At 35.6% G+C, this 72,089-nt stretch overlaps 1 protein-coding gene across 1 annotated transcript; it reads left to right on the forward strand.

Moving 5' to 3' along the window:
• Positions 1-11,683: 11,683 nt before the first annotated feature.
• Positions 11,684-57,818, forward strand: SCAF11 (SR-related CTD associated factor 11). Its single transcript, XM_043966570.1, has 11 exons — positions 11,684-11,749; positions 31,334-31,412; positions 35,834-35,934; positions 36,813-36,880; positions 43,508-43,566; positions 43,670-43,776; positions 44,733-44,834; positions 50,310-50,416; positions 51,525-54,374; positions 55,775-56,121; positions 57,236-57,818. Exons 6-11 carry the CDS (start codon positions 43,760-43,762, stop codon positions 57,491-57,493), a joined length of 3,681 nt encoding a protein of 1,226 aa, XP_043822505.1. The 5' UTR covers positions 11,684-11,749; positions 31,334-31,412; positions 35,834-35,934; positions 36,813-36,880; positions 43,508-43,566; positions 43,670-43,759; the 3' UTR covers positions 57,494-57,818.
• The last annotated feature ends 14,271 nt before the right edge of the window (positions 57,819-72,089 follow it).

Consider the following 72,089-nt stretch of genomic DNA (forward strand, 5'->3'; position numbering starts at 1 on the left):
TAATTCTGGAATTTGGCTACAATATTCCTTGGAGTTTTCCTTTTGGGGTCTCTTTCAGGAGGTGTTCGGTGGATTTGTTCAATGATAATTTTATCCTCTGATTCTATAATATCAGGGCAGTTCTCCTTAATAATTTCCTGAAATATGGTGTCTATACTTTTTTTCTGATCATGGCTTTCAGGCAGTCCAGTGATTCTCAAATTGTCTCTCCTGGATCTGTTTTCCAGATCAGTTGTCTTTCCAATGAGGTATTTCACATTTTCTTCTGTTTTTTCATTCTTTTGATTCTGCTTGACTGATTCCTGGTGTCTCATGGATTCCTTATCTTCCAACTGTCCAATTTTAAGTTTTAAGGCACTGTTTTCTTCAGTGAGATTATGTACCTTTTTTCCATTTGGCCAGATGAATTTTTTTAAGGAATTGTTTTCTTCAGTCAATCTTTGTGCTTCCTTTTCCAAACTGCTGGTTCTTTTTCCATAATTTTCTTGTGTTGCTTTCATTTCTCTCAATTGATTTTTTTTTTTTTTTTTTTGTGGGGCAATGAGGGTTAAGTGACTTGCCCAGGATCACCCAGCTAGTAAGTGTCAAGTGTCTGAGGCCGGATTTGAACTCAGGTACTCCTGAATCCAGGGCCGGTGCTTTATCTACTATGCCACCTAGCTGCCCCTCAATTGATTTTTAAAATTCTTTTTGAGCTCCTCCCAGAAGACTTTTTCTTCTTGAGACCAATTCATCTTCCTTTTTGAGGCTTCACATGTAGGCAATTTGGGAGTATTGTCCTCATCTGAATTTGTGTTTGCCTCTTCCCTGTCAACACAGAAACTCTTGATGGTGAGAGTTCTTTTTCATTTTTTACTCATCATGCAGCTTATTTTATTTTTTATTTTTTAAAGTTGAGGTCTCCTCTGGGGGCACCAGGGTCCCTGTTTCAAGCTACTTGTGCTGGGATATAGGGGCTGTGTCACCGCCCTGGACTTCCTGTCAGAGAGCACTGGGATCGGTGGACTTGGCCCTGGGCTTCCTGTCGGAGCGCACTGGGATCTGTAGGCCTTCTGGCACCTGTTTTGTGGGTATCCCTCCAGCTGGCAACCTGCCCTCTCGGCTGGTGCAGGTGGGTTTTGCCACTGTACTGCTGCGCCACCAGCTTGTTGTGCCAGGATCCAAGGGCCACAGTTGCTCTGCTGTGTCCCACAGCTTCCTGCTGACTTGCCCCACCCTCTCCCACATGCTGTGCTGCAGTGACCTGAGCCTCCCTTTTGCCTGAGTGAGACCAACCTTTCCTGAAGTCTTCTAAATTATCTCTGGTTTGAAGACTGTGTCTCTCTGTCTCTTTGCAGGTTCTGTAGTTTCAGAATCCGTTTAGAGGCTTGATTTAATGTTGTTTTTGAGGGAACAGAAGGAGAGCTCACTCAGTTTGCTGGCTACTCTCCACCATCTTGGCTCTGCCCCAGGTCTATTTGCTTTTTAACCCGGGAATAGAATTCTGTTTCACTGTGGTTGCAAGCTTGGCCACCACTCAAGACTGCTTCCTGGTTCTGAGCACAGGCAACACAACAGAGTTTCGCCTCAGTGCCAGCAGAGAACCCTGCAGTCCCCCATCCCATGGCCCTCAGAGGTCATTGAGCTGAGTTCCAGAAGTAGCTGCTCCCTCAGCTGATTCCTAGGCTCAGGAGGCCGGATTTGCTGGGGACGTCATCTTTGGCTGGAAAATGATCTCACCCTGTCCTTTTGTGGGTTCTGCTGCTCCAGGAATTGTCTTTTTAAATTTTATTATTTTTTTTTTTTTAGTGAGGCAACTGGGGTTAAGTGACTTGCCCAGGGTCACACAGCTAGTAAGTGTTAAGTGTCTGAGGCCGGATTTGAACTCAAGTACGCCTGACTCCAGGGCCGGTGCTCTATCTACTGCGCCACCTAGCTGCCCCTAGGAATTGTCTTATGGTCTGACTTGGAGGGATTTTCAGCAAGGTTCTAATGGTCTTCTAGAATCTAGCTTCTTAAACTGTTGGTTGTGTTGTGTTGTGTTGTGTTGGAGTCATGTAACTGAATGTGGGGATCGTGAAAAAATTGGCAACAGTTAAAAGTTATGTATACCTGTTTTACATATTTATATACATAGGGTTGCATAAAAATTTCCCTGGTGAAAAGGAAATTTCCTGAGTGGAAAAAGTTAAGAAGCCCTGTTCTAGGGGACCTTCCACCATTTAAATGACTAGACAGTCCTCTTGTCATAGGTAGTACTAAAGGAGGAAAAAAGGGAAATGGGAAGAAAAGCCTCACTCTCTTTGAAATGACCACATCTCGAGTCTTTACCTAGCAGAGGTGTCAAACTATGTGTCCCCATTCACTGCATGTTGCCCATAATCCTTTCCATTGTGTCCCATACCTTATTAAAATGTAATTGAAAAATATCTAACAAAGGTAATTAAAATATAGCAAACTATAGATAATCCTACATTTTAAAAAGTCAGCATGTGGCCCACAGGGATCCTTAAGTGACCCCTGTTTCTAATTGAGTTCGACAGCCCTGTTTTACAGGACAATTCATAGGCAGCACTAAGGGAAGAAAAGAGGTGTGTGTGGGTGATGTATTAACAAACAAAGCAAAACAAACAAACAAAAATGTGGAGGCATACAAAAGCCAGAGGTCCTATGCTTTTCCTTCCTTCTTTGGAAGGACTAAATCTCAAAGTCTCACAGTCTGGTTCATGTGATGAATGATGCTACATCTTTGAAGTTCATAGTGGGTTGCCTAATGCATAGTGGTGATGATGAATGAGAGCAGCACCAAGAATATAAGAGGCACAGCACGGATGATGACACCTCAGTGTAGTTGAAGATTTCTTCTGAAGGAAAATGATGGTGATGACCAGGAACAGCTCCAGAAATATAAGGGCATCTGCATAGATCTTTCTGATATAGTCTACAGTTATTTATCCTGCATCAGCTTTGTCTGTAGTAAAGTGACTAACAGGTCCTAACAGCCTCTTACTCCTTATCTTTCTTGGGATCTAAATTGATTCTGAAGCTCTCACTGTACCATTACCCATTTAGTATTCCCTGGTCTACCTGCTAAAACCTTCCCCTCTCTGAGAGCTACATCAAGAGAATAATAGAAAATATTTGCTCCTTTAGAGGCCTCTGCAGGAGGGCTGCCCCTTTCTTCCACAGTGGTTACACAAAAGTACTCTTCCTCACCTTCTTCCAGTGATTCAGAAGGTCAATTCACCAAGTCAACTAAGGGTTCTCCTTTCTTACAGGTAAATACATATATATCATAATTATTTAGTAACACTTTTATCTCTTGTATACTATTAGAAAGCGAGATACCTCCCAACAATACTACCCTTTGTTCTAGTTCTATAAATCATCTAAAACCAGACCAAAATATGCTAGTTGATGGGGATCTGAGCTACTTTTTCAGGATGTATGGAGATCTGTGAGAGGCAAGCACCTTGAAGCTAAGGCAGTTACAGGAAAGGAATAAGGAAGAACTGAAGAGGATCAGCCAGAACTATGTCCAAAAACACTACATTCTTATGAAATAAATCTTCTTCGATACTGGATCCAAGAAATCACAAGCCAAGAAATTTCCTTTTTTCTTTTCAGAGTAGCATTGACTTGTCATGGACATGACTTCTGGGAGGTTGCCCACTAATGTGGGTAGTCAGGTACATGATGATACAACTGTTCATCAGTATTGGCAATCCTCTTACTACAAGATGAGAAGAGTTCCATTTTGCCAGTTGGGGAAAGGTTTGGGGCCACTTGTATTAGGAATCAGCTATTTTGTCCTTTTGTTCACATTGACATTGGACCTACTTCCCAACCTCTGCTCTTCTTGTAACAGCTTCAGCCTGATTTAGCATATATCTCTAATGGGTGCTAATATGCCCCACAGATAGATGTAGTGGGAAAATTAGCAGAATTCCTCCTTTAGTCTGGACATTGAAGGAATGAATCTTTGATTGTTCAGGTTTGTGTTTTTCTAGGCCCCAGGACTACTTGACTTGATTCAAGGCCACTACTTAGGAACTTATGTAGGTGAAGATTTTTCTCTGCCCCATCCTTCATATGCCAGCCATGCAGCTCAGCCACCTGGAAGGAGAACCCCTACTCCCTGGGGTAGTTTCCTCTTCTCAGATTAGTTGTGTTGCAGCCAGTTGCATATGCCTCAGATAACCAGGCAAATTGGCAACTCCTTAGGAGCCAGGTCCTTATAGGTTGGATCCTCCTGGACCAAGGGAAGAGGCAGGATTCTAGGGTCTGAATTGGTCCTCAGAATAACACCAGAGGGATCCAGGCAAGTGTGATTTCTAATGTATAATTTCCATTTATTAATAGAAGCTTCCTGTGCTTTATTGGTCTTGCTGGATCACTCACTTAAGTCATTATAACGAGTTATAATGAATTAATTTTTTGCATGAATTCATTTATGGGTGAATTCATGCCATTCACATTGAAAGTTATAATTACCGTTTGTGTATTTCCCTCCATCCTATTTTTCCCCTGTTGTTTATCTTTCTTTCCCTCTTTTTTTACCCTTATCTATATTTATCCCTCCTTATCTCCTCACCCTCCTATTAAAATGACTTTTATATATAGCTCAGTTCTGATGAGAATAAGATTCTAGCACTACCAGCCCTCCACCCCCTCCTGCCTTCCACTGTAACACTTCTTTCATTCATGCCCATTTTTATGAGATAACTGTTCCATTTTACTTCTCTTTATCCAATTTTATTTTTAAAGGTCATTATATTCAACCCCAAATCTTCAATCTTTGTATGCTCTTTCAAACTACCCTAGTAATGATAACATTCTTAAGAGTAACTATTGTTTTCCCATATAAGCAGTAAATAATTTGACCTTATTAATCCCTTATTTATTAAATCCTTATAATTGGTCTTAAATGTTTACCTTCTTATTTTTTTCCTAATTCTTATAGGTCAGATTTTCCTTTCAGTTCTGGTCTTTTCCTCACATATACCTGAAAGTCCTTTAATTCATTAAATATCCATTTTCCTCCTTGCAGTGAGTCGGTTATTCTTGGTTGCAGACCCAGCTCCTTTGCTCTTTGGAATTCATGTTCCATGTCTTAAGTTTTTTAATGTAGAAGCCGCTAAATCTTGTTGATTTTGTTGTAGCTCCAACATTGTTCAAAAACATTTTTTTTCTAGTTGCTTGTAGTATTTTCTTTTTGACCTGGGAGCTTTGAAACTTAGCTATAATGTTCTTATAAGTTTTCATCTTGTGATCTCTTTTAGGTGGTGATGGGTGGCTTTTAAATTTTTCTGTTTATTACCATCTATTTCTAAAATTTCAGTGCAGTTTTCCTTAATTTCTTCAAATAGAATGTCTAGACTTTTTTATCACAACTTTCAAGGTAGTCTGACAATTCTTAATATAGTCTTTCCTTGTTTCTTTTCTGGGTCATTTCTTTTTCTAATAAGATGTTTCACAATTCTCTTCTATTTTTTCATTCTTTTGATTTCATTTTATTATTTCTTATATCTTATGAAGTCATAAGCTTCCCATTCCCTATTCTGCAAGTTTTGGGATCACCTTTCCAAATTTGTTACTTTATTTTCATAATTTAAAAAAAATTCTTGCATTAGTCTTATTTTTTTCCCAGTTTTTCCTCAGCATTTATTTTTTTGATTTTTAAAGTTCTTTTTAGGCCCTTTCAAGAATTTTTTTTTGTACTTGTGACTATTTTACAGGGTAGACTTTTTGTTTGTTTTTTGAAGTGGCCTGACCTCAGATATTCCTCTCTGTTCCTGAGCCGGGACCAGGGCCCCCAGCAACACTGTCACCACAAACTCTTTTACTCTCTGAGGTTCCTCCAGCAGCTGCAAGCTTCAGCTTACCCTGCTGTCCTGGAACTGAAATCAAGGACTTCCTTTCTCCTGTGAGTCACCACGATATGCAGGGGCCCTGCCACACTGTGATCTCATATTCTCACTATTGTATACTGATCTTCCTTGCCCACAGCCACAGTCTGGGACTGTGGTCTGATCAGCATATCTGGGTTGCTGTAGTGTAGGGTCCTACAATCTTCCCCTGATTAGCCTCTGACCCCCCCCATACTGTACATATTCAGTGATATCTGCCTGGAGGAATCTGCACTTCAATCAGGCCAGACTATCACCTGGAGGTCAAGTCTTTCCTTAAGATCCTCTCAAGTTGCCAAAGGCTGCAGAGCTGCTTAACCCCTACTTTTAATCATTTCTGTTGCTGTAAAGTTCGTTTTAAGTTACCATTTAAATTATTTGTGGGGGAATTTGGGAGAGCCAGTAATTTCCTGCCTTAGTCCACTCTCTTCCCAGAATCCTCTCAGAAATTATGTATGTTTATCAAAGTTCCTAAATTGTTCTTTTCCTTCTGTTTAACTTTGCTATCATTTTGTATGTCCCAGGTTTATCTAAAATTATTTTTCCTCATTTCTTTCAACACAATAATATTTTGTTACATTTATATGCCACAATTTCTACAGCCTTTGCTTCAAATAAATGATGTTCATGTGATACTTGCTCTCCCCCTTTTTACGTTTGTATTAAATTACTCTTTGTGCTACAAATATGAGACTTACTAAATTATTACCCTTTCTTTCTCTGTCATCTAGTGTATTCCTCTTCTGTGTTGCTTTTATTTCCCTTTTTAAGTTCACTTTTAAAAAATAGAAAACTACATGAAGATTGTATATTGTGATTGGCCCATTTAACTCTGTGATCCTTCAAGACATTAGGATTCTGAGGGTGTATTTGCCTTTTCTCTCTCTCAGAATTCTTCTGATTGCTGAAATGTATTACTTTTCTTTGTTTCTTTTGGTTTTTGTGTTCTCACATTATAAAAGTATTCCTTCAGTCAGTCAATAAACATTAAGTCCCAGGCAGGACAACTTGATGTGCAGTAGATGGAGCACCAGTTGTGGACCAGGTTTGAAGTATAGATAAATCTTATTTTCAAGAAGAACTTGCTTTTGAGTGGGGAGGAGAGAGGGAGAAGGGACTAAGAAAGAAGGGGAGGTCACTGGGTCCCCAGAATACTAGTGGGGGGGGCGAGGCAATGAGGGTTAAGTGACTTGCCCAGGGTCACACAGCTAGTAAGTGTCAAGTGTCTGAGGACGGATTTGAACTCAGGTCCTCCTGAATCCAAGGCCAGTGGCTTTGATATTGGTTATTAGTAATTCTTTCTTTTCTTCCTTTCTTTCTTCTTTCTTTCTTTTCTTTCTTTCTTTCTTTCTTCTTTCTTTTTCTGTTCTTTCTTTCTTTCTTTCTTTCTTCTTTCTTTCTTCTTTCTTTCTTTCTTTCTCTCTTTCTTTCTCTCTTTCTTTCTCTCTTTCTCTTTCTCTCTTCTTTCTTTCTTTCTTTCTTTCTTTCTCTCTTTCTCTCTTTCTTTCTTCTTTCTTCCAAGTTACAGTCAGTTTAGGTATTGTACAGAGGTTCTGACTGTATAGAGTTCCTCAACCTTTGTTTGCAAAGCACATAATCTGATTTCCGTCTTGACTATCTGGTGATGTCCATGTGTAGAGTTGTCTTTAGGATTATTGAAACAAGTATTTGTGGAGCAGTGCATAGAGCCACCAGCCCTAGAGTCAAGAGGACCAGAGTTCAAATCCATGCTCAGATGCTTGACACGTACTAGCTGTGTGTCCTTGGGCAAGCCACTTAACCCTGATTATATCACAAATAAAACAGAACAAAACAAAAAAGAAGAGTATTTGCTATGACCAGTGAGTTATTTTTTAAAACTATTAGTCCCTGCTCAGATTCATTTTGTCTTCCCAAGGCCAAACTTGCTTGTTATTCCAATTATCATTTGGTTTCCTGTATTAGCATTCTTGTTCCCTATGACGAATATGACATCTTTTTTGGTGTTTTTTCTAGATGATGTAGGTCTTAATAAAACTGATTAACTTTGGCCTCTTTCAACATCAGTGGTTGATGCATAGATTTGTGCTGTGATGTTGAATGGTTTTGTAATTGATGGATAGCATTTTGTCATTTTTGAGATCATATCCCAGTAACTGCTTTTCTCACCCTTTATTGACTATGAGAGCTATTACATTTCTTCTAAGAGAGTCTTGCCCACATTAGTATATGTAATGATCACCTGAATTAAATTCACCCATTCCTGTTCATTTAAGTTCACTGACACCGAAGAAGTTGCTCTTTAATTGTTTGAGATTACGTTGGTTTATAGATTCCAGGTTCCTATGCAGTAATATTTACAGCATTGAACTTGACTCTCATCACCAGACATATTGACAAATTAGCTTTCTTTCTGCTCTGGTCCAGTTGCTTTATTAGTACTGGAGCTACTTATAGTTGTCTTCTGCTTTTCCCCAGTAGGGTGTTGGACATCTTCAGACCTGAGGAAGTTCAGCTTCTGGTGTCATATGTTTTATCATTTTAGTACTGTCCATGGGGTTTTCTTGGCAAAGATCCTGGATTAGTTTACCATTTCCTTCTCCAGTAGATCACCTTTTGTCAGAACTCTCCACTATGACTTCTCGGTCTGGGTAACATTGCATGGAATATCTCATAGTGCAAGACCTTCTTCCATGACAGGGAATTGTGGTCCAGGAGGGATGTGGTAGAGTTAGGACTTTTCTATCAAGAAGTATCCATAAATATCCAAATAATTCATTTACATTTTGTGCCACGAGTTGTTAATGAATATAAATATTAACTACAAAATGACCAAAGTAATTAAGAAGTATGCATTTGTTGGTCACTGAACCCATTCCTTTTTTTATCTTCTCCCTTTCTGTTTATGGTATATCATTTGGTTATATCATTTAAAAAACTCTTCTTTAGTCACCAAATTATATAGGACTTTTTTTCCTTTTAAAATATCTGTCTTCATTTCTCCCACTACTACCCTAGTTTTAATCCTTTTCATCTCATAGCTAAGGTACAGATTGCACCTGCTCCAAGAGGTCATTATCTGTTCATCTATTCCATCTTTTCATCTGCTATTAGAATAGATTTCCTAAAATAACCACTTTTATCACACTACTCATTTCTAGAACCCATGGGTGTTTGGGTATGGAATCAAGTCCAGAATCCTTAATCTGGGACTCATATTCCTTCATCATTTGGTTCTTCCTTACCTAACTGCCCTCATAGAGACCTGGCTCCCCTCTGTGCCTACATCCTCTGCTTTCCTCTCTAGCTTCTCTCATACCACCTCTCCCTCACTTCATTGTTTCTGGAGGGGGAATTGTAATACTCCTTGCTCCTGTCTTCATTTCCAGAGTCTTCCTTTACCCAATAATCATCCTTCTTTTAAGTGTAATAAACATTTGGGGGGGGGGGCAGGGCAATGGGGGTTAAGTGACTTGCCCAGGGTCACACAGCTAGTAAGTGTCTGAGGCTGGGTTTGAACTCAGGTCCTCCAGGATCCAAGGCTGGTGCCTAATCCACTGCGCCACCTAGCTGCTCCCTTGTAATAAAGATTTTAAAAAGTGAAATTGAAATTTTTTGCATAAAATCAAAAATTTTATGACCCTCAAATCATTCTTCTTCCTTTTTAGTACCTAGCTCAACATTTTCTTCTGTTTTCCAACTCCTGCCTTTATTCTGAGGAACTTTTAATATTCATGTAGCATCACCTTCTAGCTCACCAACCTCCCATTTCCTCAAACTTTCAAGTTCCATCAGCACCACTTTCATTCTACTTCAGAGACGAGAGGAGATAGTCACTCTTGAGCTTACCATTACCTAGAGGTATTGTGCTTTAGATATACTGACATTATACGATCTGACCAAAACCTATCATTTTAACTCTATGTGTTTCTCTTATACCTGTTCTTCACTCTTGGTGAGACTTTCATTCCTTCCAATTCCACCTTTTCATTTGTACATTCTCCTCTGCTCCTAAATCCCTTGCCCTCCTTGTTCCATCTTCCATTTTATTCACAAACTGCTCACTGAAGCTAGAGAAAATCTCACACCTGTGTTGGCTGGTACATTACAAACTCATTTTATCCAGCTTCAACTGGGCCCTCACTGAAGCAAGGCAGTTCATTTAAAACCTTCCTGATTCCTTCTCTTCTCCCCACAGAAACTTGCCTCCTCTACTTAATCAACCACTTCTTTTACTGAAAAAATTGAGATCTGACATAAACTTGCTCTTTTCCCATACTATTCATCTCAAAACTCTGACACCATTTCTCATTTCTCTTTCCCTTTTCCCTAGTCTCTCTCTGACAAAGGGGTGGCTCTTCTCCTTTCTAAGGCTATTCCTTCTACATGTACATTTGATCCTCATCCTCTCGTCTTCTCTGGTAAATTGTATTCTCAATAATCCCTTCTCTTTTGAATCTACAACCTCCCCTGTTTGCTGGTTCCTAATCTACTGCTGTAAAACGTGCCCAAGTCTTTCCCATATTTAAAGAATGTTCAGTAGAACCTGCAATCCCCTCTAACTCTCTTCTTCCTTTTTCATCCAAACACTGAAGAAGTTTTCTATCCTCACTGTCTCCATTTCTCCTTTCATTCCTCAGTTCTTTGCAACTAGGCCTTCCAACTCATTACTTAATTCAAACTGTTCTCTCAAAATTTGTCAAATTTGATGTTCTTAATCCTAATCCTTTTCAACCTTACCTGCTGTTTGATATTGTTGGCTACCTTCTCTTCCTGTATGCCATTTGGATTTTTTTATGACAATATTTTCTACTGTTTTGATCCTACCTGTTTGACCCCTCCTCAGTTTCCTTATTTGGCTCATTATCCACATCTTTTTTTTTCTAACTGTGGGGTGTTCTCCCATATTCTCTCCAAGGTACTCTTCTTCTTTCTCTTCTTCTCTCTCCCTCTATTTCCTTTCCCTCTCTGGATACATATTTCTTTTTTCTCTAAACTTTATCGTCTTTACTGTTGATATCCTATAGTTCAGTACTTTATGATATGCTCCCCCTTCATCAGGGTCTTGCTTCTTTCACACAATTTCTAACCTTTCCCTTTCCTTTCTTCTCCTTTTCCTTTCTCTCCCTCTCCACAAATTACCTTGTATTTAACCTCTGTTTCTCTGTTTCTTCTCTTTCTCTCAACTTTTATGAGTTTATAATGAATAGTGATTGTACATAGTAGGTACCTAATAAATATTTATTGATTGATGCTATCTTAAATTTAATTTTGTGTGTGCCTTATTACCACGAGGTATAAAAATTTTGAATGAATGTTTTTTTTAGTGTGGTACAGAAATACATACTGTACTTTTGCTACTGGAAATTTCTAATTACTTCCCACTAATGGTAGAGGCAGAAAAAATTGTAAATGTTTTGAAAGCAGTCATGAATTGGCTCCTGATTATCTTTAGGAACTCCTTTCCAAAAGAAATGAAGAAGAAAAATAACAATATTTCAAATGTGGGGGATGAGGAGCCTGAAGACATTGAAAGGTATGTTTGTTTTTTTATTTTCTATCCTACTTAATCAACAAAATCTAGGTTACAAAAGGGTAACCCTGCTTGTGTAAATAGTTTTTCAATATGTTGCTGTCCTCAAAACTGCATTCTTTTTATATGACTTCATTTAGGTGTGAAATAAATATGAAATTTGAGATCACATCAGTGTTCTTATTATTAGGTGAAGAAAATAGAGTGTGGTCCTCATTCCGTTGTCATTCCATATGAAGAAGCTGATAGATGCCCAATATGCCTTTCCTGCACGTTAGAGAAGGAAGTTGGTTTTTCCTGAAAACTGTAATCATATCTTCTGCATTACCTGTATTCTTAATGGGCAGAGGTAAGTCTGAAAATAAAGCTACAACCCTAATATTAACCAAATATTTATTAATATTTAATAAAAGTCACAAATCAGTCAATTCTTGGTACTAGTTTGTTTTAAAAAGCAGGTTTTTTCTGAATGCTTTTTGATATATGTCTATGTATTGTAATAAGTTTCAGACTACTGATGAGATATTTTTCTAAATTCACAAAAGAAGATGCTGCCTTTCAGATTTTTTTCATCTATTTTTCATTGTTTGAATATGATTTTTCAAATGAGTGTTCACATATTTCCTCCAAATTTTCTTTTACTCTCAAAACTTTTGTGTTTTTGATTGACTATGTTAAATCTTTAATGGGACGATATATTTAGACATCAGATATTACCTCTGGTGAAAGTACAGTAAATTATCTTTGGCATACTCAGGTGATATTGAAGAATCTTTAATAAAGTTATAAAAATTAAATTAAAAATAAAATATGTAAAACTTAATAGTTTTAAAAAATACTTTCTGGGGCAGCTAGGTGAACACTACTAGCTGTGTGACCCTGGGCAAGTCACTTACCCCAATTGCCTGCCCTCGCCCCCCCCCCCACGTTCCATTGTATTATTTTACTTGTTTCAACAATTCTCGTGAGGTTGCTCAGTATGTATAGCTATAGCCATTTTACTGAGAAAACTGAGGTTCATAGTTACTTAAAAGTCATTTTCTAAGAACACATAGTTAGGAAATAGAATTGCTCCAAGGTCTTTTGCTTCCTGTTTTCATCATTTTGTCAGTCAAAAAAACATTGATTAAGTACTTACTCTGAACTAGCTATAAGCCTTAGGGATGTACACAAAAAAGCAAAATCAGCCCCTGTCCTCAAGGAGAATTAAATAATACATGTTCTAAATAATAGGATACAATATAAATCCTGAGGAGACGGGTATTTGGGTTGGAGTCTTCAGGGAAGTAGCAGGTTGATGGTTGGACAGGTGCATACCAGATATGGTAATGTAGGTAGATGGAGATGGAGAGCCATTTTGAGGAATAACAATTACCCAGAATTTCTAGGTCTCTGTAGGAAGAGCAGCAGAATGTAAGAAGTTATTAAGAGTAGAAACGAGCCAGCTTGTTAAAGAGCTTTAAAGGCCAAACAAAGGAATTCTATATTTAGATTTTTGAAGTAATAGGGAGTCACTAGAGTTTATTGAGCCAGGGGGCAACATGATCTATGCTTTAGGAAAAACATTTTGAATGGAGTGAGGAGAGACTTTAGTCAGGAGATGAATTAGAAGTCTATTAATGAATGAGTGGGTTATGTGTGAATGAACTAGAATGGAGGTTATATGCAAGAAATGCTATAGAAAGAAATTAGAAATTTAGCAGTTGGTTAAATATATGACAAGAAAGAGGAAGCAGGAGCTTGGTGATTGGAAAGATGGCGGTGTTCTTGAAATTAATAAGAAAGTTCAGAAAAGGCTTGGATTTTAGAGGAAGGATAATTAGTTCTGTTTTGGACATGGTAAGTTTGACATGCCTATGGGCCATCCATTGGAAATGTCCAAAAGGCAGTTGCTGATTCTTGACTAGAGCGTAGGAGAGAACATAGGGCTGGACAAATAGATCTGGGCTTCTCTGCATGGACATGTTAATTGAAACTAAGGGAGTTTTTGAGATTTCCATGACAGAGAGTATAAATAAGAAAGATGGCTTAGGGCAGAAATGGAGTGCAAAACATACTGAGAAAGAGTGGTTAGAGAGGTCAGATGGAAAACCAAGGAAAGCTGGGTCATGAGATCCCAGAAAGGAGAATATCATGGAGGAGAGAAAGTATTCAACAATGTCTGATGCTGCAGAGAGGTCAAAGAGAATGAGAGTCAAGAAGAGGCTATTAGATTTGGCATTTAAGAGATCAAGAGACTTTTAAATTTTGTTTTTGTTTTTGTTTTTGTGGGGCAATGAGGGTAAGTGACTTGCCCAGGGTCACACAGCTAGTAAGTGTAAAGTGTCTGAGGCCGGATTTGAACTCAGGTACTCCTGAATCCAGGGCCGGTGCTTTATCCACTGTGCCATCTAGCTGCCCCTGACCAAGAGACTTTTATCTTTAGAGAAAGCAGTTTCACTTGAATGATGAGATCAGAAGCTAGAATTGCAAAGGATTTAGAAGAGTAAGAGAGAAGTGGAGGCCCTTAGTAAAGAGAACCTTCTCAAGTTTAGCGGAGAAGGGGAGGAGACATAGCTGTCTAATAATAAAACTAACTCTTTCTCTCAAATAATTGGTAAATATTCGCTATGTTAGAGAAATGTTTATTTACTGGGTTTTAGTGAGAATCTTTTAGGATGGAGGGTGCATGGAATTTATGTGGGTTCCAGGCTTGGAGCAAGTAAGATAAGTAGAGATTAGGGAGAGAGTGGGGACAGTCTGCTGAAGAAGATGGGAGGAGACGAATTAAGAATCCATCTGCATTCACTTATTAAACACCTATTTTCTACCAACCTCTGTGCTAAGTGCAGAGGATTCAAAGAAAGCATAAACAAACAAGCCTAGACCCTGTTCTCCCTCGTGATAAGTGGCAAAATAGTGGAGGTTGCAGTGATGGATAGCAGTCACCAATAAAAGAGATCTGTAGCTCCTCAACAAGTCCCCCCCCCCCCAAAAAAAAAAAGTAAAAACCCCTGAATGAGGTCATTTTTATGGACAAAAGCAGGAGTGTCCAAAAATTAGAAGGTAGCATCATAGATGAGGAAAACAATATGATTGGATATGCTTGGTTGGAAATTTGGAATGCAGAAGTAACAACAACCCGTCCTTCCATCTTGTTGTGAAAGATCATTGGTGATGTCCACCTGCATGGCTAGTTAGTATCACAGTGATAACAAACCATACTTTCTTAAAGGACAGCCAAGGTGTCAGAGATAATGGACCAGACTCCCTGACATTCACCTGCATCCTTCAAGGATAACAGATTTCCTTGGTACAAAAAAAGAACAGTGATTAGCAGGAAAACTGAATTAAACTTAACTTAAAGACAATGAGTAATTTACAGAAAAGCTGAAATTCCAAACTTAGAGACAAATGAAATGTGACACAAGATGTGTAGTGATACAAAATGAAATCAGCTACAGAATAGAATAATTTCTCAATTTTCAGTGTTATGTCAGGGGAATGTGAGATGAGGAGGTAACAAGAGGAAGCTCTCATTGAATGACCTTAATGTTTTTGGCAAAATGTGAAGCAATGTCTTCATCAGAGGGCAGGATGAAAGCGGAGTAGCAGTAGAGAAAGAAGAAGAGGTTTAGAACAGCTTCTGTAGTGAATGGACTTTGGGAGCAATTGTAGGATCACCTTGTTAGTGACAACCTATTTGATATTAGCTCACATAAATTTGTAGAATTAAGTTGAGCATGGGTGTTATGCTATTTCTCCAGTTCATCTTCAGCAGTTAATGTAAGATCAGATAGAGATCTTTCTTTGGTAGTGAAAATGAAAGAAAACAGAAATTTGACTAATGTGTATGTTTCTTATTCTAGACCTGTTTAATTATGACTTACTACTCTTTTTGAGAAAAAAAAAACCAGGCACATTAACAGATTCTTATAGATTTTGTTTTGGCTTCCACCTTTATACTGAAGCCTGTGGAAGCAATTTAGTTTGTTGATTCAGAAAAGATCTTCAGATATCAATAGATCACCTTAAATCTTAGCTTAGAATCTTAGAAATACCTTATTAACAAAAAACTCAATTCCGTAGACAGTTTAAACTACAATTTATCTCTGCAATATTGCTTTTACAAGGACCCCGTCATCTTAATTATGCCATTATTATCAAATAATGTTTGCTATACCACCGATATATACCTTTTTATAAAGATTAACTTGGCATATGTCAACTTCTTTCTCTCAAATAATGGATAAATATCAGCCATGTTAAAAAAAATGTTCATAAATTGTAAGCTTCAGTAGAACTAATAAATGTTCTGTCTACTGGAATATATTCAGAGTTCAGTGTTTCAATTTTAGAGGGTAACAAGTACATAGAGTGCATGATTGAATTTGGAGAGAAGAGGTGTTAAACATAGCATAGTTTATTTCCATGTCAGCTAAATATAAATTAATCTTTAGCATGAAAATAGATCAAGATCTTTGGGGAAAAGTATTTTGAATTCATTATTTTTCAAATGTTCTACATGCAGAAGTTTTAAATCATGAATAAAAGAAATTAAGGGGGTTCCTGGGATTGTATCTCATTTTCATGGCAAGTTAACAATAGCATTAGTGAGTTTTCATTTGTAGTAATTTAATTTATTAGATAATTAAAATAGAGGGAAATTTAGTTTCTGTTTAGGAATGTGAGTGAAAAAATGTACTTTCACATTTTAGCTAAATGAGCCTGCATCTATTTGGAGAGAGGTCCTGGCTGGCAGTTGACGTCCCAATTCCCATTTTATTATAATTATGAAATAAAAAATGGCAATTGGTAGCAATGTAAGACAAAAGTACTGTAGTTAAATTAGGGTTTATGGAATTACTAAACAAGATCAGTATTGATGTCCTAAAACCCCAAGAGATCTATGTTGATATCATAAGCCCTTTGAGAAGTTATATTGATATCCAGAGAAAAGCTGCAATGCTTTGTTTCGCCTGGTTTCCAAACCTGGGACCTTTTGTGTGTGAGGGGAACATGATAAACCACTACACAACAGAAACCAGCTTCATAAGCCCTTTGAGAGAAGATAGCTTCCGGAAACAACTCTACCTAATGACTCCTTTAAAAGGTCGAGTGCATAGTAAACAAAAGGCTTGCTTTTATCTGCATAACAAAAGGGCTGTCCTCTTCTAGTATGCCCACCCTAAACTCCCTCTTAGGGATTCCTGCCTTTTTTGGGGGAATTATTTTGTTGGTGTTATAGGACATCATATTGAGTTTTTATGTAGAATAATATTATATATTTCTATTATTACATATGTACATATATGTGTGTGTGTCCCTTTGAATATTTGAGATGTGGCAAAGGCTTTGAGCTGATTTTCCTTTAATGAAGGGTTTTCAAGCAAGGTAGTGGGACCTAGATGCTTGTATCATCCTCTCCATCCCTTCTCTTAAAGGGAAATGTTTAAGGGGAAAGAGTGAGATGGGAGAATTTAGCCAGTGAAGGCATATGTCATATTATTGACTACCTCGTGTTTCTGAATTTGGTACAGTGTGTATATTGACATTTCTGGTTTGAATTTCAAGCTATTAGGAAATTTTATTGACCCAGATTAGAATATGTAAAAATAGCTTGAGTAAAAAGAAAGTTGTGTCTCATTTAAATGATGTAAGGAAAAATCAAAGTGAACTTATACTTGAATATTTGAAATTCTTAAGAAACAGAAAAACTGAACGTAATCTCGAAGTACCATATAGTCATTTGGCCAGAACTCAGAGAGGGAGGAGTAGAAAAATTTCTGGCAGTTTTAGGGCATCACTATTGTTGTTTGTCTTTTGTTCCCAGAGACTATGATATCTAGTGATGGCATGACTTGCAGTGGATTGGATTTAAGTGAGAGAGAGCTGTGCAAGATCACCAGCCTCACTCTCTCTTCCAGAGCCATCTGAGTTCAGTGGCAAGATATAAATCAGGATGATTGGAGATGGCCTCAGATTGTTTAAGGCAATTAGGGTTAAGTGACTTGCCCAGGTTCACACAGCAAGTAAATGTCTGAGATGTGATTTGAACTCAAGTCTTCCCAACTTCGGGCCCAATGCTCTATTCACTGTACCACCTAGCTGTTCCAGTTATTACTTTATAGAAGTTCAAAAGAGCTTTGATTTTAGGAGGCTCGGTTTGACATTTCTTCAATGCTGTGAAATTTTGAACCAGGAAGGAGTTTGTGGGATTTACTCTTATCTGACAGCTGCTCTGGGAAAGGGTACTCTAAGTTTAAGCTAGTCCTTGATCTTGAATTTATTTTATTTAATTTATTTTCCCCCAAGCATTTAATTCTTTATTTCTTTTTTTTATAATAGACATTTTTATTTAAAGTTCTGAGTTCCAAATTCTATCCCTTCCTCCCCTCCCCCTTCCCTGAAGCAATAAGTAATCAGATATAGGTTATACATGTACGATTATGTAAAACATTACCATATTAGTCATTTTGTACAAGAAAAATTTAATAAAAGAAAAAAAGATGGAAGAAATACAGTGAAAAATAGCATGCTTCAGTCTATGTTCAGTCAATATCAGTACTTTGAAGGTGGATAGTATGCTTCATCATTAATCCTTTGGGATTGTCTTGTTGATCCTGATTTTAAATAGCATTAAATTCCATATAGGCAAATCTTTTACTGTAATTTGATCTAATAATAGAAATAATAGAAAGGGGGGAGGTATGGGTGGATTCTGTATTGTTAATTGTGTAATCATATTTTAATTAAATTGGAACTTTGGGAGGGCAGCTAGGTGGAATATAGCACTGGGCCTGGATTTAGAAGGACTGGAGTTCAAATTCAGCCTCAGACACTTGACACTTACTAGCTGTGTGACCCTGGGCAAGTCACTTAACCCTCCCCCCCCCCAAAAAAAATTGGGACATAGGATACATCTGAATTAAACCAGGAACATAAAATAGCATGGACCAGTCCGGAACTCTGTTTTAAATGTCAAAAAATAAAAAAAAAAAATAGGTGACATATATATATTTTTTTCTGTAGGATGAAAAAGCTAGTTTAAGCTTATTTTTTCCAAAAGCCTATCTTGATTTAACAGTTTACAGAACTAATTCTTAATGTTCTATAAAAATGGTATGCATTTCCAAACATTTGTTTTTTATTTTGAAATACTTTTTTTTTTTTTGGTATAGGGAATACTTTACCCTTTCCAGGAATAAGGGTTCTAAAAACCTATAAATAGATAAGCCCAAGAATATCTGAATCCAAGTCTTGTCCAAACTTGGATTCTCTAAAATCCTCCAAACCTGGCCTGTATAAATTGGTGTTATTTTTCAGTATTAATACTACATCATTTTTCTTTCTAAAGATCTCATTTTTGGGGGTATAACTGATATTTAAAGGTGGCATATATTTTTATCTCTACAGTATACAACATTTAATGAAAAGAGTTTAATGTGATAAAATCCAAATACAATATATATTATATATATATATATATATTTTAACAGATTAGAGGGATTTGTGTTTATACATTTTAAAATAGTAATTCACCTTTTTTGAATGGACTTTCAGTTTGTATCAGAAAAACAGGTGATGATTGAGTTATTATTTACCAAAACTAATTAAAGTAGTTTTACTTGTGAAACTATTGAGATTTAAGCTATCTTCATTGTGTAGGGCATTTGATCTACTATACTATGAAAATAATAGATTAGAAATAGGTTTTAAATTGTTTTATGAAACTAAAACAGTGAGCTTAAGTGTTGGAGGTAGTTTTCTTCAGTAACCAACATGTTTGTTAATATTTTAACAAAAGTATTTTAAAATTTCTGACTAGTTTAAATTGAAATTAAAACCCATACAGAAAAACTTAAAGTATTTTAAATGATTTTTTTTGGTAGATATTCTTCATAAGAAAAAAACTTGATAAACATCTCGGTGGTGCAGTAGCTAGAGCACTGGGCCTCAAGTTGGGAAGACCTGAGTTCAAATTTGGCCTCAGACACTTATTAGCTATGTTACCATATAAAAACAAGGTTATTAACACCTTTGTAAGGGCCAAATTTAATATGGGGAGAGTTAATTGGGTGGCTTGTCATAATATTGGGGTTCAGAAAATAATGAGGGACCTCTAGGTCCAAAGTTTCCTCTCTTCCAAACTGCCTTTTTTAGTTATTTCTCCCAGGCTAATAAGAAAGGAGATTAACATCCTCTTTTTCACAAACAAATCAGGTTTTATTAATGGGAATAAAATATATAACAAAGATGAAGTTAATAAAGCCAGGGACAAGGGAATAGGGGAAGAGAAAATGGATAAGCTCCCTCGCTCTAGCAAAGACTGACTCAATCCCCCAAACTTGCTTCCATCTCAGTAATTCGAGATCTGGCCTTGTTTCTATTAACTCACTACCTGGGTCTGTAAGTTTCTATGGGAGTCAGCTGTGCAGCCCCTCTCCAGTCCGCTCTTGGCAGCTCACCAACAGGAAAGAAAGCTCCCTGCCTCAGGGTTCTCTTTTCTGCCTTTTCTCTTCTTCCCCCAAAAGGGAGGTCCTTCAAGTTGCTTGGCAGAGAGTGGTCCCCCTGTTGAAGTCAGTAGTATACTCACTCACTCAGGGCAGGCCAGGTGTGGCCCATATCTAATCATCCCAAGTAGGTACTTAGTCGGTTTCTCAAACAATACTAAATCAATCAGGTGGGACCCCTGGGCATCTGCCAGATTCCATTATTTATCACACCTTCTTGAAGAGTTATTGTGAGGATCAAATGAGAAAATATTTGTAAAGTGCTTTATTATTCCCTCTCTTCCCCATAGTGGGATCTTCCCAGTGTTAACAGCACTGGCACCTATTGATTAGCATGATTTCTTTAATCTTGCTAAATAAATTTGTGAATGAATCTATGGAAATATTATAAGGTTTATTCTAGTCCATAGTTTCTTTTTTTAACCTATTTGTAAATTTTTCTAGGAAGGCTATTTGGCTGATATTTTTTTAAAATTACTTTTAGATATTTGAATGATTCCTTTAAGTTTTGATTTTCCCTTAAAAGTATATGTATTTATAAAAAATACTGTAACAAAAATTTTTAATGTAGTTATTTGACGTTTTTTAAACTGATCTTTATTTACCTTGTAAAATGATATTATGCTGAGAAGACCCAATTCAGGAGTTATAGAAATTTTTCTTCCCTGTCCAGGATCTCTGCTTTTGCCTCTGTGTTTGATGTTATATTTTCAAATTCCTAGATTGCAGCAGCTGTTTTGTTTGCTTTAACTGTCTCATTATCTTCTAGAGGTGAGGTGTAATGGAGGCCTGTTAATTAAGAGCCTTTTTTTTTCCTTGAGATTTTTAGGGGATCTCAGTTGGAATAGGGGAAGAGTACCTCAAACTTTCACTTCTATGGTTTTAAATAATCTTGTAAGATAATATGATATAAACAATTTCTAGTCTTTGAGACATTTAATATGTAAACATAAATAAAATTTATGTTTTTGAATGAGATGGTTTTAGTTGTTTTTCTCTCTCTTGAGTGAGAAAACAGAATGAACAGGATAACCAAGTTTTGTGACAGAATACTTTTCTTCCTTATAAAAAATGTTTTGTAAATATTCACAAATTAAATAAGAACTCCAGCTTTTGATATACTATAAAATCCTTTCGTAACATCTACAAAATTATAATTTTTATACTTCATGCTTTTTTTCTTTTTTCTTAAATATTTACTTAAAAATGCAAAGAAACAAAGCATTATAGAACATATTCCAGTCATTGCAGAAATAATTTTATATATAACCAGTATCACACACTCCTGCCAATGCATTCAGTGGGCACATACTTTGAAGAACCAGTTAAAGAATCATGAGAGGAAAAATCCATATCATTAGTCCATTCAGGAACATTTGCTTCAGAGGATATAGCTTCTCTGAACACTTTGATCCTCACCACTCTTCATCTAGGTAATTCCTCCTCTTCTATTCTTTACTGAAACATGGCTTTTACAAGTATTTTCAATTTACAATCACCTTTTAGACATTTTTGTCTCTTAATGAGAACACAATTGCAAAGCTCATCAAACTATCTCTGGCTGGGACCAGACCAGACAGTTACTCAATCAACTAGATACGATGTTGTGTGATCAGAATAGAGCTTACGGCATTGCAGATTATTTAACATTTTTAAAAAAAAGGTTTTAAGGAGTATTTATTAATGTCTTTTGTTTTATATATATCCTCAGTTTTTCCCAGTGTTCTTGCCCTCCCCCTCTCAGTTATCCCTAAAGAAGACAGTAAAAAGAGTACAACTGATCAGTACATTGAAAAAGTCAAAAAATGTGAAGTGTATATGGTTATTTTCAAAACACTTAAACATTTATCATTTTTGGTGTTAATTTTAAAACTTCCTACAAAAAATAAAAATTAATTTTCTCTCCTAAAACCTTTGTAAAATTACTGGTAAATGGAAATATTTACATTTCCAAATGCTCTTTTGTGTCAATGTCATAGTGATAATATGAATGTGATAGTTTTTATGGTTCTGTTGTTGATTCTGTAGGGTTCCTTTAGTTTAACAGTCAAATTATCTGTAAAAAGTCTGTTTCCTTCTTTGCCTGTGAATGATCCTGCCTTTTCTTTTTCTTGTCTTATTGCTATAAGTTGTATAGTAATGTAGTAATGAACATCCTTGATTCACTTCTGATATTATTGGAAAGGCTTCTCTGGTTTAACAGCATTACAGATAATGCTGGCTCTTGGTTTTTTGATAGATAAAATACTACTTATTTTTAATGAAAAGTTCTGCATCTGTTATAGTCACATGATTTTTGTTTTTGTTATTATTTTAGTTAATTATATTGATAGTTTTCCTATATTGAACCATGCATGGTATAAATGCAGCCTGCTCATAGTGTATGATCTTTGTGATATATTGCTATAGTGTTTCTTGCTAATGATATGTTATTTAAAGTTCTTCAATAGGCATTAGGGGAAATCATTCTAGACTTTCTTTGTTTTGACTTTTCATCGTTTTTGGTGTCACAGAAAACATTTGCTAGGACCCCCTTTTTTACTTATTTTCAAAGAACAATGGGAAATGGTTTTTCTTTAAATGTTTATAAAATTCTCTTGTAAATCCATCTAATCATGTTTGGTTTTGTTTTTCTTTTACTTCAATTTATTTTTCTTTTTAAGTTTTTTTTTAAGCAAAGAGGCATTTTTTTCCCAGTTCCAAATACTCTGCCTCCTAGTGCACCTCCCCCACCCAGTATGATGTAGGCAAGAAAAACCAAACCCTATTACTAATATGTATAGTCATATCAAAACATACCATTCTCCCCCCTCCCAAGAGAAATGCAAATTAAAACAACTGTGAGGTCCTACCTCACACCCATGAAATTGAACCCATACATAAAAAAATATTTATAAGAGCTCTTTTTTGTGGTGGCAAATTGAATGGCTGAGTAAATTGTGGTATATGAATGTGATGTAATACTATTATGGTTGTAAAATATGATCAGAGAGCAGGTTCAGAAAACCTGGGAAGACTTACACTAATCAATACAAAGTTAAATAAATAGAAACAGGAGAATAATTTATGTAATAACAACAATAAAGTATTGATAGTCAACTTTTAAAGACTAGAACTTTGATCAACACAGTGACCAACTACAATTCCAAAGGACTTGTGGTGAAACATGCTATCTGACAGGATCAGATTGCAAACTGAAGCATAATTGTTTTTGCATTTCTCTGGTTATTGATGACTACTGATGGCTTAGATTTCTTTCTATGAACACTGTCAATTCATATCCTTTTTAACCATTTTGTTTGTTGGAAAATGACCCTGATGCTTGAAAATTTGAATTTTAAAAATATTTTAAATGAGAACTTTATCAGAGAAAATTTGTTGCAAGGATATCCCCTCCCCCCCCCCCGTTTTAGTCTTTCTTCTGATTTTAGCTGCATTGGTTTGTTTGTGTAAAGTCTTTAATTTTATATAAACAGAAATATCCATTTTACCTCCCTTTTATTTACCACTGTATCTTGGTGATGAATTCTTGCCATATCTATAGATCTGACACGTAATTTCTTCCCTGCTTCACAAATTTACTATCTGTGATTGGAGGAATTTGGTTAGGACTCCTCTCTTACCTTTATTCTTCCAAAAAGTTATGTAGTATTGGAATTTTTTTTTTAAATGTTGGTAGAATTCACATGTAAATCCATCCAATCTTGTGTTTTTTTCCCTTAGAGGTCATGTGTCTCTTTGTTCAATTTCTTTTTCTAAGATAGGGGTTATGTATGTATTGTATTTCCTCATCTGTTAATCTCAACAATTTATTCTTTTTGCTAAATATTCATATATATCATTTTGATTGTCAGTTTTATTGGAATATGGTCTGGCAAATATAGCTCCTAATAATTTCTTTAATTTCATCTTCAATGGTAGTACATTCAAACCTTTCCATTTTTAATAGTTATTAATTTGGTTTTCTTATTTTTAATTAAATTAGCCAATGATTTATCTGGGTTTTTTTCTCATAAAAAAAGGCTTACATTCAGTTTTATGTATCTTTCTTTTGATTTTCAGGATTTCTATTTTGTTGTTTAATTGGGAGGTTTTTAATTTGTCCTTTTTCTACTTTTTTCATTGAATGCCCAAGTTGTTGTTTCAGCTCTTAATTTCTCTCTCTCTCTCTCTCTCTCTCTCTTCTCTCTCTCTCTCTCTCTCTCTCTTTCTTTCTTTCTTTCGTTCTTTGGTGAGGCAATTGGGGTTAAGTGACTTGCCAGGGTCACACAACTAGTAAGTGTCAAGCATCTGAGGCTGGATTTGAACTTAGGTACTCCTGATTCCAGGGCCCGGTGCTTTATCACTGCACCACCTTGCCGCCCCGCTCTTAATTTCTTTATTGATGTAAGCATTAGAGATGTAAGTTTTCCTTACATGCTCTTCTCTCTATTCCACAAATTTTGGTCATATTGTCTCATTATTGTCATTCTCTTTAATGAAATTACTCCATTTTTTAATGATTTATTCTTTTACCCACTCATTCTTTAGGATTAGTTTATTTAATTTCAATTAATTTTTGATCTTTGCTTCAAAAGTCCTTCATTAAATGAAATTTTAATTTTATTTCATGGTCAGGAACAAGTTGATTTAATGTTTTTGCTTTCTCCATGTTTTGGGAGGTTTTATGGCCCCTAATTCAAGGTCTGTTATGGAGGTATACTCCATCAGTATACTCCTTTCCATTCTCTTTCAGTATTCTCCAGAGTTCTATCATTATCTAAGTCTTCTAAATTCTATTCATCTTCTTAAGTCTTTCTTGTTTATTTTATGACTAGAATTACAACTGAACAACAGCAGTTACCTAGGCCTGAAATGACCTCTGCTTATACAATTTACCTTTTCCTACTGTAATTCATTTGACTTTTCCTACAAGAATTTTGATGCTATGCCATTGGGTGCAAATAGTTCAGTGTTGGTATTCATTCACTGTCTGTAGTACCTTTTATTTATTCATTCATTTATTTGTTTGTTTTTGCAGGGCAATGAGGTTAAGTGAGTGTCTGAGGCCAAATTTGAACTCAGGTCCTCCTGAATCCAGGGCCAGGTGCTTTATCTACTGCGCCACCTCCCTGCCGCTGTGGTACCTTTTTGCAAAATATTATTTCCCTATTTGTTATCATTTCAGTCATTTCTGACTCTTTGTGACCCCTTTGGGGCTTTCATGGAAAAGATACTAAAGTGGTTTGCTGTTTCCTTTTCTACCTCCTTTTACAGATGGGAAACTGTGGCAAACAAGGTTAAGTGGCTTGACCAGAGTTATCTAGCTAGTACATTTCTGAGGCGGGATATGAATTCAGATCTTCCTCTGCCTCCAGGCTCAACACTTTACCCACTGTGCCACCTAATTGCTCACTTCCCTATTTATCTCTTTAATTTAATCTATTTTTCCTTTTGCCTTGTCTGAGAGCCTAAGTGCCTCATTTGAAGAAATCTTTGTGTATCTTTCTGTTTCAAGTGTGTTTCTTCTAAGCAGCATATTCTTGGATTTCTGGTTTCTAATCTATTCTGCCATCATCTTCTGTTTTGTGAGTTCCTCTTATTAACATTCACAGTATAGAGTGGTAACTGTATTTCTCTCCATCCTAATTTCTTATGCTTTTTTATCTCTTTTTTACCCTGGCCCTCCTCCTTAGAAAGTATATTGTATTTCTGGATACGGCCTCCTTTATGTACCCTCCTTCCTTCCTATTTCCCATCCCTCTTTTCTCTTCTTTTAATTCCTTTCCCTTCTATTTCCTTTGTGGGTAATATGAATTTTCTATACCCAACTATATTTGTATGTTTATTCTTTCCTCTTTTAAAAAAAAAAGATGTGGGGGCAGCTAGGTGCACAGTGGATAAAGCACCAGCCTTGGATTCAGGAGGACCCGAGTTCAAAGCGGCCTCAGACACCTAACACTTACTAGCTGTGTGACCCAGGCAAGTCACTTAACCGCCATTGCCTCTCAGAAAACAAAACAAAACAAAACAAAAAATGATGTGAATCTAATTCAAGTATATTTCAGTAAATAATTTATGATCAGATTCTAATTTCTAATCCATTTTGCTTTTCTCTTCCATTTATAACTAAAATCATACTTATCCTTCTCTTTTTTCCCTAACCCCGGGTTTTGTTTTTGTTTTAATTATTTAAAGTTTGAGGTTCCAATTCTATCTACCCCTCCCTGAGGTGGTAAGCATGTAAGGTTATCATTGTGCAGTTAAGTGTAAAATTATTTCCCTAGTAATCATTTTGTATAAGAAAACTCAAATGAGAGATATTGGGCTATACGATAGTTCTTGCCATACAGTTTTCCAGTTTTCCAGCTGTTGTAACCCCCTATTTAAGAGGGTTTTTTGCTTCTATCTAGTCTTTCTCTTAATCTAACCTCCCTCTGATTACTCCTTTTGCCTGAATTCCTTTTCTTCCCATTCCCTGTTGGTAAGATTCACTTTTGTACCCAGCTCTCTTTTTGTGTATATATTTACTTTTCCTTCCTTTGCCCATTCTATTGAGAGAGTGTGAGAGTGAAATTCAAGAGTCACCTGTCTGTCCCCTGTTCCCACTCCCCCACAATGAGGGGCATCTTTTTTGTATAGACTTTTGTTTGTGCACCTTATTCCCGTGAGATAATTTCATCTTCATCTCTATTTACCCGTTTGCCAGTGTATTTTTCCCCTCTTTCCAATTCTTCCTATTCTTTTTGAGACCATCAAAATAAAACTGTTGCTCTCAGACCCTCTGTCTAACTAGACTTCCTCTCTGACCCTGATGATGATGGTGTTCTGTGGAGTTTCATGTATTCCCTCCCTATACAGAAATGTAAATTGTGTAACCTTATCTAATCCCTTAGATTGCTCACTCATGTTTGCCTTTTTTTTTTCTTTGACTCTCAGTTTCCATGTGAAAGTTTCTATTGATCTCTGGTCTTTTCAACCAGAAAACTTGGAACTCCCTGTTTTGTTAAAGGTCCATCCCTTAGGAGATTATACTCAATTTTTTACTAAGCAATTATTCTTAGTTCTAAGTCTGGATCCTTTGCTTCAGCAACAGGGATTTCAAACTTGGCCCACTGGCCAAGTATCCTACAAAACTTATGAGATAAAAACCAGATAAAAATGTACCCCCTCGGATTTATTTTTTAGGTTTTTCGTCCCTGTTTTGAAATAGTTAGTTCTCATTAAATGTAAGGTGGCCATTCTGCAGACCTTTTCTCCCCTTGTGGGACTCTGCCTCCTCCGTTGCCTTGCAGCCCCTGCAGCTGACATTGGCGTCAGTACTTGGGGCTTCTGCTGCCAAAGTGACTTCAGTGCCTAGAGCAGAGCACCCCTGGTGAGGGGCTGCACTAGGTCTGCTTCTGTTGCCACCTGCCAGGGAGTGGAATTTTTGTAAAGCAGGAGCTGTTTTCTTTCTAGTGGTGGCTGCTAAATCTTGTGTGAGCCTGATTTAGGCTTTTTTGCATTTGAATTCATTCTTTCTAGCTTCTTTCAGTATTTTTTCTTTGACCTGGGGGCTCTGAATTTTGGCTATAACTCTGGGAGTTTTCATTTTCGCATTTCTTTCAGGACGACTGATAGATTCTTTCAATTTCTACCCTGCTCTCTGGTTCTAAGATTTCTGGACAGTTTTCTTTTATGATTTCTTCAAATATGACATCTTGGCTCTTTTTTTTTTGTTCATGGCTTTTAGATAATCTAATTGATTGTTATATCATCTCAATCTGTTTTTCAGGTCATTTTTAAAAAAAATTCCTTATTTTCTTCTGTTTATTTTTTCATTCACCCCTACACCTCACCTCCCAGCCCCTAGCCAGTTCTAATTTTCAAGGAATTATTTTCTCAAGTAAGGTTTTATACCTCTTTTTTCAAGCTCTTAAATGACTTTTCATATATTCCTTCCCTTAGCTCTTGCTTCTTTCCCCACTTTTTCCTTTATTATTCTCATCTGGTTTTTATGACCATTATTTTTACACTCTTTTTAACTCCTGTTTTTAAGTCTTAAAATTCCTGATGGACTTGTGTACAGGCTGTATTTTTCTTTGAGGCTTTGCTTATAATGTTTTGTAGTCATTCACTTCTTCTGGGTTTGTATCTTGAGCTTCTCTTTGCCACAATATAGATATCCCTTCCACATTCTGGGGGTTAGAGGTGCAGTGCCCCCATTATCTGAAAAATCCACATAAAATGTTTTGGCCTTCCCTGCATACCAAAGAAGTCAACTTTTTTTCTTTTTTTATGGGGTGTTTACAGTATCTAATTGTAACATTTGGATTAAATATTTGGTCATAGACAACATGTAGGTCAATGTTAAGTAAAAATACTGGGGCTTCTGTTACTAACTCCCCCCAAAATGCCCCATTATAATAATTTCTTATGCTCACCTGAGATATATTGAAGCTCAATGGAAAAGTAACATGGTGGGAGAGGGATAAGGGATAAGGTGGGATTCGTTTTATTTGACTCATTCTTCAGACTATTCTTCTTGACTTTAGTTTTTATGTTAGTGCTGAACTCTTTTCATTTCTCTTGGGATAGCTTAACTTGAGTTTCTGGCTTCTTTGGCCTGGTTGCGGCTTTCACTACTTAGTCGGGGGGCCTACAGTCTTTCAGTGCTCCCAGTCATGTCATCCATGAGTGAAAATGTTCTCAGTTGTCCTCCTGGTATGAGCTCTGGGGCAGGTTTCTTCACTCATATGTGGGTCTGTTGACCTTGTCCTTCTATTCACTTTCTATAGACACTGCTGGAATCCACCACTGTTATTCTGGTAGGAGACTATGGTTCAGTGACTATTATCAGGTTTCCCTCTTATCCTAGGTCTTTTGCCTTGGTAATTCTACTGCAAGATTCCATGTGGAACTGAAGGCTACAGCAGAGTCACTGCTCTGTTCCTGTTATTAAGAGTGCAACTGTTGCTTAACTTTTCTTTTCTCCATACACAACCAGGGCCCAAACTTGTGCCTACTCCTCTCTGCACTGGATCTGTGACCTAGAACTGGGTAATGAGCTATAGCGCTGTCGGATGGAAATTGTTCTTGCACCCTATTTTAGTACATGAATTTCTTGGGATCTCTTTCTGCCTTCATCTTTCCTGCCTTGATACCCAGTCTTTGCCTTCTTTCAGTTCCCAAGTGCTAGATTCTTCTATGTACCTTTCTTATCTCCTTTTTGTAACTGTGGGCTGGAAAAACTGACTCACTGTAATATTTCCTTTGTATCTTCTGGTCAGAATTTGGTCTAGTTTTATTTTTTTATATCTTTGTGGAGGGAATTTAATGAGTGCTGGGTTGTACTGCTTCTTCTTACTCTGCTCTCTTGATTCTACTCTTTTCCTGTTAAACTCAACATGTCCAAGACAGAACTCATTATATTTCTTTCTGAATGCTTTTTTTTCTGAACTTTTCCATTACTGTTGAGAGCACTACCATCTTCACAGTCACCTCTGTTAACAGCTTTGGTGTTATCACTTAACTCTTTTACTCTTATAAACCTAACATCCAATCAGTTACTATCTTATCATTTTTTACCTTCCCTGCATCTCTCCTATTTGTCTCCTAGTTCCACCCTCATTTCTTCTTGACTGGACTATTGCAAAAGCTTCTCATTTTTTCTCTGTCCCTCATTTCTTTTCGTATTTCCAATATTTTTCACACAACTTTCACACAACTACCTTAGTGGTTTTCCTAAAGATGTCTCTCTTTATCACTATCTACTCTGTTAATTCCAATGGCTTCTTTTACATCTAGGATAAAATATAAAAGCCTCTTTTTTTTTTCATCTCAGGCTCTTCTCAACCTGGTCCCTTCCTTCACCTATGCTTCTTGACTCCCTTCCACATATACTAAGATCTAGCAATAAAGCCCTGATTGCTGGTCTGACATTCATTATCTCCCATCTTCATGGATTGTGCATGACTCCTCATGCCTGGAATGTTCTCCCTCCTCACCACTGCCTTAACTTTTTTTTTGGCTTCCAGATTAGCTCTAAAGCTACAATTGTGTGCTAGGTCTTGCTCACAGCGCGCTCTCTCTCTCTCTCTCTCTCTCTCTCTCTCTCTCTCTCTCTCTCCCCCCCCCCTCTCCCCTTCTCCCTCTCCCTCTTATTGTCCCTTCCCTCTCACCTCTCTCCATATGTGTATGACATAGGATATATGTGATAATATAATATATAATATTTCAGCCTTACCCTTTATGGTGAAAAAAAAAAGGTTTTTTTGGGGTGAGAAGATATTAATTATAGGTTGACTGAAGTCGTGAATTTTGGGGGCTACTATAGCTTTAGAAAACCAGCCACTTAGTTGTAAAAAGGTTGTATTGATGGAGGAAGCATGCACACTGAATAAATTATAGATTCTTGAAGAACTTTTATCATTTGCTGAAAATATTTTTTATTTATCCAAAATCATTTTTTCTGAAAAAAATATATTCTTTGTGTGCTGTCTTGAACTTTTTTGGACAAAAGGGGTCACATATATTCTAAGCTTCCTTTGAATAAAATTTAATATTTAAAGGCTGGAAATGAGAGGCAGAGTGGCATAGTATCTAGATGGTTTGTGTTCAAGTGCTGATTTCTAATAGACACTATATCAGTGACTATATATATCATAGGCAAGTTAAATAACTACTCAGTGCTTTAGGGTTACTCTCTAAGACTTTCTAAAGTACATTTGATTGCCTATCTCTGCTCATGAGGGAGTTTACAGACAGGGATTTTGCTATGCCTATGAAATTATATGTCTCAACCAAAAGAGGAGTTGGTTACTAAAATAATAATTAAAAGACACCAGTGAAATTAAGTAGGAAAATATATAAATATATGAATATATATTTTTTGTGTATGTATATATATCTAGATCAACATAGATATAGATATAGATAGTATCCTGCCAAACAGTTTATTATGTTTTGTCTAGACTGAATAATAGAATTTTAGATCTGGAAGGTACATTCTTAAGGGGTCATTTAGTCTGACTTAATTTTACCAATGAGGAAACTAAGGCCCAAAGTTATAGTTTTGATACCTAGTTCCGTGATCCATGGTTCCAGTTCAGAGTGGAAACTTACTTTTGCTCCTTATCAACCAGAGATCTTTTAAAAATATTTTTTTTTAACCCAAACTTCTGATTTCATTAGGTTTTATTGAGTTCCCTGTGAGAAAAACTCCCTCAGGTCAGTAACTTTACTGTATTTAAAGTCTTAAAGAGGTGCTTGGGGTACGGTGTTTACGGATTTGTATGTGTCAAAAGTGGATATACGCTATGCCACATTTACCACATGATCAGCAGGAAAATGAAGCTGATAAAGATTTCAAGGTGATGATATTTGGGGGAAAACAATGTTTCATTTCTATTTTTTGTAGAAAACTTAATATAAGAGATGTAAAAATAATGTAAAAATTTAATTTGTTAACAATTCCATTTCAGACTCTGCCTTCATGTCCAATTGATCGAAAAACCTTTTCAGGCAATATATAAATTCAGTGCATTGGAAGGTTGTGTTAAGGTAAGTCTGAGAATATATAAACACATGGGGGGGCACTATGTACATATGTATATTATATTACAAACAGAATAGTCGTAATAATAGTCTAGCATTTATATAATTCTTAGTGTTTTACAAACTTTTTGATTTTTTTTTTTATCCTCTAGCAACTATGGTAGGTAGGTACTGTTATTATTCCCATTTCAGATGAAGAAAACTAGTTCGAGGCGGACAGAAGTTTAATGATTTTGTGTAAGAACAAACGGCTAAATTCTGAGGGTTCAGTGTTCAAGATTTTCGATTCCAGATGCAGTACTTCCACCTAGTTCTTTCTAGGGAGATTCATTTTATTTTAAAGAATTTGAATACAATCAATTAACATTTTGTAACTTAATAGATTTTAGTGGGAGTGAATGCAGTTGAAGCAAGCTAGAAGGTATTGTCATTTTTCCCCTGCTGCTGAAAGTGGCTACGACAGAGTAACTTGGCATGCATTTCCTCATAGAAACAATGTTATAAGTAGTACTTTGATTTCTAGGCTATTCACAAAAGCCGTGATGTAAATTGTAACCACATTCAATGCATTATAACATTAAGGGTCTCTAATATTCAAGGCACTTTGATAGTAGGCAGTAGTGGTTGAGATAAAGTTTAAATAAAATACATGTTATTTAGTAAACATTTCAGTATGTACTATGTGCCAAACACTGAGGTGCTGTTGTTTTGGCTTATAGTATAAGACTGAAATAAGAAATAGAAATAATGATAATGATAACAATCATATTTATATAGTACCCATTGTGTGCCAGGCACTGTGCTATGTGGCAATATTCAGTCAAAATCAATTTATCCATCAACAAATGAAACTTTCCCTGTTTATACCGTACCTGGCTACTAATAGATTATTTTAAGAAATGTCTATTACTCATTTCTGCCCTCAGATCAACTGTTGTGTCCCCTGCCCTTCCATAAGAAATAGGATTGATCCTTTTCATTTCTGAATATTGTATGCTTATACATACAAAGACCATGTATATGTATATATACCTAATGTGTATACACACATATGAAATAAATCTTGGTTAGATTTGAAAACAAATCAGAAATGGTGTAGATCATTACAGTGGGGGAAAGATGGATTGCTTCATTTTATATGACCTGATATTGGTTGTTTTAGTTTGGGGAATAGTAACCCTCAACTAGGATAGATTATTAGACATTATCTTTGCCTCATTGTGACTCTTGGCCAATTTCTAACAGAACAGAATCACAACGTTTAACATACTTTTGGAATGCATATGAAATTTGTGTCTGCTATCTGTCTCCTGATTCATTGAAGGATAAGTTCCTATTTGCAGATATAGGATAGTTGTGGAACGTGATTAGTTAGAACACAAATAAAATAAGTGCAGTGTTACATATTGACTTCTTAAGATAGCGTTTTTGGCCTGATCTTGATTTGCCCTTTGAGTTGAGGAAAAAAAGTGTCCTCTAATCTAAAGGAAATATATGTCCTAACATAAATACCTTTTACTGCAGAAATAAACCCTTAGTCATAGAGAACCACTTACAACACTTAAGTTTTTTTTTTTCATTTAAATTCATCAAATGTCTAGTCTCTTCATAGTCTTTATTGCTACTGATATACAGCACACTTCTTTCTGTGTCATTATGCAGCTACTCCTTGCATCTAAAAAAAATCATTCTCATTGGGAATGTATTTTTAAAAAAACCAAACACCACTGTGCTAGTGTTTCTCCTGAAAAAAAGGATATAAAAAAGCAAATTATCCTTTCCATTATTCCCCATTATCCCAGGAATATTGCTCACTAGCAACCAAGTCTGAAAATTTAGTTGTGCAAGTATGTATAAATGTGATTCATCACATCCACACATCCACATTCTGTACCTAAGCTCAATGTGTTTCTATCAGTGCATCATTCACCTCCTTCTTGACATTTAAAAATATTTAAACAGATAGTTACCCCTTGAAAATATCTCATTTTCAGCCACTGTTTTGCTAACTCTTCAGGAGCGTCTGGTTCCTCAGCTGCATAACAGGAGCCCCTGATATTTTCTCAAACCCCTTAAGCTTCCGCTTTGCCCACCAACCCCCACTTTCCCAATACTTCCTGACTGTTGTCTCCTTGAACAGATAGTTATTTGTTTGAAGAGTGGCTCTCAGCTAGGTCTGGTTCAGCTTTTCACACTAACTTCCTTTTACCACAGACAATTTGTTTGCTGGGTGTTGAGGTAGGTGAGTATTTTTTCAAATTATTTTGTAATAACTGCTTTGTCTTCCAAAATACCTGCTCCTATAGCTGAAGTTTTGAGTGATAATTCCTTGTAGCTACTTATACAACAAATGTATTCGCCATTGCAAGTTTCAAATTGGTCTGGAGACTTGATCTTAGATCTCTAACTGTAACTAAGGGTCACAATCACATAGCTGATGTTTGCTTTTGTACTTGTTCCTTACACAGTATACAGCCTAGACCCTGAAGTTGCTCCTTCTGGACCTAAAGAGGCAGGTCTATCTTTTCACTAGACCCCTTGTAGACCCCTGCGTGGGTAATAAACAGCAGAACTGCCACTTGGCACATGTTCCTGCTTCCTACACAAGGTCAGGACCCTCTGTGCCATATCTGTGTTTTCTTCTTTCCCTTGTGCATGGCCATAGGTAGGCCCTTTTTTAGTCCTAGCACCAAATGGCATGCTCCTGGCCCATCCCCAAACACTCTCATGTCTGCAGAAGAACGTGACACATATAAACATTGCCATATATATTCATAGACATATATATATATATACATACAGGTGACCATACTATGTCTTTTTCTGTTTGCCAGTTCTTTCTCTGGAAATGGATAGCATCCAAATCTTTCCATGTTTTTCTAAATCAACCAGCTCATTTCTTATATCACAGTAGTAATCTGTCATAATCATATACTACATCTTGATTAGCCATTTACCAGTTGAAGAGCATCTATCATTTTAGCCAGTCTGATAGGTGTATGATGATATCTTAAAGTTGTTTTAATTTGAATTTCTCTAATCAATAATGATTTAGAGGGGGCAGCTAGGTGGCACAGTGGATAAAGTACTGACCCTTGATTCAGGAGGACCCAAGTTTAAATCTGGCCAAAGATACTTGACACTTACTAGCTATGTGACCCTGGGCAAGTCACTTAACTCTCATTGCCCCGCAATACAAACAAACAGATTTTGAGCATTTTTCATATGATTTCGTATTCATCAAAAAACTGCCTGTTCATATCCTTGATCTTTCATCAATGGGGTATGACTCATATTCTTATAAATTTGATGAAAATATTTTATATATGTCAGAAATGATACTTTATCTGAAAGATTGTCCTATGAAAGCTTTTTTCTGCTTTCCTCATTTTGGTTTTATTATAAAAGAGGTTTTTAATTAAAACTAATCAAAAATATCCATTTTACACCTTAACAATGCTCTTTATCTCTTGTTTCTTCATATATTATTTACCATTCATGAGTCTAATAGTGATATGTTCCATGTTCTTCTAATTCTCTTATGATATCTCCTTCTATATCTAGGTCATATATCAATTTGACCTTATCTTGGTATGTGGTTTAATATATAGGTCTGTGCGCATTTCCTGCCAGACTGTTTTCCCAACAATTTTTACAAAGTAATGAATTCTTATCCCATGACTATAGTGTTTAACTACTGCTTATTGTTTGTCCTACTCTGTTCCACTAATCTACCTTTCTATTATTTAGTCATACCAGATAGTTTTGAATTTACTGCCTATAATTATAGTAAGAATCCTTATTAGACAGACAGTTACAATGTTTACTGTCACAAATGTCCTGGGGTCAGGGGAGGCAGTGTGCTAATGTCCTCTCATTTGTGTTTGATGTTCATAATTTGAATGTTTGTAACTTGTGGTCTTGATAAAAGGGAGCTGAGAAAGGAGAACTGTATTTAAACATGATTTGCTAGCATAGATGAAAATTAAGGATCTTATCAAGTAAAATGTAAAAATATTAATATTTTTCTTCTTAGCCTGGGTTTGAAATAAAAGTTGAAATGTGATTAGTTTGATAGGGGTTTTATTCCTTTAGGTTACATGATATTGGTAAAGCTGTCTTAGTATGAAGTCTTTCAAAGATATTTTTCTAAGTATTTGAAGCCAAATATTTTTTATTTTTAGATTGATAACTCATGTTCCAAAAGCATTTTTGATATAGGGACAGTTTTTGAATCCTCTAAAACCTATTTCTATCTCTTGACTGTTGATAAACAAGTCATATCATTAAAAGAAAATATTTGGGCAGCCTTTTTCAATGAAAACACTTATTTTCATGTCTATCATTGTTATGGGGTAGACAAAGTTAACACACTTTTTCTTTTCTCATGTTGAATTCTAATGCTATGAATTTGGTTTTCTTCATAGGTTCAAGTAGAGAGACAATTAAAAGAAACAGATGATAAGAAAAATGAATGCTCCTTTAAGAAGCAGGATTCCTGTTCTGTATATATTAAAAGCTGTTTGAGGTCAGTGATAAACACCAAAAATAGAAACCAAGTTGGAATGGTTCCATAGTAAGTTTGTTCAGAAAAGCTTAGTTTAGGTATTATCCAGACTCTTAAATGAGTGAGGAAAAATGTTTTTAAGCACTTGATATTTTAAAGGAACATTATCTATAATCTTAACAGGTGGGTAGAAATATTCTTTATCTCTTTGGCAACAAAAGATAATGGTGACCAAAGGTAAAACTAACTGTGGGTACTGCACAGGGATATTTCTGCCAAAATTTAGGCAGTACTGATATATATTTTTTTCTTTTAGTGATAATGGATTAGATACCACTTAGTTCAATCGGTCCTGAGTTTTACTTAAGTAGTTTTCTTTTTTATACTGGGGACTACAGTATGAGCTGCTCTATTCCATGTTCTCCTTTGGTATATAATTTTCTTCATATGACCCATGCATATAATTATTTTTTCTTGTGTTCAAGTTGAAATGATATTGTATTCCTCAACAGGCTCAACTGTGTGTGTGATACATATGTGTGTGTATGTAAATACATAATATTAAATTATATAATTATGGTAACATAATATTTTGCAAACCCTAAAGTGTGTTACATAATCTACTGGTTGTTAACTGTTGTTATATTAGTAGCTGTAGTACTGATTAAATTAAGTTAAAATATGTCATTTAAGACTAAGGATACTCTTTCAGCAGAGAGATTTAGAAACATAATTATTTTACATTTTTGATGATTGCAAACTATTTAAAATTTTTAGTATTATATAATTATGAGATCGACTACACAAAATTTTTCCAACGTTGCTACCCCATCATAGTTGATATAAAAAAGTAAATTATTAGTTTTTCACATTTTTTGTTTCTTTCTTGATATTCACAGAAAAAGAGCAGATGTAAAAAGAGATCTGTTAAGTGCAAAGTTTTATAAAGATTTGAAGAAAATACATAGTAAGTAATTTTTGTGTGTTCTATTTCTGCTTTATCATTTCTATTCTGGTTTTCCTAATTCAAGCCCTTATGCATTTTATGCTGTGGCATCATAACTGATTTTCCTTTACTAGTTCCTGTCTCAAGTTACTGACTCATGAATATTGCCAAAACTTAGCAGGGGCATCCTACCTGTCAATAAATGGTCAATTCCTTTCCTCCATTTATGCCAAAGACCCCAAGCAAAAGAGGACAGTTCTCCTTAGGTAGGTTTTGGGGAGTACAGAACAATGAACGGAACAGGGTAGATAGCATCATTGGATTGAGAGCAGCATGGTTGATCGCAGAGCTGTGGCAAAGGGTATAACATGATTGTTGGAAGTTTGCTAATGGAGGCTAGCAATGATTCTCCCCCCTCCCCCCCAATGAAACTAAGAAGTCCTCATTGTTTGAGTCCAGGTACAAGATAGCAGCCCAGACTTTTGGACAGCAAACCAGACATTCTTGAGGAATAGCCTGATTCTCTTTCTTTTACACACATTCTCCAAGGTCAGTTGAATTCCTTGAGGCAAGAAAACTGGATTTTTAAACTTAATCCATTACAGGCCAGCTGATATAAATTCAGAGATAAAGAACCATGACTTAAGCAGTTGCAGGACAACAACAATTAATTGTCCATAGGATCAATAAGAAAATGATGAAGAATCAATCTTAAACTTCTTAGTACAGACCCCTGAGGTGTTTTTGGTGTCTTTCTAATAATATTGACTCCCTTTTTCTACTCTGTCCCCCTGATATCACCCAACATAGCCCCACTATCATTTTACCTAGCTAATATCTCCATAATATCATTAACCAATTAACATGTTAGTTTTATAAAGATGTTTACTGTAATAGTATATGAAGAAGCAAACTACAAAATTTCCCCCTGAACTGGAGCAAATGCTACATTAATCTTTGGGAAGAGTGGGCTCAAACTTAAAATTGTATGTTAGTTATAAATATCCTTACCATCAAGTTCATTTCTGGGTGTGATATAGCTGTACACATTGCTCCTTTGCTTACAAGACACCATATCTTGATTGCTAGACCAATCCACTGCTGGCCTACATCAAACAAGTCACTTTTCACAAGTACCTAGAAGGTGTTTTTTTTTTTTTTTTGAGATCCCACTTGGCCCTGTACTTTAAGAAAGAAGAGGGGCAGCTAGGTGGCACAGTGGATAGAGCACCGGCCCTGGATTCAGAAGGACCTGAATTCAATTCCAGCCTCAAACACTTAATACTTGCTAGCTGTGTGACCCTGGGCAAGTCACTTAACTCCAACTGCCTCACCAAAAAAACAAAAAAAAAACAAAAGCACTGTTTACTTTTTCTGATGCTCTTTGTTTTAAAGATGCTTTTGTTCTTAAGATGATTCTTAATTTAAATTTTTTCATATTAAATTGTCTTGAGAAAATGACTTTAGTACTAATTATCTCTAGCAATGTTTGTTCTCTGCTTAGTACACAGATAAGCTTTGCATTAACAAAGATATATTTGGGAAATACCTTGTTAAACTGGTCTCTCTTTTCATAGTGAACATAAAACATACCATTTATCATCATAGAACTTTAAGAATTTTGATTGACTGAAATATTTTTACTTATTTATTTTTTATTTCATTTATCTCTTTAAAAATTTGTCTAAATTTTACCCAATATTCTTCCTTCTCTTCAGTCCTAAAGAATGAGATTTTTGAGCACTTTTAGTTTTAGTTTTTATATTACACATGAGGCCAATTACTTGTTTTGATAATAATTGCCTCACAAATAGATCAAGAGTTCTTTATAGGTTACTTGGAATTGTTTCCCAAGGTGAGTAGAGTAAGGAATCTAAAATTCTAAGAAGAGGAGGACTTCTCTTAAATAGGCAACTTGAAAGTGAAAAGCCACTTAGGTTGGACTTAGCTGGTGAAGAGAGGTCAGTAAGGTAAAGATAGCTGCCTAGTAGATTTGTCTATTTTGCACTGTAAATTCAATTCACTTTTCCTTTTTAAATGCTATACCATTTGGTTCTTTAAATACACATACATATGGCATTGATATTTATTATCTATAGTGCCTTTAAGCATAAGATTGTTTCACTGTTTATATCTTTTGATCATATATATATTTTTTAACTATTAGTTGATCTGAATTCTTGGCCTCTACTTGTACCTTTTTTTGGTTTTGTTTTTTCATTTTTAAAATGTCTATTTTTACATATTTTGTTAAATATTTCCCAATTTCATGAATAATTTTTTTGTCATTTAAAAAAATTTTGAATTCTAAAATTTCTTCCTCCTGCTCTTTCCCCACCTATTTAGAAGGCTAGCAACATTATACCGATTATACATGTGAAGTCATACAAAACCTATTTCTATATTGGCCATGTTGTAAAAGAAAACACACATGTGCAAAAACAAGAAAAATAAAGCTTAAAAAATGTGTTTAAATCTGCACTCAGAGTTCAACAGTTCTCTGGAGATGAATAGCATTTTTCGTTAATGGATCTTTTGGAATTGTCTTGGAATATTGTTTTGATCAGAGTGGCTAAATCTTTCGTAGTTGATCATTGTTACTGTGTACAGTGGTCTCTTGGTTCTATTCATTTCATATAATTTTTTTTTTTAAACAGGTCAATGAGGTGACTTGCCCAGGGTCACACAGCTAGTGAGTATAGTGTCTGAGGCCAAATTTGAACTCAGGTCCTCTTGAATCCAGGGCTGGTGCTTTATCCACTGCGCCACCTAGCTTCCCCTAGTTCATATAACTTTGACAGTTTTTTCTGAAATTATTTCCTAATTGATGGACATTCCTTCAATTTCCAGTTCTCTACTACCACTAAAAGAGTTGCTAAAAATATTTTTGTACAAATAGGTCCTTCTTGTTTTTTATCTTTTTGGGATACAGACCTAGTAATAGTTTTGCTTGATGAAAAGATATGCACGGTTTTATAGCCCTTTGGGCATAGTTCCAAATTGCTATCCAGAATGGTTGAATCAGTTGATAACTCTACCAACAGTGTCCCAATTTTCCTATATCCTCTCCAATATTTGTCATTTTTTTTCTGTTATATTAGCCAACCTGATAACTGTGGGGTGGTAGCTCAGAGTTGTTTTAATTTGCATTTCTCTAATAAATAGAGCTTTAAAGTATTTTTTTCGGGTGACTATAGATGGCTTGGCTTTACTTTTGGCTGTTCATATCCTTTGATCATTTATCAATTGGAGAAGGGCTCTTATTTCTATGAATTTGACTCATTTCTCTATATATTTGAGAAATGAGTTCTTTATCAGAGAAACCTGCTGTAAATTTTTTTCAGAGTTATGATTACTATGTATTTCCTTCCATCCTACTTTTCCCTGATCTCAAAAGGATTTTGCTTCTGACTTTTACCTCCCCCAATCTGCCCTCCCTTCTGTCAGCCTTCTCCCTTGCGTCTTTTATCCTTCCCTTCCTACTTTCCTGTGTGGTAAGATAGATTTCTATTCCCAACTGAGTTTATATTATTCCCTCTTTGAGCCAGTTCCAATGAGAGTAAGATTGATGTGCTCCCTCCTAGTTCCCCATATTCCCCTCCACTGTAAAAGTTCTTTCAGTCCTTTTTTATATCAGATAATTTATCCCATTTTACCTCTCCCTTTCCCCTTCTCTCAGTGTATTCCTCTTTCTTACATTTAATTACATTTTAAAAATTACAATTTTTAAGGTAATTATCTCATCAAATTTAACTAATATCTGTGTCCTTCTGACTCCTCTAGTAATGAGAAAGTTTTTAGAAGTTATAAGGATCCTTTTCCCATGTAGGAATGTAAGCAGTTTAACCTGATTTGAATCCCTTATGATTTCTCTTTACTTTTTTATGCTTCTTTTTAATCTTATATTTGAAAGTCAGATTTTCTATTTAGGTCTGATATTTTTATCAGGAATGCTTGAAAGCCCTCAGTTTCATTGAATGTTTATTTCCCCACCACACCCAAAAAAATGTTACTCTCAGCTTTGCTGGGTAGGTGATTCTTGTTTCTAGCTCCTTTGCCTTGCAAAAGCTCCTAAGTCCTATATGATCCTGATTGTGGTTCTCCAATATTTGAATTGTTTCATTTTAGCTGTTTGTAATATTTTCTCTCTGACTGGAGAATTCTGGAACTTGGCTATAATATTCCTGGGAATTTTAGTTTTGGGATCCATTTCAAGAGGTGATCAGTAGGTTCTTTCAATTTCTATTTTACCTAGAGTATTATCTAGAATATCAAAGCAGTTTTCTTTGATAATATCTTGAAAGATGATGTCTAGGCTCTTTTTTTGATCATGCATTTTAGGTAGTCTCCTGGATCTATTTTCCAGCTCAGTTGTCTTTCCAGTGAGATATTTCACATTTTCTTCTACTTTTTTTATTCTTTCTATTTTGTTTTATTGTTTCCTGATGACTTATAAAGTTAGCTTCCACTTGCCTAATTCTTATTTTTAAGGAATTATTTTCTTCAGTGAACTTTTGTACCTTCCTTTTCCATTTGGCCAATTCTGCTTTTTAAGGAATTCTTTTCTTTAGTGACTCTTTTTTAACCTCTTTTTCCATTTGGCCAATTCTGCTTTGTAAAGAATTCTTCTCATTGAATTTTTGTGCCTCTTTACCATTTGACCAGTTCTGTTTTTTTAAGGTGATATTTTCATTAGTTTTTCCTCCTTTACAAAACTGTTGAGTGTTTTTTTCATGATTTTCTTGCATCACAGTCATTTCTCTTCCAATTTTTGCCTCTACTTCTCTTACTTGATTTTTAAAATACTTTTTGAGTTCTTCCATGGCCTGACACCAATTCATATTTTTCTTTGAGGTTATGAATGTAGCATTTTTTACTTTGTTCTCTTCTTCTGAGTTTGTGTTTTGATCTTCCCTCTTGCCATAGTAACTTTCTATAGTCTCAGGATCCTTATGTTGTTTGCTCATTTTTCCTTCCTATTTCTTGAATTTTAACTCTTGTGCCAAAGTGGGACTCTGTTTCTAGGGTAGAGGGGGCACTGTCCCAAGCTTAAAGTTTTTTGTGCAGCTGTTTTCAGACCTCTAGGTTTTTAGTTCTTCCAAGGTGGTATGATCTAGAGAGACTGTATTTATTTTCCTTTCCTGTACTCTGGTCTATGAGTACCAATATACTGTTAATTCTTTCCTTAAAGATTGATAAATAGTAGTCTTTATCCAACTATAGGACATCTGAATCCAGGGCTGGTGCTTTATCCAATTCGCCACCTAGCTTCCTCCCCCCCCCCCAGTACCAAGTATTTCTAATGATAACTACTTATTAGTAAAGTTCCCATTTCTTTTCCTCATTTTCCTTGAAAATCTCTACTTAACAGATAAATTTTAAATGTATAGTGTAATCATTTGGAAATTTCATTGGTCACAGTTGTTAATACTACTTGATCTAACAAGTCTTATCAATAGTACTTGAAAACCTTATTTAACATCAAAGAGCAAGATAGAACAACCAACCAAACCTCAGGAACTCAGACACTTAATGTTTCTGCAAATGGTTCTGTATAGTATATCTGTGCAGAATGGGTAATAGAAAGCCAAGTAGCTGTTAAGTCATCAGCTTAAGGAGATAAAAAGTTGGTGCTGTTGATTAGTCATAGCTTTATTATCAACCAGTCAGAAGATACACTATTCTGTTGTAAGTAGTCTTAACTATAAGAGGTTATAAGCTTAGCAGTAAGAGTGGCCCATTTTGAGCAGTAACTGGTTGGCATCTAAGGCTATCCTTGTGTGTGTGAGGATTGATGGTGGTATTAGTGGCAGCATCTTTTAATAGAAAAGTAGTAACATTGGTCTGGAGGTTACAAAAAATATAAGAGCATTCTGTGTAGTGATATCTCTAAAAGTAGCAGATAAAAATTAGGCCTTTGCCTTCCTTTTTTGGAAAAATAATTCATGATGGAGTTACACTAATTACACACTACCTGTGATACATGGTAGGAAAAGTATTTAGCCATAAAACTAATATGTTAATAATACAGGTCTTCTATTAAAATTTTATTTTCTTTCATTTAAAAAAATCATTGTTGAGGGCAACTAAGTGGCGCAGTGGATAAAGCACTGGCCCTGGATTCAGGAGTACCTCAGTTCAAATCTGGCCTCAGACACGTGACACTTACTAGCTGTGTGACCCTGGGCAAGTCACTTAACCCTCATTGTCCAGCAAAAAAAAAAAAAGACAAATGACGAACAAAAAATCATTGTTGTAGACTTAATCAACTTAACATAAATGTTTTCTGTACAATGAAGAAAAGAAAAAGACGCTTGACATAGTGACTTTTATATAGTCTTTTTTTAAAGTATATATTAAATTTTATCATGGTTGTTCCAACACTTGCTATTGGTAGAGCTATACAAAACAAATACAGATATTACCTGTATCTGGAAAATGTGTTTCCTTCTGTGCCTTTAGTACATTATCTCATAGTCAAAAGGTTGGAAACTGAAATCTAATACAAATAAGGTCTTACATTGAATTGTAATTTTAGCCTAGTTATATATACATTTTTCACCTTTGTAACTAGTTTAAATAAAGTACCTTACTGTTGTCTTAAAAGTTTAGAAAAGATTACTAACCTCATTTCTGTTTTTTATGCAGGAATCACTTCACACAATGAAATAACAAAAAGGAAAGCCACATCAATTAAGATAAATAAGGTCTGTTGAAATAAATGAAACATTTTTCTTGAGCATATAAAATAATTTTAATATAAGTATTATTATTTGGCTCTGTTATAATATTATCTTTTTACTTTTCTAGCCTCAAAGACAGAACTGCCCAAATCACCGCTCTCGAAATTATTTTTCCAGTGTATTTTCTTTTGATAATCACACTGAAGAATCTTCTTGTATGTTTAGAAGTTACTGGTTAGTATTTTCCATTGATCATAACCTGTGATGTTTCAGTAATGGTAAACAAGTTTTTATATAAATTTAAATTAGGGTTTCCAATTTTTAAAAGTATGCAGCTTCCCTGTGCCATTTTCAAGTTAAATTGATCTTGAAGCCACTTTTATTCGTGGGCTGTACAGATATAAAAAACACATATGTAGAACTCATTTTTTTAAATTAAAAGAGATGGCAAGAAATGTGGGTTATTGTTGTATGTAGAATTCTTTTCCATGTGATATGAAAGATAGATTACTTGCTTAATTCTGTAGAATGAAAGAATAAAAATCAATAGAGATTGTCGGAGATCATACATTTAGTTATATTGGTACTGGTAAATAAGGATGTACCAATTCAAATATTTTGTCAAAATAGAGCATTTGTACTTAGATTTTAGACTGTCAAAGAAGCAAAGAATTCTGAGATACTTTAAAATTTTTGTTCTATATCCATGACAATAAACAGTAGACCCCATTGCATGCTTTCTCTTGCCTTATGTTTAGTTTCATCTGGGAAATTATTGTGGCTGAAATTACTGCTGTTTGAATTTTTATTTTTATTTTTTGAATTTGGAGACAAGCAGCAATTGGGTAGTCTATTTCTCTTAAAATAAGTTGTTTTTAGGGTTTACATATCTTTTTTCAATTTTACTTCCCTGTGGGATTATCTGCTTACAGAACTTATTCTTGCTACCTGAGTCTTGCGGAGGATGGAAATAGCAGTGTATTTATTGCATTATTTATCAAAAACTTTTATTGTATTGATAAATACTTATGTTAAAATGCAATATTTAAGTAATTTTGGTATAATGAATTATACTGTTTCCTCCCATTTTGGCAATGTTTTATGAAAATACATTTTTCCCTACTCTGTAGTGTTGGGCAAGATTAATTTTATTTTTAAAAATGATAAAATGTTTAAAATTTGTCTTTCAGTACAGGATTTACAGAAATCACTGAAATCAATTCAGTGATTAGGCAAAAGAGACAGGAACTGCAATTGTCATGGTTCCCTGATACATTACCAGGAATTGCAAGGTAAAATAAAAATTTTTGCTTTAGTAATTAAATGTTGACAGTGAATGAAGGGATTTAAGACTTAAGTATATTCTTGAAAAGTTACATGTAAATAATTTTAAATTCAGGACAGGCAGTTGCTTTTCAGGATAACTGTAATGATAAATTTTGTTACTTAAAAAGCTCTTTGATGATATTTATTACCTAAATCATTTGTTTCAAAAGATTTTTTGGATTTTGGGTGTGGTACACAATTGTGTAGTGAAATTCATCCAAAGATAACTTGTATTTGCCTCTAAACCACCCATTTTCTATCTTTAGTTTCTGTCTAGTCAGCCCTCCTTTGTTGGTATATCCTAGATACTAACTCTAGACTAATTTTGCTTAATACGTTTTTTTTCTATTTGTTAATAAATATCTACAATGCCTTTCTATTAAGTCCAGTTCAAACATGTATTTAGGTACAGTGTGCTAGAGATACAAAGATGAAACAATTTTTTTGCCTCTACAGGGACTCCCTGTATAAGGGAAAGAAAAGACTCACAAATAGCAATTCTACATATTGAAATGTGATACAGGAGGGTCAAAGAGAGTGGCATGTAGGATTCAAAGAGGAAGCGATCTTTCTTCCCTCAAATTTTAAAATTTTATTTTCTAATTTATGGAATAAAATAAGTTGTTTCCATAACAGTATGCTAAAGAAGATGATTGTATATGAAACTGTAAATCTGCCATGTAGAACTTGCTATTATTCCTTTCAAATATACAATAAAATTTTGCTAATTTTTTTCTTCCTTCCCCTCCCCTGCCCTAGAGATAGCTTTTATTAGATACAAATATATATATATACATATATATATATGTAAAATTATTCTATAAATACTTGTATATATTGATTCTTTCGTTGGATGAAGCTGGAGTAGTTTTTATCTTCATATGTCCTTTATAGTTAATTTGGGTATTTTTATTAAACAAAATAACTTATTTGCTCAAAGTTGTTCTTAAAACAATATTGCTGTTACTGTATACAATGTTCTCTTGGTTCTTTTGATCATTTCACTCATTATTCATCCAAGTCTTTCCATGTTTTTCTAAAATCATTGAGCTCATCATTGCTTATAGCACAGTAGTATTTCATCATAATCACAGCTTGTTCAGCCATTCCCCAAATGATGGTCATTCCTAGAATTTCCATGTTTTTGCCACCACAGAGAGAACTGCTATAAACATTTTATAACATTAAAGTTCCTTACCTTTTTCACTGATCAACTTTGGAAATAAACTTTCTTAGAAAGGGAATCAGAAAGGTTCCATGGAAGATTTTGAGACTGAACTGTTACTTGAAGGATGAGAAGTATTGGGGAAGGAAGGAAGAGAAGGAGAAAAGTTTGGAACTAAAAATCTTATGAAAACAAATGTTGAAAACTATCTTTACATGTAACTGGAAAATAATAAAATACTTTTATGATTAAAACAACAGTAAAAAAAAAAGAAAGAAGGACAAACAACAACAAAAAATATTTATTAAGTTCCTGTTATATGTAAGTTGAAAGCTAACGTCGTGTAGTGGATAAAGGTCTGGCCTTGGAGTCCAGAAGACCTGGGTTCCAGTCCTGCCTCAAGTTGTATAACAATGAGTAAGTCATTTATCCTCTCATCTTTCCAGGGCTATAAAACAAGGTCAAAAGTGAACTACATTTTCTACTTTCAAGTGGCTTATGTTCTACTGGGGGTTATAGCTTTAAAAAAAAAAGTAAATACAGGTTTTAATAGGCAGAGGTTTTGGGGGAGTCCATTCTAGATTTTGGGAAAAGTGATTTAAGTATTCCAGTTTGAGAAAAATATTTTATATAAATATAAAATTTCTGGTGTGGGAATAGTGTGAAATAAGAATGAAAAATTAGATTGGGGTTCAAACATGGAGGGCGTTGAAATTCTAAAGCTTTTATTTCGTGGGGAGTCATTGAAAGGTTTTTCTGTAGGGAAATAGTCATGCCTATGCATTATGTTGGTTATAGTGTGAGAATAGAATCTAAATGGAAGAAATTGGAGTGAAAGACAAGATAATGAGGGTGATGGCAGTGAAAAAAGAATAAATGGAAGGAAACCTACTGAGGAGTGAATCAAAGATGGAATTCTTAGCTTCTACTTGGGTTCCTGGAGAGCAAAAATATGGCAGGCAAAGAGAGGGACAAGTTTTGGGAGATGATTAGGAATTCAGTTTTATTTATGTTGAGTTTAAAGCCTGAAGAGAATAGAGTTAGAAATAAAGATTTGAGAATCCTTTACCATTGAATTGGGAGTGGATAAAGTAGATAATGCTATTAAGAAATTTATAGAGGGGGCCAGCTAGATGGCGCAGTGGTTAAAGCACCGGCCCTGGATTCAGGAATACCTGAGTTCAAATCCGGCCTTAGCACTTGACACTTACTACCTGTGTGACCTGAGCAAGTCACTTAACCCCCATTGCCTGCAAATAAATTAATAAATTTATGGGGAGAAAAGTTATAGAGGGATGAGGACCCACATTTAGAAGGGTACATGTTGCAAGGACCACTAATAGAAACCTGAGTGGTAGGAGAACCAGAAGAACACATTATCCTGAAAAACTAAAGAGGAGACTTTTCTGTGGTTCCAGATGCTGTGGAAAAGTTTGCAACAGGGACATTGGATTTAGTGATTAGATATCATTACCTTGAAGGGCAGAGTTTTAATAGGGTGATTGGGATGAAAGCTAAATTGAAGGGAGTTGAAGAGTGAGTGAATAATAAATAAATGAAATGGAGGGGAAAAGCATGTGGCCTTTTTGTTTTGTTTTTCTCTAGAACAGGATGCAAACTATACACCAATTCTATTCATCCTATCTAACTTTGTCTCCAATGTTTAATCAGGCCTTACAATAATTTATACTCTTATTTTTATTCCTTTCTCCACAATGTTTCCCTAATTGGAATATATTGTTCACATACCCATCTTTAAGACCCACTTTTAAGTCCTTGGAAACGTTGAGTTTGAGATGCCTCTGGGACTTTTCCTTTGAAATGTCCAGTGGGAGGTTTGTGAGTTCAAACTGGAGCACAAAAGAGAGACTAAGACCTCATATATAGATCTAGGAGTCATTTACAGAGATCATAATTGGACCCATGGGAGTTAGTAAAATCTCAAATCAGGAGAATATAGAGAATAAAGAGAAAAGGGCACAGGACAGAGTTTTGGTAGTTAGTAGACATAACACATATGAAGATCCAGCAAAAATCCATTGATTCTCTCTTCCTCTGATGTCCTTTATTGTATCGTTTATTCTTTTCACAATTGCATAATCAAAGGAAAAAATGTCTTTTTGAATCTCTCTAAGCATAGGATTTTCAATAATGTTGAATTGAAAAAAAGCCAAAGTAAATTAAATTAATGGGCTCCAAGTCAGTTATTTTCTTATTCTGTGTCTGAAATATGCTCAAGACCTAGTTTTATTTGTCAGTTTTCATATAGTACTGCATAGAACTATGAAATTCTTGTAAGAAGTGTTGGCACATTTAGGGAAGGTGTGAATTAAATTTAAACAAGTAGAGAAGTTAAAACATTCTTTGCAATAAATTCTATTCTATATGTCACTTTGTATTTTTGTACATGCATAATGTTGTATAAAATTTGTTTTTGAGCCTTTCTCCCAAATATTAAATCCATGTGTTCTGAAAGAAATATAATCTTAAATCAGAAGACCAGAATTAATTGTCATAATATAGCAGAAAGGGGAGAAGGCAAAAATAGATTGTTTGAAGTCAACTATTGTGAATTATTTGTTCCAGTAAAGATGCAAAGAATATTAAAGGATCTAGTCAGCCTATAAGTGAATAATTTAGATGTATAGGCTAAACAAAAAATTTATATTGGGGTGCAAAATAACTGGGACAAAGTAAAATAATAAAATTAAGTAAGGTACATTAATTAAGCCTAATAACACTTTATATTTTTTGAAAACTTGGTATGCAATATATGCTTTTATTCCTATCACTTGTTTTATATGATTGTGCATTGAGTTTGCTGAATTTTAACACATGTGCTTTAATTCTTCATCATGAAACTACACTTTTACATGTGGAATATTCAGTGTGTCTCGGACAAACAGTCTATTTTTCCTGTTCCAGATTTGATTATAGCCCATGAATTTTCAATGGGAATTAAGCCAAGCAAATTCTTAAGTCATTAACGCGTCTTTACCTTCATCTCTTGGATAAATTTCTTAACTTCTTGTGATGTGTAACATGGTACAAAGTCATGTTGAAGTATATCATCTCCATTTGAGAATTTCTGTAATTCTGAAACAACTCTGCTCCTCAGGAAAAAATATACCTATCAGAATTTGTCATTCCCTTAATAGGAACAAGACTTTAAGGTGCATTGCAAATAAAAAAAAAACCCTCTAAAAACGATTTTATTGTATGGATGTTTTACAGTCTGACAGATACCCACATCTTACAGTCATCTGTACTTCTTCTGAGAACAGTTTTAGTATAGGCCCAGATGAAGAGTGAATTTCATCAGTAAAAATTATATTTTTCTAGTCCTTGGAGTCCAGTTTTATTAAATTGTCTTGTTAATTACAAGCAGTTTTAAAAAGAAAACTGGTCTTTTCTTTCAACTTGAAGATGAGTATGCTGCACTAAAGCAGAATCAATGGTAAACTCTTGCTACCAGGTCTTTCCTTATTTTCTGAGAATTTTGAGGTTATTTAAAAATAATAGTTTGTTCTTGGCATTGTTTGTTTTTGTTTTTTATTTTGTTTTGTTTTGTTTTATTTTTGACCACACTTTCCTTTTTAATTTGTGCAACTCAGCCTGTTTCATTATGGGCTTGAATTGTTTTTGGAAAAATTTATTTCCTCCCATCAATAACCACTGCAATAACTTTAACATTGAAGTGTTCTCCTTAAGAATCACCACCTTTATTTGTTGATGTAATATCCACTTTTTAAAACCAAAGAAAGCACAACAAAAGGATCAGTGAAACATGGCATGAAATATCTCAACAGAAATTAAAAAAAAAGTGAGGAAACTACTTTGATTTAGTTTCATGCAGTCAGACATTCTTTTTCAGTTCAGTATCAGTAGAAGCACAGATGCGTGGCTATTGCTTTCATAGAATGAACCCATATCAGATTTATTGCTTGTTATCAAGTAATTTGTACACCAGTGTAGAAATTGTGTACAGCTGATTATAACTTAAATGTTTTTAAAAACAAACTTCTATAACTATTAATTACTATTAATCTCTCTTTGATATACTGAGTAAAATAAAAAAATCTTCAAAGTTAATTTATTTGTGGCCTGTTGACAAGTAATTTAAAAAATCTGAAGAATCATTGGGCATGCATGTGCATTTTAACCACTTATATTTCAATAATTATATTTGTCACCTTGATTTGAATAAGTTTTACTTTAAAACATTTTGATCTGTTTTTTGAAATGTTAATGTCAGTTTATATTTCATTTTTTTCAGAATTGGTTTCATTCCCTGGATGGCTGGAGCTGAAATCCTTCCTCTTGTTTCCTCTATGTTACCAGGAACAATTTTTCCAATGAATACTGTTTCTTTGGAAGATTTTGGTAAAATGCTAAAATAATATTTATTTTTTTCTAAAAAAGCTTTTCCCTTTCAGTTGCATGGAAAAATAGATAAGTTATGAAAACATAGCCGGGAATGGTGGCATATGCCTGTAATCCCTGCTACAGGGGAGACTGAAGCTGATGGATCACTTGAGCTTTCAAATTTTGAGTTGTAGTAGTGCTAAAACCAGTCAGTTGTCTGCACTGAGTCCAGCACGAATATGATAAGCCCCCAGGAGTGGGGACCCACCAGGCTACCTAAAGAGAGGCAAACAAACCCAGGTCATAAAGTTCAAAGCTTCTGTGCTGATCATTAGTGGGATCTGACCTGTGAGTTGGCACTGCACTTTCAGTCTGGGCAAGATAGGGAGACCCAGGGAAGAATAAAAAGAAAGAAAAAAGAGGAAAAGAGAGAGAAAGACATTACAAAATAGTCCCAGTAAGTTACATTGAATCTCAAACATAATTTACTGAATTTTTTGACAGTGAATTTTGTTTCTGAAGAAACAAAACAGTGAATTTTGTTTCTGAAGAAACAAAAAGAAATTTAAAGATTGACTATAGACTTTCTGATTGAATGTTGCTTCATTAAGAATATAACAATATAAGTTGGAATTCAAAATTTTAAGCTCACTTCCTTTATTTTATTGACAAAGAGTATTGCATGCCTTCATTGTTTTGTTGGTCATACAACAGGACTTGTGGTGGCCTCAGTAATTAATTTCTTTTAATTATTTTTTAGTAAATTACTTAGAACTTTTTCTGTATGTTGTCCCATGGTCTCTTCTTCATAACTCTTAAAGCCAGTGATCCATATTAAACATGTGTTTTCCCATATATAGCTGTGCACTTAAACTGAAATATGACAAATAATGTGTGTATAGTGATTTGGGTACTGTTACTAAATTGGCTGCAGAATATATTTTAAATTCTAATTTGGATTACAATTAGGTCTTTTACTTTAATATATTTATTGCTATGTAACATTTATGTAGCCATTTTGTAAGTTATGTTAGGTATATTTATCATAGGCATCATCTATTATTCAATAAATACTATTTACATATATTTATATATACACACATATATTTTAAAATTTTGTTACTAGGGTCAACTTGTAAGGAACATGTGCTAGCACACACACAGGAGGGAGAGGAGAAGAAGCAAACTTCTGGTACATCAAATAGTAGAGGAACAAGAAGAAAACCCACAGAAACAACTCCTAGGAGAAGATCTACACGTAATATGAAAACTGAAACTGTCAGTCAGCCCCAGAATTCACCAATTTCAAATAACTCTGAGTGTGATGCCCCAGATAGCAATAAATCATCTATAAATGCTCCCACTTCAGTAGATTCAAAGAAGCAAATTAAACCAGTTCCAAAACGAAAGCCTAAGAGAAGAACTAGAAAGACACCTGTAGTTAAAAAGAAGCTTCGAAGTTCATCATCTCTTCCTGAAAAATCATCTTCTAGTGATTCAGCAGATGAAGAAGTTGTAGAGTCAGATACACTCCCTGTGTTGGATAAAGAAAATATCTCAAATACAGAAAGTTGCAACTCTTGTGTCATTATGCAGACAGACACAGAACAAGAATCTGCTAATGGCTTGGGAAATTTCATTGAACATGCAAACAGTGAGGAACTTAAAGAAAATTGTGGAAAAGAACTAAATACGGTAGAGAAGTCATATTCTGATTCCAATAACCAAGAACCTTCTGTGCTAGTTGAAGAAGAAATTAAGGAAATTGAGAGCAAGGATATTGAGGCTGATATTTTATATTTAGAAAATGAGTTTCCTAAGAATATTACTGAGAAAGTAGATGAACCAGTTAAAGCACCTATCATTACTGAAAAAGTAGATGAACCAGTTAAAGCACCTATCATTACTGAAAAAGTAGATGAACCAGTTAAAGCACCTATCATTACTGAAAAAGTAGATGAACCAGTTAAAGCACTGCTCATTACTGAGAAAGTTGATGAACCAGTTAAAACACCTGAGCATTTAGAATTTGAGGTAAAGGCAAGTGCACCCCTAGAAAATCCTCAAAATGAATTGTTTGCACATTCAAAATCTGAGGGTGATGTACACCAGGTTAATGATAGTCTCAGAGATGAGTTATTTGAAAGTACAGAATCAAAGATAAATGAAGATCAGTGTAGAGAGAATCTCAAAGTGAATACTCTTGACCATATCAATTCTGAGGTAAAAATAGTATGTGTGGAGGGTCCTGAAGCTGAGTCCCTTGAGTGTGAAGAAGCATTACCAGTAGAAGATCATACTCTTGAGAGACCAAAAGTTGAATTGCTTGATCATATAGACTCTATTGAACTGGATTGCTCTGGAAATGAAGAATGTAAAACAGTTTCTTCAAATAATGAAAATTTTAAAAGTATTCAAGATAGTAAAAATATATTAAAAGATAACCTTCCATCAGACAGTGATAAATTAGACAAGGCTTTAGAAGAGAAGTCTGAATTTCTTACTGAAGAGAAGAGAAATACAGAGTTGTCTAACTTAGATACTGAACAGTTGCCAAAACATTTTAATGAAGACAATAATGAAACAGTACCTATGGAATGTGAGTCATTTTGCAGTGACCAAAATGAATCTGAAAGTGAACAGACTGTCAGTGCTGAAACTAAACTGGAGGAAAATTCTCAAGATAAAATACAAGATTCTGATCTTATAAGTAAAAAGAGTATAAATCTTACTCTTGAGACTGAAAATTCTGCAGTTTTAGCAGATAAGGCTAAAAAACCTCGAACTAGAAGGTCTAGATTTCACTCTCCATCTACAACATGGTCTCCTAGCAAAGACATTGTACGGGAAAGGAAACGATCTCAGTCTCGGTCTCCTAAAAAAGACGTTGGAAAAGAAAGCAGAAAATCTCATTCACAGTCTCCCAAAATGGAAATTACCAGAGGCCGGAGGCGTTCTCGCTCTCAGTCTCGGTCTCCAAAGAGGGATGTTGCAAGAGAGAGGAAACGATCTCAGTCTTGGTCTCCAAAAAGAGAGGAAGGCAGGAAGTCTCAGTCCCTCTCTCCTAGGAGAGGCACTTCAAGAGAGAGCAGACGATCTCAGTCAAGAACAAAAGATTCCCCAACAAGAGAGAAATCTAGGTCTCGAAGCAGAGAAAGAGAAAATGATAGAGATGGGCAAAAGAGAGATCGTGTTAGGGAAAGGAGGGCCAGGAGGTGGTCTAGGTCTAGATCTCGTTCTAGATCATGTTCAAGATCTAGAACAAAAAGTAATAAGGCCTCCTTCAGTAGAAATGACAGAGACAATTATTCTCCTCGGTGGAAGGAAAGATGGACAAATGATAACTGGAGGTTTCCCAGGGGAAATGATAGGTACAGAAAGAATGAACAAGACAAACAGAATGAAAATTTGAAAAAAGAAAAAAATGAGGTTAATCCAGATATTGATGAACAGGGTTCTTCTGAAAAACATAGAAATGACTGTCCAGATTGGATAATGGAAAGAATAAATTCAGGTCCTGACCCAAGGACTAGGAATACTGAGAAATTTAAAGATCCTCATTGGGAAGAAAATAGACATGATAATTCAGGGAAATCTTGGAATAAAAACTTTGGTTCCAGTTGGATGTCAAACCGGGGCCGAGGTAATCGTGGCAGAGGCACCTTCAGAGCAGGTTTTGGACATGCTGAACAGAATGAAAATAGATGGCAAAACAGAAAACCCCTCTCAGGGAATTCAAATAGTTCAGGGAATGAGTCATCAAAATTTGTTGAACAGCAACCATATAGGCGTAAAAGTGAGCAAGAATTTTCATTTGATACCCCTGCTGATAGATCAGGGTGGACTTCTGCGTCTAGTTGGGCCGTAAGAAAGACTTTGCCTGCTGATGTACAGAATTACTATTCAAGAAGAGGGAGGAATTCCTCAGGCCCACAGTCTGGATGGATGAGGCAAGAAGAGGAAACACCTGATCAAGGTATTATATTTTACTTTTTTTTGTTGTTCACTAATAATTTGTTCGTTTTAAAAAGATGATTAAAAATTTGATCTGCCATCATTCCTCTTCCTCTACACATTTATTTATGAGAGTGAACTAAAGTGGAACATCATTTTTTTTTGTTTGTTTGTTTTTGCAGGGCAATTGGGGTTAAGTGACTTCCCCAAGGTCACACAGCTAGTAAGTGTCAAGTGTCTGAGGCCGGATTTGAACTCAGGAACTCCTGAGTCCAGGGCCAGTGCTTTATCCACTGTACCACCTAGCCATCCCTGGAACATCATTTTTAATTTAAGAAACATTTAAACTGTAATATATAGGTTGAATTCTATTTTTTTTTAAATTCTGATAAATAGAATATTTCCCAGGCCTTTCCAAAAGCCTACTTAAACAATATCTTAAAAATTATTCAGGGGCAGCTAGGTGGCACAGTGGATAGAGCACCAGCCCTGGAGTCAGGAGTACCTGAGTTCAAATCCAGTCTCAGACACTTAACACTTACTAGCTGTGTGACCCTGGGCAAGTCACTTAACCCCAATTGCCTCACTAAAAAAAAAAAAAAATTATTCAGTACAACAAAACTTGATACCAAATTCTGTTTCCAATAGAATTTGTCAACAGGAATTTGAGCAGTTTGTAGAATTCATTAAATATTATTTAACCCTATATGTTATTCAGATGAGTGTACTAAAAATATTTTGATTCTAGTTTTATTCAAAGCAACATTTGTTGAAAATATTTTCTTTCTTTTGATATCATTCAATCAATAAGCATTTATTAAGTGCCAGACAAATGTGAATTCATATTTCCCCTTAAGAAGCCTCTGTTAAACATTCATTTTTGTGTTTTATGTGAGAAATATAATAAAAAAAACACTTGGCTAAAATCAGAATTGACCATTTTGAATTGTAACCAAACACCTAATAAAAACTTATATTTCCATTGACTAATACATTTGTTGGATTCTTATCCAGTATTTATGGGCCACTATCACACGAAACTTTCTTAAATTTTTTTTTTGTGGTTAGTTGGTTGTTTTGGGAGTTGTTATTAAGTGGCATCAGGAAATCATCTTGTACCAGAAATTACATAAGAAAGTAAAGATTTGTAGGATTTTTGTTGTTGGTCATGGTATATTGACTGGACTTAGGATTTCTTTAACAACTTTAATTGATTCCTGATTAATTTTTTAATCGAATTCTTCACTGTCTAAAGGAAGTTGTAATTTTGAATTTTATCAGTGGTAAATTATCTGTCAGGAAGCTTTATCATAACTTTTTTTCGGAGTATACTTGGTGAGTGAGGGTGGAGGGAACTATATGTATATGGAACAAAACTTATCTATGACTTTTTTTTAAAGGGAAATTTTTTTTTTCCAATAGATCAAAACCTCAAAGACCAAACCAACCAACAAGGTGATGGTACTCAGCTTCCTATAACTATGATGCCGCAACAAATGAATGTAATGCAACAACAAATGAATGCACAACACCAAACTATGAATATCTTCCCATATCCAGTGGGTGTTCATGCCCCCTTGATGAACATCCAACGTAATCCATTTAACATTCATCCTCAGCTACCCATGCATCTCCATACAGGAGTGCCTCTCATGCAGGTAGCTGCTCCTACCAATGTGTCTCAGGGATTACCACCACCACCACCCCCTCCCCCGCCATCCCAACAAGTCAACTATATTGCTTCACAGCCAGATGGAAAGCAATCACAGGTATGTTTTTCAAGTCACTAAGATTTAATCAGCATAGTCACTTTGAAACAAAATTTAATTAATGGTGTCAGATGTCAAAGAAAAAACTTCTTGACATACACAAAATTGTTTTGACTAATCCCAACCATTCTCTTCCCCCAATGATATATAAAAATGAATTGATGGACTCCAAAATTTAAATCTATTGTCCCAAACTAATACACATGTATATAATTTCATTCAACAGTCCCTCAGATGTCTGATAATAACATTTTAAAATAACAGTTGTTTTGATAAAAGTTGCAATCAAGTTGAAGGCTAAATTCTGTATTTTTTATTCTAATGTTATCTCCACATTATGGGGAAACATTTGGTGATGAAATAATATGATGAAGCTTGTGTTGTCTTGTTCGGACAAACTCTAGGTAAATATGTTTCATTATCCATTAACGTCTGTCCTCATGTTCACGTAAAAACAAGGGGGGAAGGGTAAAAGAAATTTACAGCAAGTGTCCTATGTAAAGGTTTGCATGGATGGTAATAAGTATTCTTTTGTTATTTTCACTCAGGCTGCTATTACAGAAGTCTACAGTAATGAAGTAGTTCATACTCTGTTGCAGTATAAAAAATCAGTACTATTTTTGTATTCTAGAAATTGTAGAAAGCTGACAATTCAGAATGGATTAGTGGGAAGAACAGAGGACTTGGTCTTTTCAGAGTGTATTGGATTGTTTTTTATCTTCTTGATACTGAATTCGTTTGACCTTGATGCCTCATTTACTTCATTTGCAAGAAAAGGGCATTTTTCACGCCAGATGTGATGAGCCAATTTTCTTTCAAAATCTTTGCATAAAAGATAATATTCTTTAAACTGATCGAGTTATTTTTAGTGTTGTCACAATGTGAAAATGCAGGTACATCTTTAATAATTTGAATATTTTAAATATAAAAGTTTTTGTGACTAGTTTCAGGAAGTCCTACAAGTAATATGTCCTCACATATTTTCTAAGTTCTGTGAGACTCCAAAATTAAGTGTATATTACAGGGGGTATATTGTTGTTATTTATATAACTTAAGAAGTCAAAGTGAATATGTGAAGAATATTTCATTAACTTTTATTAACTCTTTAAAACAGGGTATTCCTAGTGCTTCTCATGTAGGTAATAACACAAGTACACCAGTCTTGCCTACTCCAGCAGCAGCCCCTGGAAATATGGGACCATTTCAGGGACCAAGTTCTGGTAATGCTTCATCGTCAAGTCACAGCAAAGCTCCTAATACTGCTGTAAGATTGGCAGAAAGCAAAGTAAGTGTTGCGGTGGAAGCCAGCGCAGATAGCTCCAAGACAGACAAGGCAAGTTCCAGCCCAGAGCGGCACGTGCTCTTTCTGTGACGCTAAAAACGTCCTTCCTGTCCTTGAACTCCCAGAGCCATTTTGTACATGATAGGTATTGTAGCACCTAATAACAAGGAGCACATGGTAATACTTGATTTGAACTTTTAATTTTTGAAGAGAACTTTTAATATTGTGAATTTGTAATATTTTGAGACATAGTTTGAAAAGTGTGAGTTTGGCAGTATATGATTGAAACAGTTATTGTTTTTCTCTTATTTAGAAATTGCAAATTCTAGAAAAAGCAGCACAGGAGGTAAAGTTGGCTTTAAGCCATTTTACCAAAATAAAGACATTACCAAGGGAAGAAATAAGAGATTGTGCGGAAGGCTAGGTAGATAAAGTAAGTATACCATTATTGTAGTGTGTGTGTTACAAGATTAAGCCATCTGTAATTTAGTAAACATATTTAAACAAGTATTAAATTCTTCAAAATCCTTTTTGTAGCTATTTTCCAGATAAGTAATGGGGCACTGATTGGTTAGTTATTAAGGTATATACATTGGGTGGTGCATAGACCTTCCATAGTTTGCATTCAGTTAATTCTTAGTTGGCTTTTGGTAGTCAGGTCAATGGTTACTGCTTTTGACAAATAAAAATCTTTTCGTCCCCCCCTCACTCCTGCTGTAGGTTTGTCATAGGACGAGTGGAGAAGTGAAATTCTGCTAAAGTGGGCAAATCTGGTTAAAGATAGTAGACAAATACAAACATTCGCGGAAGGGGAGCCAAAAGAAAAACCCAGAAGAACCTGCTTCGACTGAAAAAAAAATAGGGTGAAATAGGAAGCTCTAAGAACACTATCAAGATTATCTGCAAAGTGCAATTTCAACCTGTACGATTAACTGAAAATTATACACAACTGTGACTGAAATTTGGTTTTGATAAAAAAAAATTTTTTTCCAATGTAGGATATAATGGTTTGTTCTAATTGAATAGAGTTCTGCGCAACTTCTTTGTCTCTTTTCAAAAACAAATTGAAAGGAAAGCAAAAGGTTTGAAGGAGAGTGCTTTTTAATTAGGAAGGTGTTATACTGTGGATACTGGAAGATATACAGCATTTTGACCTGAACAATGGAGTGCATAAATTAGAAACAAGTACATTGGTTTTGGAAGAGGTATGTACATGTAGGGTATAAACATAAATATATTAAGGTAGGATTTTCGTCCTTATATCTGTCCCCCTTTAATTGTGGTAAAAATTACAATAATGTATTGCCATGGATAATATTCCTAATATTACATAGACAGACTGGTTGCTGGATTCATTGTATATTTGTTTATATGTGTATGTGTATGTGTCTGTACACATACACTATACATACATATATATATATATTTTAAAGCACATGACTGTCAAAACAGAATGTTTAGATAGAAAAATCATAGACAACAGTACTATTCAACTACACAACTTTGGGGATACTATTCAACACCAAATAAAGATTTTGCTGCTTGTTTTTATTTTGTGCTCTCCCCTACCCCCATCACTTTTGGGTTGTTAGTATGAAATAGCATAACTTTTGTGATTGCTAGAATTTTAGCAGCCCAAAATCTCTGGCTGCACTTGGAAGGACAATCCAGAGAACACTTTAGAAATTGTGCACTCTTAATTCACATCTTCTTCTGGCCAGAGGCAGCAGATTGTGCCACCTGAGATCTGTAGTTATGTGTAGGACTTTTGTGTTGACCTTTTACTTGGAAATAGGGTATAATGTAAATTTACTTTTTGGTATTGGCTTACACAGGTCAAGAAATGGTATTATTGTCATTCTTGTGGAATTTCAAAGTATTTCACAGTGAGTAAAATACTTAGACATGTTGTAAAGTCCCAGGCATGAAAATTTTCTTTGTGGTAGGAGAAGAAAGTAGTAGAGTTTTAATAGAGTTTTCTGGGACTATAGACCTATTGTCTTAGAAAATGCTATAAAACCTGCTGATTTGGAAATCCCAGCTTAAAGTCTAGTTTTCTTTCCTTTCTTTAAAGGATGATACTGGTATGCTACAAAATCTCCCTCCACTTCCAGCCAGGAACAGCTTGGTTAGAAATCGAACAATATAAATAGTATTTAGACAAATAATCATATATTCTGCGTCAAGATTGATTCATTGAGTCAAATTTGACCCTTTTATTTGCTAAATTCTTCAGCTTGAGCAATACTGTTTATTATTATCCTGTCCTGCTGTCTTAGAATTTCTTCCATTTCTTCAATTTTAGGTGCACAGTATGTGCCTGATCCTAACTTTGGTAGGCACAGCTATTTTAAATGTAGGACCTAATTAATACTATGTCACCCTTCTCATATTTTAATAGGAAAATCCTGGGGCATTGAAAAATAATGACCTTTGCATTATTTTTGGATAGCTTTATTTTGTCATTTTTCTGATTTGTTTTTTGTTTAAAAGCTCATCATAGCTAAAGTGTAATGGGATGTGGAGTTTGCTCTTGATTTTGATTCTTCCCTAAAGCGCACTCAAACCATGTCTTAATATTCCCACACAGTGCCCTCTTTCTCCCCATTCAGTTTTGACCTGTGGCAGCAGTTGTGTGAACTTTCAATCTATTTTGAACTAAAACTGGTTAGCACTTTGAAGAAATTTGTAGCAAATTGCTATGCCTATGCCGATTAATCACACGCTGTGCGTATTTTCCTGCATTTTCCTTCAAGGAGTTTTTGGAGTTGTTTATATAACATTTTCCCTCTCTCTTGCTTTGTATATTTGAGTCTCATTGCCAGATGACTCTTGCAAACCTGTATAAGGGCTGTACAGAAGGGCAGGTATGGGTAAAGGATATTAAATCTAGGTTTAGGGGTAGAAGTTTGGGTTGGTTTTTGTGTGTGTTATGTTCCCCTGCTGGAAGTAATAAGGGTTGCTGCCATCCTCTAGTTGGGGCAGCGGTTTACAGTGGAGCTCTGCTGTAGTAATTCCTATTAAGAATGTCTTGTAGATTAGAATGCAATAGTAACCTTTTCTTTTTTCTTGGAAATATTTAAGAATTTATCAGAAAATGCATGATGTATATTTTTAAACAAAAGTATATTGCCTTATAGTGCCTTTATTTTTCCCAGAAATTTAAATTTACTTTGCACAAATCCGATGTGCATTCCCCATCTCTTCACCAGTTCGCTGATTCCTTTTGGTATTAAGTCTCCAACTTTATAAGTTGGGGTCTAAATACAACAAAATGTAATCGTGTTTATGAACAAGGCCAAAAAGTTCCCAAGATTTTGAAGGAAATTATTTTTAGAAACTAAAGATATAGCGACCCTTAATTTTTGGAATTATACAGATTTTGTGTATCTTTCTGCTGATTACTGAGATGCCCCCCCCCCTTTAACTCTTTGAAATGATCACTGTGCCTACTGCTTGAATGTCTTGGTAGGAGCACAGTGGCTGCCCCAGGGTCTGTATTAAGTTTTTTTGTAGAATAAGGCTGGAGTGCTGCCTACTAAAACAGTACTATCTTAAACAAATTATGTAGTGTATAATATTTTCTAATAAATTCTTTTGACTAAAATAAATGCTGTCTTTAATATTTTATTATGTTTCAGTTTAGTAAACCATATCTTTTTCATAGTTTTTCCAAATACCTTGGATAATGTATTTAATGCATTGCTACCACGGTTAAGGTCAGGTGTACATGTAACACCCACGGTAAAAGAACAAGATTATCATTCTAAATACATGTGTTTTATATATCAGATTTTCCCAACCTCTGCCTTTGATTTTTGCTCCCTTAACACTTGGCATAATATACTGGATGCTTAATTTATAATTATTTAAGATAATGGGTAGTAATTTATGGTAATACTCTTTGGTACACTCCAGCATGTAAGTGTCTTTCTAAAATATTGCACTCACAACTGATTACAGTACTTACTGCCAGTATGTCCTGAGAGAGCCCTCATTAGAAACACTTCTGATTGAGGCACATTAATGCCTCAGTGGAGAACATTAGCTTTTTTGGTTGCAATTCATGTCATACTCTTGGCTCACTGAGCTTTCAGTCCACAAAAACCTCTAGATTTTGATAATTGTTAATTTAGCCTAACACTTTTCATCCTAGATTTTCAGAGTTGATTTTTGTGAACACAAGATTGCAACTTTATATTTATCCTTATTTGAATAGGTCCATTGTTGTGACCTGTCAATCAATATCTTTTTTATATCAATTCATTATTCTGTGTATATTAGCTATCACTCCCAGCACATTTGAAAAGTGTACCTTCAACAGTGTCAACCAACTCATTGTAAAATGTTGAGCTGCATGGGACCATGGACAGAATCCTAGGATATCCCATTAGTGACATTCAAGCTGACATCAACCCATTAGTTTAGGTTGGTCTTACTTTGGGACCATTCAAATAGTTCTGTAATTCACATTTTTATCAGGCAATCAAGAAGCATTTATTAAGTACTCATGTACTAGGCTGCATACGAAGTGCTAAAAATTTAAATGGAAAAGAGAAACTTATACTCTACTAGGAAGATATAGCATATTCAAAAAATGCATAAAAAGTAATTTTTAAGGAGGCAGAAGAACTAACAACTCTGTTAAGTTGTTAGAGCTAAGTAAGCCCTCAAGGGAGCTAGGGGCTCTAAGAGGCAGAAGTGAGGAAGGACACCTTAATTCCAGGTATGAGGGACTGCTGTGCAAAGGCATGGGAGCAGGAGATAACATGCTGTATATGGAGAACAAAAAGGCCAGTTTGGCTGGAGTGTAGAGTGAGTAGAAAGAAGTGATGTACATAACAGATGGCGAAAGGATTTAAATTTCTAACATAGAAGAGTTTGTGTTTTAGGTTTATACTATAGTGGGGAGCCACTGAAGTTTCTTGACTTTAGGATAATCAATTTGGAAGATGTACAGACAGTGGATTGGAAAGGGGAGAACAATGAGAGGCTCTTGTAGGAGTCCATTCAGGAGATAATGAGTGTCAGGTTTTCATGGCCCAAGGGGGAAAAAAAATTCTGGCTTTTTTTAGGTATACTCCATTTTTGGCCCATCACGCTTTCATTTTAGAGCTGACTCGTGCCCCACGTGCTTTTCTGTTTCCCTTTGAGTGACTCAGACCTTTAATTCTTCAAAGGTTCATGTGTTACCATCCTGGGATATTCCTGCCCAAAAAGAACCAATAAGGTTAGTCTGTTATTGTCCATTTTTACTGAAGACACACTGTTTAATTAATAACTGCACTTTGTCTTTCTGAGGCCTCTCAGGATTATTTTTAAGGTGTATTTACTGATCCTTATATTAGGTTTGACATATATGTAGACAGTTTGTTTTCTTTTTCCCTTTCCTGATCATATCTTCCAGGCTCCAGATAATTTTTTTCCCCTGGGCAAGAGTTTTAGCTGTAACTATTGTTTATGTCAGAAATACTATTTCCATTTCTTCTCTAATCTTCTTCCATGCTGATAACGTGAGGTTAAGTAGAGAGGTATTATTGTTTCAATCTTGTTTAGTCATTTTTCAGTCATGTCTGACTCTTTGTGACCCCTTTTGAGGTTTTCCTGGCAAAGATCCTGGAGTGGCTTGCCATTTCCTTCTACAGTTCATTTTTACAGACGACCAAGCTGAGGTGAACAGGATTAAGTAACCTGCCCAGGGTCACACAGCCTGTAAGTATATGAGGCCAGATTTGAACTTGTCTTCCCTGACTGCAGACCCAACACTCTATTCATAGCTGCCCTACTTCAGTATAGGAAGCCACAAAGGTGTTGTGTGATACTGTTTCAAATACATAGTTCACTACAAGACTCTCCTTGCCTTCCATCCTTGCTATAATTGAGATTCTTAGTCTTTTGTATTCTGTTTAGTAGTTTGCATGGTTCACCTTGTAAACTTGGTTTGTTCTGTTTCCTAGACTAGTAATTAAGGCGTCTTAGCTTTTTTTCCTAATAACATAAAACTATACTTATCAGATCAGATGCTTTTGAAGATTCACCCATTCTATACCTTAATACAAATAATCTAATCTTATCCAACAAACACCTTACCAAGACTCTAATGAGTTTATATTCAAGGAGTTTGTATTTTACTTGTAGAGTAGGGAGTAATGAGCAATATATACCTGTCAGCAGATAACAAAGGCATACTTGATAATTTGAGGACGGGAGAGAGCATTAACGTCTAACATCTAGGATATTCAAAAAAAGGCTTCTTTCAGGATAGGACACATAAACTAAAGCTTAAAGGAAGTTGGGAATTCTAAGAGATGGAGGTAAGGAAGCTTTATGGGGCAAGCCTGTGCAAATACCAAATTCAGGAAAACGGCCTTTTGGAATGTAGAATTTGTGAAGGGCAACAGTATTCAGTAAACCTGGAAAGGTATATTGGAATCAGATTGTAAAGGGTTGGAAAAGCCAAGATGAGAACTTGAAGAGTACAGCTAGGAACTACTGGATGCTTCCTACCACCTACAAACATTCCTCATCCTCAAAAAACGCTTACTTGTTCCATTTCTTCCTCCTTGCTGTTGTCCTCTCTCTTTTGTGGCTAAATTCCTTGAGAATAGAACACAAGGTGCCTCTATTTCCTGTCTCTGCAAGTTTAATTTAACTGAAGCTGCCCATTTCTCTCCAAAGCTACCAGTGATTTCTTAACAAAACTAATGGCCTTTTCTCAGTGTTCATCTTTAATGACGTCTGTAGCATCTGACATTGTCAATCACACTGTTCTCCTTGATGTTCTCATCTCACTAGGTTTTATCTTCTGAGACTGCTTCTCAGTCTCCTTTAATGAATGACTTCATCCAAGTCGTGCCTCCTAATCATGGGTGTCCTATGGGTTCTGTCTGATGTTCTCTTTCTATACTAAGTGATCTCAGCTCCCATGGATTCAATGATCATTGATGTGCAGATGATTCTTGGGTCTATTTATCTAGTTCTAGTCTTTTATCTCCAAATGTTTGTTGGGCATTTTGAAGTTGATATCCCTTAGAAATTTTAAATGTCCAAAACTGAACTTATCTTTCCCACCTAAACTCTTCTTGCTTTCTACCTTCCCTATTACTGTTGAGGGCATCACTATTCTCTCACTCATCCAGGCATAACCGTATCCAATCAGTTGCTAAGTCCTATCAATTCTACTGGGCCACTCTCTAACACTACCACCACCTTGGTTCAGGCCCTCATTACCTTAAACATGGACAATTAAATAATTTTTTGGTTGATCCCCCTGCTTCGAGTTTCTTTCCCTCCAGTCCATCAGCTGCCAAGTTGTTGTTCCTAAACTAACTATGTTCCTCCCCATATTCAACTACAGTGACTCTCACTATCTTAAAATTATATATTTAACTTTTAAAGACCCTTATAATCTGGCCCCTTTCTACATTTCTAGTCTTCTTACACCTTACTCCTCTCCATGTACTCTTAAGATCTAGTGATGCTAGTCTCCTTGCTGTTATTTTCACATAATACTCCCGTCTTCCATGTTTTCTGCCCTCTAATTCCAGGAATTCTCTCCCTCCTCAACTGAACCTCCTTTCTTCAAAGAAGACTTTCCTAATCCATTTGATTCTAGTGTTCTTACTGTAATCATCATTTATTCTGATTATCATATATCTTTTCTATGATATATAAGATATATCTCATAACATAGTTGTTATCATGTTTTCTCCTCCCTTGTTAGACTGATAGATTCCTTGAAAGCAGGGGCCTTTTGCCTTTCTTTTTATCCCCAACATTTAGCATTGCTCCTGACACAGTAGCTGTTTAATGTTTCTTGATTTGAGTTAGGGTTGAGAGAAGTTGACAGCTGTGAGACAGGTGGAGGTAGAATGGACAAAGCTTAGTAACTTTTTATATATGGGAGGTTTGAAAAAGAAAAGAGGATATTCTGAGGCTTTGATGTTGTATAACTGGAAAAATGGTATTCATCTTAATAGAGTAGAGTTTGGAGAAGGGGTAAGTTTATGGAACAGGAAAAATTTTGGACCCTTTGGCTTTTGAATATCTCTGGGACATCCAAATGGAGATGTTCATTGATCAATTGTTGATGTGAGACTGCAGCTCAGGAAAGAATTGTGGGTCAAATACAGATGAATGCAGCTTGGAAGGCCTAATCCAGCCTTAGAAACTTAATAGCTTTGTGACAAGTAGCAAGTTGCTTAACCTCTGAATCTGTTTATTCATTTGTAACATGAGAATAATAATAGTACCATGGTGGTTGTAAGGATAAAATAATATTTGTAAAGCATTTTGTAAATGCTAAAGCACTGTATAAACATTACCTACTGTTATTGTTGATAAGATCACTAAAAGAGTGAATGGATAAAGGGGCCTCAGAGATACCTGCTTTTTAAGGGGGCAAGACACAGATAATGTTCCTGCAAAGGAGATTGAGTAGGAGAGGCAGAGGGAGCAAGTAGTTAGCAGTGTTACATGCTCAAGAGAATAAAGAACAATGATGACTGAGGAAAAGACCAGAAAAGATTTAGCAACTAAGAGATTGTTGGTAACCTTGTAGAAAGCAAGCATTTGAGAGATGCACATTTTTTTCTAGGCATTTTCCTGTCAAGGGAGGAGAGCTTGAGGAGATGTTTGGGTCAAAGGAAGATTTTTTTTTTTTTAGTGAGGCAATTGGGGTTAAGTGACTTGCCCAGGGTCACACAGCTGGTAAGTGTTAAGTGTCTGAGGCCATATTTGAACTCAGGTACTCCTGACTCCAGGGCCGGTGCTCTATCCACTGTGCCACCTATCAAAGGAAGATTTTTTTAAGGGGAGTGGGGAGGAGGCTTTCATCGAAAAAGGTGGTATATTTAAAGAAAGATTGACAATTAGAAGGCTTCCTGTCTTGGTTCATGTATATAATTTTTCTTGCCTTAAAATATGAAACCAAACTAAAAGAAATATTTTAGAATAAATTTATCTTTAAAAGATTTTCAGTTTAGCATGCAAACCTAAGACATTCAAAGTCAGCACATAAAGCTACATAATCAGTGAAGGACACTTTTAATTGAAGACAAGGTACTTTTTGTTATCTAATGAGGTGGCTGTAACTCAACCATTACTAAGGAGTAAGCAAACCTATTTTCTCCTTTCTTAGAACTCCCTTCTTGATGAATCCCACACCTTTTACCTAGTCTGGCCAAAGTTAGCTTCATTCTTTTGAGTCATCATAATAATGAAAGTAAGTAAACCTATTACAGTTTAAAGGTAGAAGGAATTATTCCTTTAAAACATTTTTTTTCAATTAAACATTTCTTTTCTCTCCTTACCACCCCAAAAAAGGAAAAAACCCTTGTAGCAGATATGCACATTCAAAATTAATTCCCACATTGGCCATTTCCAAAAATGTATATGTCATTCTGCATCTTGAATTTTGCCATTATTCCTAACGTTTATTAGGGGAGACTATTATGAATTTCTTTTTAGAACATTAAATGAGCATATACTATAGATTTACTGAAATCCTTTATTTACTAGGAATATAGTTAATATCCCAAATTACTGTGACTTCCACTCATTTCTTAAAAACTTCAAAACTTGAGCACAGCACTAGCTGTTCCTTAATAGCCCTTTTAGCCCTGAAGTTGTGAGGTTTCCATATTTAGAACCTGGTGTAGCAGAGAATTCATGGTGGAGTCAGAAGACTTAGGTTCAAGTCCTGTCTCTGCTACATGCTTTCTGACCCAAGCAAATCCCTTAAAAGCCTGCTCGGGTTATTTATAGATTACAGAGAAATCTGTTGGTAGAGAAAGTTTCTGGTTGATGAAAGTTTCATGTGGATGAAATCACAAGTTCAGTCAGAAGAAAAATAGGAATAATAGTATTCAGTGCCTGCAACTATATTTCATGTGATAATTTCAGGTTGCAGAAGGTGGAGAATAAATTCTAAAATTAAAGAATTTTGAGTATCACAGAATGTCACATTTATAAGGGGCCACAGTGGCTGTCTAGTTTAACCCATAACTGAAAAGGAATTCCCATAATCAGACTGACAAAAATTAAGTAAGTGATCATCAGACTTTTCTCAGAAAAGCTCTAGTTAGGGTGAACCTCTTGAAGCAGTCCATTCCACATGCTCTAATTGTTAGGGAGTTGTATCTTCCACTGAGTAATCTCTGCTCCTGTGGACAAAAAGAAAACATCTTTTCCATGTGAAGAAAACACATATTTAGAGCTGGGAGATTCCCTCAGAGGTAATCTAGTCCAAAATCCATCACCATTTTCCACTTGGGGGGTGCGGGGAATGAGGCCCAAGGTGAGACATACATGCTTTGACTGAGATCACAGGAAGCAAGTGGCAGGTTTGAGATATGAACTCAGGACCTTTGCTTCCAAATCCAATGCTCTTTTCTTCATATACCATGATAAAACTGGGAAATGAGAAATTGTCTCCCTTCTCCTCCAAATAATCCCAACAAAATATCCTTCCTGCCCTCAATTTCCTATTCTGTTAATATAGCATTTTTAATCATCAGTGTCTGGCTTAAAATTTTCCCTCATGTACACATCCAGTTACTTATCCAGTACTGTTTCTTCAGCATCGTCTAGAAAACTTAATCCTCATTTGCATTTGCAATGCCTCCATAGAGGTAGATTTGGAAAGGAATTAATTCATCTCATCCAACCTATACCTAAATCATGAATTCTGTCTAAAACACCCTCCATAAAGTAGTCATGAAGTCTCTACTTGAAAAACCTCCTGTGATCAGAAACTCATTACCCATTGAGGCAGCTTTGCTTGTTTTGAAGTTTTCCCTTATATATGAAATCATCTGCATTATCTCACATCTAAGATCATCTACTGTCCAGAGAGCTAAAACAAGTAGGATCACTTCTTCCACAATCTGGCCTCAAGGAACTTTTCACTTGTATTTCATACTCATTTTATCACATTCTATGTTCCAAACCTGGCAGTTGTCTAATGTAAGTCTGTACTTTCCTTACCTCTGTACCAGTGTCATCAAATTCCATTTGTTGAAATTCTTCATGGGGGCAGCTAGGTGGCACAGTGGATAAAGCACTGGCCCTGGCTTCAGGAGGACCAGAGTTCAAATCCGGCCTCTGACACTTGACACTTACTAGCTGTGTGACCCTGGGCAAGTCACTTAACCCCCATTGCTCCACCCCCCCCCCCAAAAAAAATTCTTCAGCCCCTTTAAAACCATACAGGAAATTACATTTCCCCTAGCCACCTTTATACAGGCTGTCCCCCATGCCTTATGACCAGCTCCTAAAATCCCTGATTTCCTTCATGGCTCAGGTGCCACCACCTACATGAGTTCTTTCCCCCTAATTTACCTTGTGTTCTCCAAATAGGGTATAAACTCTGAGGGCAGAGACTGTCTGGTTTCTTTTTATTCCTACCACTTTCTTTGCCTGAACATAGAAAATCAGTAAATACATTGCTTATTGATTTCTTCTATGAAGTCTTCTCCAATATACTGTATTTCTTGTATTTTTCTGTTGAACCTCCTGTAAGCATTACCATTCCAAAGCTTAAAGCAGATGCTATAAGCCTCCTACTTCATTGAAAAGATAGAGGCCATGAAAAATTAGTTCCCTTCATGCTTTATTTTACTTAACCTCATCTCTTTCCATTCGTTCCAATTGTGTCCCCTTCCTCAGTGTTATCCTTTTCCTAGATTGTAGATGAAACTTTTATACCCAGTCTTTTATGCTACCCTATCCATGTTCTTACTGCTGTTATCAACCAACTTCTAGGTTATTCCCTCTTTAATGAGTTTAGTACCAGCCTCAGAATGTGAGGCTCCACCTCCTCTTTTCTTAGATGATCCCACTTCTTCACAGAGATTGTTCCTCTATATCTTTCCTCTGTACCTCAGAGCCTTAACTCTCCTCCTTTGGTATAGTCTTTTTTAAATTTTATTTTTGATTCAAGGAACAAAAGCATTTCCATAACAGTACTATAAAAAAGATGATTGCACATGAAACTGCAAATCTGCCCTCCAGATATACAAAGATATTAAGTAAATTTCTTTCCCCCACCCTTTTCCTTCCCTTCCCCTCCTCTTACCCCCCAGAGATGGCTACCCTTAGACAAATAGTGTGTGTGTGTGTGTGTGTGTTTAATTATTCTAAACATACTTATATTTATCAGTTCTTTGGATATGGATAGCATCTGTCTTCATATGTCATTTATTTTTAATTTGTGTTTTTATATTAACCAAAATGACTTAGTCACTCAAAGTCATTCTTAAAAACAATATTGCTGTTACTGTATACAATGTTCTCCTGGTTTTGATCATTGAGTTCATCATTTTTAATTTTTTTTGCAGAGCAATGAGGGTTAAGTGACTTGCCCAGGGTCACACAGCTAGTAAGTGTCAAGTGTCTGAGGCCAGATTTGAACTCAGGTCCTCCTGAATCCAGGGCTGGTCTTTATCCACTGTGCCACCTAGCTGCCCCCTCACCATTTCTTATAGCACAATAATATTCCATCACAACCATACACCACAACTTGTTCAGCCATTCCCCAATTTATGGGAAACCCTGCAATTTCCAGTTCTTTGGCACCACTAAGAGACCTGCTATAAACAACTTATTTAAATTCAGTATTTAATTACTATTTGTGAATTCCCTGCTCTAGTCTTTAAGGAAAAGTTGGGCTTTCTCCTTAAGAGCTTAGTAGTTTGCCACATTGTCTTCCTTGTCCTTTGACTAAGTAGAAAGCTTCATTCTTTGCTACCTATAAACATGCTCAGAACTCTTTTAAAAATTAAAAAATCAAAACTTGACCCTACACATTGTCCCAATCCTTTCCCAGAAAAGTTATCTATGCTTATTGCCTCCACTTACCTATCTACTCACAGTCTGTCTTCCATTCAGATTATTCTATTAGCTCTTCTCCAAGGGGGGGAGAAAACCCCTGTAATTTTTTATGTTGTCTTTTTGTATACTTCTCCTTTGTGTTTTGTGAAACTGTTCTCTGCTTGTTCTCCTCCTAAATCCATTACTGACTTCGGCATTCAGTTGCCATTTTATATTCCCAAAGTTCTTGGGCTTTTGTTATCTTCTTTGTGATTCTCTCTTATCTTCCCCAAGTTCTAACCTATTTCCAGCTGCCTTCTGTTTTGTTTTTGTTTTTTTGGTGGGGCAATGAGGGTTAAGTGACTTGCCCAGGGTCACACAGCTAGTAAGTGTCAAGTGTCTGAGGCCAGATTTGAACTCAGGTCCTCCTGAATCCAGGGCCGGTGCTTTATCCACTGTGCCACCTAGCTGCCCCCTCCAGCTACCTTCTGGACATCTGTATCTGAATCTCAGGAGCACCTCAAAGGTTGTCCTCACCTGAATTCATCTCTACCCACTCAACTTGTATTTTTTACAAACTTCTTTATTTCAATTGATGTCATATCATCATTGGGCCTCTTAAAGGTACTGAAGTTTTATTCTGAAGTTTTAGTTTATCTCATCTAGTTACTTGCCAACTTAATTCCTTTTATCAGTTCACATGGCCACCACCTTAGTAGGCCCTCACCACTTTTTAACCTGGATTATTGCAATCACCTAACTGGTTTCCTTGTTGTCAGTCTCTTTCTTCTCCAGTCCATCCTTCATATATCTTCCTATGGCTCAGAAAACTTCATTACAATTTCTCGCAGGCAAGAACTATGTTGTAATTGGTCTTTGCTTTCCCACTTATGTACTTAGCATAGTATTTGTTAAATGTTGAATCGCCCTCCCTCCATATATTTAGTATTCCAGGTAGAATTGGACTACTTTTGTCTCCTAAACATTCCATAGATTATAAGAAAATAAGTTTAGAACTTGGAGAAAGCTTACAAGACTATTATATAGAGTTCAGTTTAATTAGGTATTGAGAATAAGGATTTTAAGTCCAGATCTCTTTATAGTAATACCAGTAAGTTTTCCCCCTTGAATGCCTTTGCCCCATAGCGGTCTCTCCTTCAAAGATCCTCCTTCAAGGCTCATTAAATGCCACCAATTCATCTTCCCCCTGGCCAGACTACAGCCTCTTTCTCTTCAGTGTGGGTGAAATGACTTCACTTAGGGGTAGGACTGGATATAGATGACTTCTAGCTCTAAATCTGTGATCAGTCGTTGTAAAGCGCTTAATTAACACAGTGCCTGGCACAGAGTTGTGATGTTTAAATGCTTATTCTAACCCTTCTTTCCTCCCATTGGGTAGATTTGGTGGCCTGGCTTTAGGGAATGTTCTTTTAAGGTGGGGAAACAAAAACACTTGGCTATATGTTGCGAATAGTTTTGTGTCAAGTATTTCTGTAAAAAAAAAAATTAATAAAGTATTTTTTGCTATAATACTTTTCTTTGATAATTTATATTATACATTCTTCAATTATGAATAAGCAAAAACTTGTTTAACTTGTTCTTTACATTTAGACTTTGTGTTGCCTTGTTTACACCGTTCAAAATATTCTCCCTATTCACATGCTTTTTGTGACTGATTTCTTTGTTTCATACAAGTCATCTCATACTTCTCTGAACTCTATATATTTGCTGTAGCTCAGTTACAGCATATATTCTAGTCCTTTGCCAACACCAACACAGATGATAAGTTCTATGACTGTCTCCTTGGTACAAATCTGGAAGAATGGAAGGTGATAAAGTAGTAGAAGTGCAATTAAGCTCTACCCACAGCTCCTAC

This window comes from Dromiciops gliroides, chromosome 5 (genome assembly GCF_019393635.1).
Source record: "Dromiciops gliroides isolate mDroGli1 chromosome 5, mDroGli1.pri, whole genome shotgun sequence".
Taxonomy (NCBI): domain Eukaryota; kingdom Metazoa; phylum Chordata; class Mammalia; order Microbiotheria; family Microbiotheriidae; genus Dromiciops; species Dromiciops gliroides.

Excerpts from the sequence above, each read along its gene's own strand:
- SCAF11 (XM_043966570.1), top strand. Across the intron at positions 44,835-50,309 it reads ACATTACCAGGAATTGCAAG|AATTGGTTTCATTCCCTGGA; the intron begins GTAAAATAAAAA and ends CATTTTTTTCAG. Across the intron at positions 54,375-55,774 it reads AGAGGAAACACCTGATCAAG|ATCAAAACCTCAAAGACCAA; the intron begins GTATTATATTTT and ends TTTTTCCAATAG.